This window comes from Hordeum vulgare, chromosome 2H, assembly GCF_904849725.1.
Source record: "Hordeum vulgare subsp. vulgare chromosome 2H, MorexV3_pseudomolecules_assembly, whole genome shotgun sequence".
NCBI classification, from domain to species: Eukaryota; Viridiplantae; Streptophyta; class Magnoliopsida; order Poales; family Poaceae; genus Hordeum; species Hordeum vulgare.
Window position 1 is genome coordinate 55,470,785 of NC_058519.1, and position 72,089 is coordinate 55,542,873.

General features: G+C 41.6%; 2 protein-coding genes and 2 long non-coding RNA genes across 11 annotated transcripts; 1 reads left to right on the forward strand and 3 right to left on the reverse strand.

The window, feature by feature from the left end:
• Positions 1 to 27,559: 27,559 nt before the first annotated feature.
• On the reverse strand, positions 27,560 to 28,428 carry LOC123429539 (cytochrome b561 and DOMON domain-containing protein At5g47530-like). Its single transcript, XM_045113565.1, has one exon. The coding sequence runs from the start codon at positions 28,368 to 28,370 to the stop codon at positions 27,744 to 27,746; it is 627 nt and encodes a 208-aa protein (XP_044969500.1). The 5' UTR covers positions 28,371 to 28,428; the 3' UTR covers positions 27,560 to 27,743.
• Positions 28,429 to 32,854: 4,426 nt separating this feature from the next.
• On the reverse strand, positions 32,855 to 34,277 carry LOC123424897. Of its 2 annotated transcripts, none has more exons than XR_006621754.1 (2): positions 33,830 to 34,277; positions 32,855 to 33,078 (listed from the first exon to the last, which is right to left on the reverse strand). It is a non-coding gene; the product is annotated as an uncharacterized LOC123424897 (long non-coding RNA). The 2 variants fall into 2 exon arrangements; XR_006621755.1 differs by having other exon boundaries at positions 33,779 to 34,277.
• Positions 34,278 to 43,242: 8,965 nt separating this feature from the next.
• On the reverse strand, positions 43,243 to 48,634 carry LOC123424900. 2 transcript variants are annotated; one of them, XR_006621758.1, is made up of 3 exons: positions 48,429 to 48,634; positions 48,233 to 48,323; positions 43,243 to 44,000 (listed from the first exon to the last, which is right to left on the reverse strand). It is a non-coding gene; the product is annotated as an uncharacterized LOC123424900 (long non-coding RNA). The 2 variants fall into 2 exon arrangements; XR_006621757.1 differs by having other exon boundaries at positions 43,243 to 43,686; positions 48,429 to 48,618.
• On the forward strand, positions 43,814 to 47,974 carry LOC123424898 (putative disease resistance protein At1g50180). 6 transcript variants are annotated; one of them, XM_045108590.1, is made up of 5 exons: positions 43,814 to 43,906; positions 44,017 to 44,100; positions 44,339 to 45,924; positions 46,035 to 47,050; positions 47,436 to 47,974. In XM_045108590.1, exons 3-5 carry the CDS (start codon positions 44,358 to 44,360, stop codon positions 47,445 to 47,447), a joined length of 2,595 nt encoding a protein of 864 aa, XP_044964525.1. In that variant the 5' UTR covers positions 43,814 to 43,906; positions 44,017 to 44,100; positions 44,339 to 44,357; the 3' UTR covers positions 47,448 to 47,974. The 6 variants fall into 6 exon arrangements, with proteins under 6 accessions (XP_044964525.1, XP_044964523.1, XP_044964524.1 ...); XM_045108588.1 differs by having other exon boundaries at positions 43,815 to 43,906; positions 43,978 to 44,100; XM_045108589.1 differs by having other exon boundaries at positions 43,815 to 43,906; positions 43,991 to 44,100.
• Positions 48,635 to 72,089: the final 23,455 nt, after the last annotated feature.

A 72,089-nucleotide genomic window follows, 5' to 3' on the forward strand; every position in this document is an offset into this window, starting at 1 on the left:
TTGCAAAATAAGGGAGAAAAGGCATAAGAATAGTACCGTGAAGTGAAATAACAGCCAAAGAAGCGATAAATATCAGCATGAAAACATGATGCAAAATGGACGTATCATTGAACTGCTTGGGGATCCACCCCCACCAAAGGGTGATCCTGTGTTCGAGCTTAAAGAGTTGCCTGATAGTCTTAAGTATGCTTATCTTGATGAAAAAGAGATATATCATGTTATAATTAGTGCTAGCCTCTCAGAGCATGAATAAAAGAAGTTACTAAAAACTCTGAGGAAGCACCGCGCTGCTATTGGATATACTCTTGATGATCTTAAGGGCATTAGTCCCACTCTATGCGAGCACAAGATTAAAACTGATCCTGATTACAAGCCAGTTGTTGATCATCAACAGAGATTAAATCCTAAGATGAAAGAGGTAGTGAGAAAATAAATACTAAAGCTCCTGGAAGCAGGTATTATCTATCATGTTGCTCATAGTGATTGGGTGAGTCCGATGCATTGCGTCCCTAAGAAGGGATGTATTACCGTTGTCCCTAATGATAAGGATGAATTGATCCCACAGAGGATTATTACTGGCTATAGGATGGTGATCGATTTTAGGAAATTGAATAAAGCCACTAGGAAAGATCATTACCCTTTGCCTTTTATCGACCAAATGCTAGAAAGGCTGTCCAAACACACACATTTCTGCTTTCTAGATGTTTATTCTGGTTTCTCCCAAATACTAGTTGCACAATCTGATCAGGAGAAAACCACTTTCATCTGCCCTTTCGGTACCTTTGCTTATAGACGTATGCCTTTTGGCTTATGTAATGCACCTGCCACCTTTCAAAGATGTATGATGACTATATTCTCTAACTTTTGTGAAAAGATTGTTGAGGTTTTCATGGATGACTTCTCTGTCTACGGGTCATCTTTTGATGATTGCCTCAGCAACCTTGATCGAGTCTTGCAGAGATGTAAAGACACCAATCTTGTCTTAAATTGGGAGAAGTGCCACTTTATGATTAATGAAGGCATCGTCTTAGGACATAAAATTTCAGAAAGAGGTATTGAAGTCGATAAGGCTAAGGTTGATGCAATCGAGAAAATGCCATACCCCACCGATATCAAAGGTATAAGAAGTTTCCTTGGTCATGTTGGTTTCTATAGAAGGTTCATTAAAGACTTCTCTAAGATTTCTAGGCCTCTTACCAATCTCTTGCAAAAGGATACTCCTTTTGTTTTTGACGATGATTGTGAGGAAGCCTTCGAAATACTTAAGAAGGCTTTGATAACTGCACCTATTGTTCAACCACCTGATTGGAACTTACCTTTTGAAATCATGTGTGACGCTAGTGATTATGCTGTTGGTGCTGTCCTAGGGCAAAGAGTTGATAAGAAGTTGAATGTTATTCACTATCCTAGTAAAACTCTAGACAGTGCCCAAAGAAACTATGCTGCTACGGAAAAGGAATTTTTAGCAGTCGTGTTCGCATGTGAAAAGTTCAGGTCTTACATAGTTGATTCCAAAGTCACTATTCACACCAATCATGTTGCTATTAAGTACCTAATGGAGAAGAAAGACGCTAAACCTAGACTCATCAGATGGGTTCTCTTGCTACAAGAATTTGATTTGCATGTTGACGACAGAAAGGGTGCTGATAACCCAGTAGCAGATAACTTGTCTAGGTTGGAGAATGTTCTTGATGACCCACAACCTATTGATGATAGCTTTCCTGATGAGCAATTGAATGGCATCAATACTTCACGTAGTGCACCGTGGTATGCTGATTATGCAAGCTATATCGTTGCCAAATATATACCACCTAGTTTCACATACCAGCAAAAGAAGAAATTCTTCTTTGACTTGAGACATTACTTTTGGGATGATCCTCACCTTTATAAGGAAGGAGTAGATGGTGTTATTAGACGTTGTGTACCTAAACATGAACAGGGACAGATCCTACAGAAGTGTCACTCCGAGGCCTACGGAGGACACCATGCGGGAGATAGAACTGCACACAAGGTATTGCAATCAGGTTTCTATTGGCCCACTCTCTTTAAGGATGCCCGTAAGTTTGTCTTGCCTTGTGACGAATGTCAAAGAATAGGAAATATCGGTAAACGTCAGGAAATGCCTATGAACTATTCACTTGTCATTGAACCATTTGATGTGTGGGGATTTGATTATATGGGACCTTTTCCAAAAGCCAACGGGTATACTCATATCCTAGTTGTTGTTGATTACGTCACTAAGTGGGTAGACGCTATCCCCACTAGTAGTGCTGATCACAACACCTCTATCAGGTTGCTTAAAGAATTTATTTTCCCTAGATTTGGAGTCCCTAGATATCTAATGACTGATGGTGGTTCACACTTCATTCATGGTGCTTTTCATAAAACGCTTGCTAAGTACAATGCCAACCATAGAATTGCGTCTCCCTATCACCCTCAGTACAGTGGTCAAGTAGAGCTAAGCAATAGAGAGATTAACCTGATTCTACAAAAGACTGTCAACAGGTCTAGAAAGAATTGGTCTAAGAAGCTCGATGATGCATTGTGGGCTTATAGAACTGCCTATAAGAATTCCATGGGCATGTACCCGTACAAAATGGTGTACGGTAAAGCATGTCATTTACCTCTTGAGCTAGAGCATAAAGCTTATTGGGCAATCAAAGAGCTCAACTTTGATTTCAAACTTGCTGGTGAGAAAAGGTTATTTGATATTAGCTCGCTTGATGAATGGAGAACTCAGGCATATGAGAATGCCAAGTTGTTCAAAGAAAAGGAGAGGTGGCATGATAAAAGGATACAAAAGCGTGAGTTCAATGTAGGTGATTATGTCTTGCTATATAATTCTCGTTTAAGATTTTTTGCAGGCAAGCTTCTCTCTAAATGGGAAGGTCCCTATATTGTTGAGGAAGTATATCGTTCCGGTGCTATCAAGATCAACAATACGGAAGGTAATTGTCTGAGAGTTGTAAATGGGCAGAGAATCAAGCATTATATCTCAGGTACTCCCAAAAATGTTGAAAGCAATATTATTAATACCATAACTCCGGAGGAGTATATAAGGGATATTTATCAGCCTGTTTCAGACTCCGAAAACGAAGAGGTATGTGATTCGGTAAGTAAACAGACTCCAAAACTTCTCCAGTAGGAATTTTTCTCCGTTTTGGAATATTTGAAAAAATAGAAAAAATTTGAAGTAGTCTGGAAAGCGCACGAGGAGGCGACAAGCCTGCCAGGCACGGGCCACCACCCTGGCCGCGCCTGGGGGCTTGTGGACACCTCGTGTGCCTCCCGGACTCCGTTTTTTTGCGGAGTACTCCTTCTAGTCGAAAAAAACATTATATATTCTCCCGTAAGGTCTGACCCTCGTATCACGCAAATTTCCTATGTTTTTGTTTCGAGCCTGTTTCCTGCCACAGATTTAGGGCAAGATGTCTTCTCGAGATTCAGAGGGGGAGAGCTATGTGGCAGATTACCTTGTTAACCCCAAGGTCTATGGGGACTTGGATCCTTATGGCTGGACCACTGATGAGGAAGAAGATTATGATCCCAAGGTGAAGGAACAAACAAGTTCCGATGAGGAGGAGGCTCCTCTACCTCAACTTGGACACACGCATGTGGAGTTCAAGAAGTCGAGCCTCCCTGACTCAAGGAAGAAGATTATGATCCCAAGGGGAAGGAACAAACAAGTTCCGATGAAGAGGAGGCTCCTCTACCTCAACCTGGACGCACTCATGTGAAGTTCAAGAAGTCGAGCCTCCTTGGCTCAAGGAAGAAGCCTAAGACCTTGTTTATCCCTTCTCGTTTCTTGCTGGAGAGTAAGCAAGAATTATGTCAAAGGGTGTTGAGGCTTGAAGAGGAAAATGATGATCAAAGGGAGTAGAATTTTATGCTCAAGTGGAAATTAAACAAGTTCAAGACCTCTGCAACAACTCCATCACCATCACCTCCAAAGGAAGACAACTGAGCATGGGTATGGGCAATCCCCTTGGCTTGTACCAAGCTTGGGGGAGTTGCCCCGGTATCGTATCACCGTCACATCTTTTGCATTTACCTTTGTTTTAGTTCGTTCCTTTTCGGTTTTATCTTTCTCTAGTAGAATAAAGGTCTTAGTGTTTTAGGCTTGAGTTTTTCTTTGTGTCTCCCCGATGTATTCGAGCTCGTGAGCCATATAATAAAGAGTGTCTTAGTTAAGGGCGTTGCCTCATGCCATGATCAAAAGGATGAGAAAAGAACAAAAGCATGACAGATCATGTAATGATTTATGGGAAGTGATGGCTTCACATATAAAAAGAATGTTGATTGAAACTTGTTGAGGGTAGACAAACGTAGACCTTGGTCATTGTTGCAATTAATAGCAAGTGATAAAGAAGGAGAGGTTCACATATAAATATATCATCTTTCACACCATCTATGATTGTGAACACTCACTAAACTATTGCATGCTTAGAAGTAGATGTTGGACAAGGAAGACAACATAATGAATTGTGTTGCTTGGTTCCGAACAATGTTATATGATTAGAGATCCCTTAGCATGTGACGATTGCTTCCACCTCATATTAGCCAAAACTTCCGCACCAAGTAGAGATACTACTTGTGCATCCACAAACCTTCAACCCAGTTTTGCCATGAGAGTCCACCATACCTACCTATGGATTGAATAAGATCCCTCAAGTAAGGTGTCATCGGTGCAAGCAATAAAAATTGCTCCCTAATATGTATGATCTATTAGTGTGTGGAAAATAAGATTTGTACGAACCTGTGATGAGGAAGACATAAAAGCGACAGACTGCATAATAAAGTTCTTTATCACAGGAGGCAATATAAAGTGACGTTCCTCTGCACTAAGAGGACACGCATCCAAACCTCAAAAGCGCATGACAACCTCTGCTTCCCTCTGCGAAGGGCCTATCTTGTACCTTTACTTTTTGCCCTTGAAAGAGTCATGGTGATCTTCACCAATTCCTTGTTTCGCCTTTATCTTGGCTAACGTCATATGCTAGGGAAATATCTATATTCATATGTCAACTTGGAAGTAAGTATTCATGAATTATTATTGTTGACATTACCCTTGAGGTAAGCAGTTGGGAGGCGAAACTATAAGCCCCTATATTTATCTGTGTCCGACTGAAACTTTGATCTCATGAGTACCACGTGAGTTGTACCAATTGTAGAAGACAAAAAGATGATTGAGTATGTGGTTTTGCTTTACAAGCTCTTATTTGACTCTTTCCGATGTTGTGATAAATTGCAATTGCTTCAATGACTAAAGGCTATCGGTTGTTAATTCTCGATAAGGTTCTTGATCCATGCTTTACTTTGTGAAGGAATTGTCACTTTAGCATAAGAGATGATATGATGATATTGTTGTTCTCATAATGATCATGATGCCTGCATGTTTGTATCTTGTTTTGTCGACACCTCTCTCTCTAAACATGTGGGCATATTTATTGATCTCGGCTTTCGCTTGAGGACAAGCGAGGTCTAAGCTTGGGGGAGTTGATACGTCCATTTTGCATCATGCTTTCATGTTGATATTTAACGCTTTTTGGGCTGTTATTACACATCACGGTACAATACTTATGCCTTTTCTCTCTTATTTTGCAAGGTTTACATGAAGAGGGAGAATGCCGGCAGCTGGAATTCTGGCCTGAAAAAGGAGCAAGTTTGAGATACCTATTCTGCGTAACTCCAAAAGCCGTGAAAATCAACGAGAATCTTTTTTGGGATTTATAAAAAATACTGGGCCGAAGAAGTACCAGAGGGGCGCCAGCAGGAGGCCACAAGCCTGCTAGGCGCGGCCTCCCCCTAGCCGTGCCTAGGGGGCTTGTGAGCTCCCTGCTGGCCCACTGGCCCCCCTCTTTTGCTACAAGATTGGTTTCGGTCTCGAAAAAATTAGGAGGAGGCTTTTCGGAGGATTCGCCGCCGCCACGAGGCGGAAGTTGAGCAGAACCAATCTAGAGCTCCGGCAGGACGATCCTGCCGGAGAAACTTCCCTCCCGGAGGGGGAAATCGTCGCCATCGTCATCACCAACACTCCTCTCATCGGAGGGGACTCATCACCATCAACATCTTCATTAGCACCATCTCATCTCCAAACCCTAGTTCATCTCTAGTAACCAATCTCCGTCTCGCGACTCCGATTGGTACTTGTAAGGTTGCTAGTAGTGTTAATTACTCTTTGTAGTTGATGCTAGTTGGATTACTTGGTGGAAGATTATACGTTCAGATCTTTGATGCTACTCATTACCTATCTGGTCATGAATATGATTATGCTCTGTGAGTAGTTACTTTTGTTCCTCGGGACATGGGATAAGTCATGCTATAAGTAATCATGTGAATTTGGTATTCGTTCGATATTTTGATGTGTTGTATGTTGTTTTTCCTCTAGTGGTGTTATGTGCATGTCGACTACATAACACTTCAGCATTATTTGGGCCTAGAGGAAGGCATTGGGAAGTAGTAAGTAGATGATGGGTTGCTAGAGTGACACAAGCTCAAACCCTAGTTTATGCGTTGCTTCGTAAGGGGCTAATTTGGATCCACTAGTTTAATGCTATGATTAGACTTTGTCTTAATTCTTCTTTCGTAGTTGCGGATGCTTGCGAGAGAGGTTAATCATAAGTGGGATGCTTGTCCAAGTAAGGGCCGTAGCCAAGCGCCGGTCCACCCACATATCAAACTATCAAAGTAACGAACGCGAATCATATGAACATGATGAAAACTAGCTTGACATAAATTCCCATGTGTCCCCGGAGCGTTTTTCCGCCTATAAGACTTTGTTCAGGCTTGTCCCTTGCTACAAAAGGGATTGGGCCACTTTGCTGCACCTTTGTTACCGTTGTTACTTGCTACTTGCTACGAATCATCTTGCCACACAACTACTTGTTACCGATAATTTCAGTGCTTGCAGATTTTACCTTGCTGAAAACCACTTGTCAGATCCTTCTGCTCCTCGTTGGGTTCGACACTCTTACTTATCGAAAGGACTACGATAGATCCCCTATACTTGTGGGTCATCAGTCAGTCTTCATATATCTAGAAATATTTGAAAAAATCAATATGGATATATCTTATAGAAGACACATATGGTCATATTATACCTAACATGGGACACAAGCCCATTCAAACCTAGGGGATATGGTGAAGTGATAGTGGACAGGAAGTTCCATAACGGAGTACCATCTGAGCACTCATATATATTGCAAAGTAAGTCAAGCGTGACACTATATTTGTTGACAATTTATTGAGAGTGCAATCCCCAATAAAAGGTATAATGGTTGGTGTAACGAATATCCTTAGATATGTCCAAGACAGAAGGTCTTGATTAGTTCTATTGGGAAAATCAAGATGAGACCATGGTGTGATATCCTGATAGCGGCTGATAATCTGACCCCAACAATGCCATATCAAAGACTGGATTTACTGGAAAAGTATTCTGAGGGAAGCCTTCAGAATAGACTCTAAATGAGTCCTTCCTAAAATCATTCTGCCATAACTATGTTTGAAGCATGACAAGATATACATGTCTTTGCAGAATGACTGGTCACATGTGAGATCATGTGAAGATTCATTGGAATCAATTATCATTATCTACCAAGATAGTGTCACTTGTATTTCTTATAGTGATATTTATCCTCGCAAATTACAGAAATGTAAGAGGATAATATGCAAACAAATTATTGCGAGATTCACAATGTCTCTACCAATGTTTATATTCTAGAATCAGGTTCGTGGAATTGGTATGAGAAAACATTGATGTTTGCAAAGTTCAGGGGGAGTAAAATCCCAAGTTATAGCATGTTGGTGATCTTCAGATCATTCATATTGTACTCCTTTTCCCTTTATGAGTTTTTCAAGATGGTTTCTCATATAAGGTTTTTAACGAGACAATATAAATACAAGTGCGTATGTATGCCGTATTGGTTTCTCCTTATATCTTTCCCACTGGGTTTTGAAGGAGTTTTTGATGGCATATTATTATAAGATTTCTCCTCAATTTTTCCACAAGGTTTTTGAAGGAGTTTTCAATTTACAATATACAGGTGACGAACTGATCAAAGGGGACTGTTGAGAAATAAACATGTGATCAATTATATGGAAGGGAAGCCTCCCAGGAGGTGCCTCTTGGGGAAAAGATGTCTCCCCAACACACTCATTCATCTTGTATATAAGTGGTTCTCCCACCATGCAATGGAACTAGTGAAATTATTTGGATTTTTTGTTTGTCTCTTTACTTTACTTTACTTTACTTTACTTTACAACACTACCATCCCCTCCCGGTTGATCCCATGAGCAATGCGGAGGGGAAACCCGAGCCGCCTGCCTCCGAGCCCCTCCCCCTCCTTCCCCTCACCATTGCCGGCTTGTACGGAGGGGCGAAACCTTGTCTGCATCGGCGGCGGCGGGGCATCTCTTCCCCTGCTCCAACCGTTACTGTCGCGGGCCGTCGAGGTCGAGTGGCGGACTGGCGGTGCAGCATTAGCAGAGGGCGTAGCGGCAGGTGCCTGGCGGCGGGACTGGTGCCTCGCGGCGGTGTGAAGGGCCCTGTGGTGGTGGTTCATGTGTGTGCAGCGGGCGGTGGTGTATGCTCGTGCTGCGCCGGATCTATGGCGACGACCACTGTCGGGACGCGCAGCGGCTCCCCTGCGGTGGGTGGCTGGTGCTGGTGCGAGAGGTCGCCATTTCTGGCCGCGTGGGCGGCGAGCTGGCGGTGGGCATGGAGCTGGCTCCGGGGGACTCTCAGTTGCCCCCTTGGAGCGGATCTTACGATGACGACCCCCTCCCTTGTGCCTCTCCCAGCCTTGTCGGTCTGTGCAGCAGACATCCGTGTGCCCGATGCTGGCGTCCGGTTGGGGACGGAGGGTTTGGTGGGTTTGGAGTGGAGGAAACCCTTGTCCGGCTATTGCGGCCATGATGCCGGCGATGCTTCGGCATGGCTCTCCTCTCGTGGCGGCATCGAGGCCCTTCCCGCACCCTCTTCCTCTGCGACCTGGGTGAAAGCCCAAAGTCTCCGGTTGGGTGGTGATGGCGCATCGGCTTTGTTTTCCTTCTTGAAGGCACCACCTTTGGTCGGCAGAGGGGTGGTCGAGGTTTCACAGGAGGTGGGCGGTCTTTTTCAGTGATGCTCCTGCTCGGCTACTTACGGTTGACATTGATCCGGACTACGGTAATGGTGAGACATGGGATCTGACGGTGCGAGGTGAGGTGGCCGGGCTTGTAGTCTTCTCCTGGGCATCCAGTTGGTTCCGATCGACCTTCCACTTGGCGGTGAGCGGCTTTACCTGTCGACAACGTGGCGTCCTGTGGACCGGGACGAGAGGGCAGGGGGCCTTCTTCGGAGACAGAGACGGTTTGTGGATCGGCGTTGGTTGGCCTCGTCGGAGTTGATGGAGCATGGCTCCTCCGCCCTACACCACGACACGGCATTCCTTACAGACGGGTGTTGAAAAAAGTCAGTATCGCCGACCGATTGTTTGTCAGGAAAACTTATGACAAACGGTCGGTCGGGAAATCTAACTAACAATAACAAACAGTCGGTCGGTAATACCAGAAACTTTCCTGTCGAGCGGTCGGTCGGGAAAGGTCTTGTGCCCATCGGACCGTCGGTCGGTAAATAATCCCGACCAACAGTCGGACACTAAATGGGCCTAACGCGGGAATCACCAAATTTTAGCGCCAATTCAGCCCAACTCGCGGTCTTTTCCCCTTATTTTTTCCCTGCCTTATCTTCTCCCCTGCCTTATCTTCTCCAACGCAAAAAACTCCCGTGCATGCCTCACCAGCCCCGCCGCCCGCGCCGTCCCTCGCCGCCCGCGCCATCCCCTGCCGCCCCGCGCCGCCCAGCTCCACCCAGCGCCAGCCCCCGCACCGGCCCGTGCCGTCCCCCGCCACCCGCACTGCCCTCGGTCGCCCCGGTCTCCACCACTGCCCCGGTCTCAAACTTTCTCACATTTAGTTGAGGCGCAGCTCCTCTCTGTGACCTTACTTAAACTATCTTGTTTTCTTGCAGGTAGCACAGAGAACCACTACTCGTACTACTGAGCGGAGGAAGCCGATCTAGTAGCAGAATATTTGGTACTTAGCAATCAGCTTGTGGTATTTGATTTTACCTAGCAGAATATTTGCTAGTGAAAAATTGATGAGTTTAATAACAAATGTCGACTCCAAGATTTACTGAAGTTGTTTATCTTAGTGTATTCCTAGCATAACCAAATGGATGTTTCCCATGAACATAAATTGAAGGTTTTGCTTAGGCTTCGGTTCTTATGCAATTTTTTCTTCAGGAGGCTGCACCGTGGGAGCTGATCTTGAAGAGATCATCCACTGACGTGCTTACTGCATTGAGTTCCTCTGCCCCACTCAAGTCCAGATGCCGTCCATATGTGTGGATGCCATGGATATGTAGAGATGCCTCCTTATGTTTGACACTAATTTTTGTAGTGTGTAACTAGGTTGGTTATTAGGATTCTTGTTACCAAGTGTGAAGCTAGCTACCATGGATAGAAGTTGGATGGATGCACATAGGTATAACGCCACATATATATTTTAAATTTCTTAGATGCTGAAACTTTATATAACATACTACACATGTACACTTGCATGTAGGCATACAGAGAAGTACTTACATGGGCTCGCCAAATTCCTAGGCTACACATTTACTAAATCATCAGTCGAGAATAAAATCTTATGTCCTTGCAAAAACTGTGTGAACTCGTACTGGAGAGAAGAATCTGAAGTCCGTGAGCACCTGGTATGCGAGGGATTTGTAGATGGCTACAAGCAGTGGATATTTCATGGTGAACGCGTCTCTTCTTCTGCCATTCCTCCAAATCTAGATGAGGGCGGCGATAGGGATGAGGACGATGATATATCCGATTTGCTAAGAGACCTTGCTGCTGGTTTAGATAAAGAGGGAGATCTTGAAGATGACTGTGGTTTAGATCAGGATGATTCTTTTCTAGAATCTCTTCACAAACTTGAAGCTGATTCTAAACAGGAGCTATATCCAGGCTGTAAGAATTTCTCAAAGCTCCGTTTCCTGGTGAGACTTCTTCACACCAAGCTGCTTGGAGGATGGTCCGATAGAAGTTTTAATCTGTTGTTAGGTCTACTAAAAGATGCTTACCCTGAGTCCGCGATACCCAAAAACTCGAATGAAGCCAAAAAACTTGTCAAGTGCTTAGGACTTGGGTATGTTAATATCCATGCATGTGAAAATGAATGCATTCTATTTTGGAAGAACAATGCCAATGCTAATTCATGCCCAGAATGTAAGGCTTCATGATGGAAATGTGAAAGGAAGAGTGCAGATGGGAAACGTGTCCACAAGGTTCCTAAGAAGGTTCTTCGTTACTTCCCAATAAAGAAGAGGCTTCAAAGGTTGTTTGTGTGTTCGAGAACTGCGGCTCTCACAAGATGGCATGCAGAAGAGCGCACACAAGATGGCTCGATTAGGCATCCTGCAGATTCTCTCCTATGGAAAGACTTTGATGAAAAGAATAAAGATTTTTGCAGAAGACAGCAGAAATCTTAAGCTTGTAGTATGTGCAGATGGTTTTAATCCATTTAGATCCATGAATCTTAGCTATAGCATTTGGCCAGTACTATTGGTTCCTTGTAACTTTCCACCCTGGATGATTATGAAGCAATCAAATTTCATTCTATCATTGTTGATTCCTGGCCGAAATGCTCCTGGTAGTGACATGGATGTCTATCTTGAGCCACTAGTTGATGATATGGTAGATATGTTTGTTGATGGTGTTAGGACCTATGATGCTTCAACCGGAGAGTATTTTCAGTTGCGTGCTGCCATAATATGTACAATTATAGATAAACCTGGTCTTGGGTCTTTGGTTGGTTGTGCTACCTCTGGAGAAGGAGCTTGCCCTGAATGCCACTCCCATGTATGTTCTCTTAGGCTGAAAAATGGTAGCAAGACTTGCTACATGGGGCATCGTAGGTTCTTACATGTAGATCACCCCTTGAGGCATGATACACGCACATTCGGTGACACAGAACTTGGGACAGCACCCGTTCCACTTATCGGTAGGAAAATCTTAGAGCTGACAGAAAATATTCAAACCAAGTTTGGGAAGGACCCTAAAACAAAGAAGCCTAGAACTAAGAAACGCAAGAAAGGGGATCCGCTGATCATTTGGAAAAGAAAGTCTATTTGGTTTAAACTGCCTTACTGGAAGGATTTGAAGATGCATCATAACTTTGATATCATGCACATTGAAAAAAACGTGTGTGATAACATAGTTAACACTTTGTTGGCTGTGAATGGAAAAACCAAGGATAACATTAATTCTCGATATGACCTTGAAGCACTCAATATTAGAAAGGATCTTCAACCTATTGATCTTGATGATGATGAAGTTTTTTCCCTCCGACGCCTTACGCAATGGAATCTGATCAGCAAAGGACATTTTGCAAAGCATTTAAAAATGCCATGTTTCCTAATGGTTATGCATCTGACATACGCCATAATGTGCATGTTAAGGAGAAAAAGATAATTGGGTTAAAGAGCCATGACAACCATGTCCTTTTGCAAGACTTGCTACCACTTGCTGTGAGAAGAACATTACCAGAAAGAGTGAGTGCGGTATTGATTCGTGTGAGCAGATTTTTCAAGCAAATGTACTCACAGGTTATTCGCATAAGTGACATGCAAAGGTTGCAGGCTGAAATAGCTGAGACCTTGAGCCTTCTTGAGGCTATATTCCTCCCTTCATTTTTTGATATTATGGTGCATTTGATGGTTCATCTTCCAGCCCAAGCAATGATAGCTGGTCCAGTACATTTTCGCAGCATGTGGGCTGTAGAGAGGTATATAGGAAAGCTCAAGGGACATGTACACACTAGAAGTCATGTGGAAGGATCAATTGCGGAGGGCTACTTGTTTGACGAGAGCTTGACATTTTGCTCACGCTATTTAGATGGTGAGACTCGGTCCAACCGAGCTAGGAATGATGGAGATTTGGATATGGAAGTTGATGATACAGCTCCTTTCTTCCACAACATTGGTCGAGGGCTGGCCGGAAAGTGCATGGTGATGTTAGATAACAAAACTTGGCTGCAAGCACACAAATATGTCTTGTTCAACTATGATAACATAGAACCATACCTAGAGTAAGATATCCATACTAGGTATTGCTTTTACGTTATTTTTTTCTTCCTTGTTGGTTGATAAATGTAGCCTATATATGCAGCAAACATATGGAGTACCTTTCTTCTATTGGTGTTCGAAGTCATCAAGAAGTCAATCGTGTGCATTATGAGACCTTTCATGAGTGGTTTAAAATGCACGTAAGTGGGCATGTGACTTTGTAAACCTACAATACATAATTCCATTGTAGAGTAACATTAGCATTTTGTAATCACAGGTGGCAGAAATGGGTGATGAAGCACCACACGAGATAAAAATATTAGCTAAAGAGCCAAACATGGTTGCGATGAAGTATAGTAGCTACACTATAAATGGGGTAGACTTTCATACACAAGCATACGATGAGGGCCGGCCGTTTCAGAGTAGTGGAGTAGCTCTTGTTGCACAAACCACGTCTTTTGCAAAAGGAGAAGGTGGCAATATTAGTGTAAGAAACAAGACATATTATGGCATTATAAAGGAAATTCTTGAGTTAAACTATCAACATGAAGGGAAAGTAGTGTTGTTCAAATGTGATTGGGTTGATAATCGTGTAGAAGATGAATGGGTAAAAACCGATCAGTTTGGGATCACTTCTGTGAATTTCAAGCATGTATTTAATACCGGTGAGAAAACATCAGATGAGCCCTTCATATTAGCCACACAAGCAACTCAAATTTACTATGTTGAAGATCCCATTGATGTTGAGTGGTCTAGTGTTGTTGTGCCATCATTGTATGACATAGAGGAGTCTGAAGATGACAATGGTAATGTTTTACGTGTGACGTTGCCTGATCCATGTACTGCCATACGTGTGAGTGTTGCGGATGGAGGCATTGGTTCTGCTAGGACAGATATAGATGGACTAGTTCTTAAAGCTAGTGATATTGAAAAAAAGTAAGTGTTGTGTACGATCTTGTAAGTATTTCGAGTGATGTACATGTACTCATATAATGTGTCTTTTGCAAGAGGAAAAATGGCAAGCGCAAACGGAAAAGCTAAAAATGGCGGGGTCACGGTGGATCAACTTAAAGCGGTAGAGAGCTACAGAGAAGTAAGAACATTGAAGAAAATGATAAACGGCTAGCAGCGGTATGAGCAACAAAAGCTTCTATGCAGGAAAATATGGAGGCAAACCAATCCTCCAAAAAGAAAAGAAAGGTGAATTTCCATCAGATTCATTTTCTACCTGAAGAAAGCAAATGTAGCTTTCAACACTAACTATATATCTATGTAGGGCGCACCTGTAAGCGTGAATGAAGGGCGCGTTTTGAGGTCTATGGTATCAAAAGATCAAGATCATGTAGATCCTGAGCATCAGCCTTCCAAAGGTATTGTAGTATAGTTGCTCATATTGTATCCTAATGTCACTTGCTAGAATTGTTGTATGGCTATGTTAATTTTCTTGCATGAAGAAATTACTCGTGAGCTTGATGATGAAGGTAGTCAAAAGAAAGGTGGACGAAAAAATACTCAAAAGGCTAACATATATGCTAGGTGTTGGAATTATGCCCTAGAGGCAATAATAAATATAGTTATTATTATAATTCCTGTATCAAGATAATCGTTTATTATCCATGCTATAATTGTATTGAATGAAGACTCATTTACATGTGTGGATACATAGACAAAACACCGTCCCTAGCAAGCCTCTAGTTGGCTAGCCAGTTGATCAAAGATAGTCAGTGTCTTCTGATTATGAACAAGGTGTTGTTGATTGATAACTGGATCACGTCATTAGGAGAATCACGTGATGGACTAGACCCAAACTAATAGACGTAGCATGTTGATCGTGTCATTTTATTGCTACTGTTTTCTGCGTGTCAAGTATTTATTCCTATGACCATGAGATCATATAACTCACTGACACCGGAGGAATACTTTGTGTGTATCAAACGTCGCAACGTAACTGGGTGACTATAAAGATGCTCTACAGGTATCTCCGAAGGTGTTAGTTGAGTTAGTATGGATCAAGACTGGGATTTGTCACTCCGTGTGACGGAGAGGTATCTCGGGGCCCACTCGGTAATACAACATCACACGCAAGCCTTGCAAGCAAAGTGACTTAGTGTAAGTTGCAGGATCTTGTATTATGGAACGAGTAAAGAGACTTGCCGGTAAACGAGATTGAAATAGGTATGCGGATACTGACGATCGAATCTCGGGCAAGTAACATACCGAAGGACAAAGGGAATGATATACGGGATTATATGAATCCTTGGCACTGAGGTTCAAACGATAAGATCTTCGTAGAATATGTAGGATCCAATATGGGCATCCAGGTCCCGCTATTGGATATTGACCGAGGAGTCTCTCGGGTCATGTCTACATAGTTCTCGAACCCGCAGGGTCTGCACACTTAAGGTTCGACGTTGTTTTATGCGTATTTGAGTTATATGGTTGGTTACCGAATGTTGTTCGGAGTCCCGGATGAGATCACGGACGTCACAAGGGTTTCCGGAATGGTCCGGAAACGAAGATTGATATATAGGATGACCTCATTTGATTACCGGAAGGTTTTCGGAGTTACCGGGAATGTACCGGGAATGACGAATGGGTTGCGGGAGTTCACCGGGGGGGGCAACCCACCCCGGGGAAGCCCATAGGCCATAAGGGTGGCGCACCAACCCTTAGTGGGCTGGTGGGACAGCCCAAAAGGGCCCTATGCGCCATACAAAGGAAAATCAAAGAGAAAGAAAAAAAAAGGGAGGTGGGAAGGAAGGGAAGGACTCCCACCCACCAAACCAAGTCCAACTCGGTTTGGGGGGGGGAGCCTTCCCCCCTTGGACTCGGCCGACCCCCTTGGGGCTCCTTGAGCCCCAAGGCAAGGTCCCCTCCCTCCCACCTATATATACGGAGGTATTGGGGCTGATTTGAGACGACTTTTCCACGGCAGCCCGACCACATACCTCCACGGTTTTTCCTCTAGATCGCGTTTCTGCGGTGGTTGGGCGGAGCCCTGCTGAGACAAGGTCATCACCAACCTCCGGAGCGCCGTCACGCTGCCGGAGAACTCTTCTACCTCTCTGTCTCTCTTGCTGGATCAAGAAGGCCAGGATCATCGTCAAGCTGTACGTGTGCTGAACGCGGAGGTGCCGTCCGTTCGGTACTAGATCGTGGGACTGATCGCGGGATTGTTCGCGGGGCGGATCGAGGGACGTGAGGACGTTCCACTACATCAATCGCGTTCACTAACGCTTCTGCAGTATGATCTACAAGGGTACATAGATAACTCATCCCCTCTCGTAGATGGACATCACCATGATAGGTCTTCATGCGCGTAGGAAATTTTTTGTTTCCCATGCGACGTTCCCCAACAGTGGCATCATGAGCTAGGTTCATGCGTAGATGTCTTCTCGAGTAGAACAAAAAAGTTTTTGTGGGCGGTGATGTGCGTTTTGCTGCCCTCTTTAGTCTTTTCTTGATTCCGCGGTATTGTTGGATTGAAGCGGCTTGGACCGACATTACTCGTACGCTTACGAGAGACTGGTTTCATCGTTACGAGTAACCCCGTTGCTCAAAGATGACTGGCAAGTGTCGGTTTCTCCAACTTTAGTTGAATCGGATTTGACCGAGGAGGTCCTTGGATAAGGTTAAATATCAACTCATATATCTCCGTTGTGGTGTTTGCGTAAGTAAGATGCGATCCTACTAGATACCCTTGGTCACCACGTAAAACATGCAACAACAAAATTAGAGAACGTCTAACTTGTTTTTGCAGGGTATGCTTGTGATGTGATATGGCCTACGATGTGATGTGATATATTGGATGTATGAGATGATCATGTTGTAATAGAAAATATCGACTTGCACGTCGATGGTACGGCAACCGGCAGGAGCCATAGGGTTGTCTTTATACTAACGTTTGTGCTTGCAGATGCGTTTACTATTTTGCTAGGATGTAGCTTTAGTAGTAATAGCATGAGTAGCACGACAACCCCGATGGCAACACGTTGATGGAGATCATGGCGTGGCGCCGGTGACAAGAAGATCGTGCCGGTGCTTTGGTGATGAAGATCAAGAAGCATGTGATGATGGCCATATCATGTCACTTATGAATTGCATGTGATGTTAATCCTTTTATGCACCTTATTTTGCTTAGAACGACGGTGACATTATGAGGTGATCTCTCACTAAAATTTCAAGACGAAATTGTGTTCTCCCCGACTGTGCACCGTTGCTACAGTTCGTCGTTTCGAGACACCACGTGATGATCGGGTGTGATAGACTCAATGTTCACATACAACGGGTGCAAAACAGTTGCGCACACGGAACACTCGGGTTAAGCTTGACGAGCCTAGCATGTGCAGACATGGCCTCGGAACACATGAGACCGAAAGGTCGATCATGAATCATATAGATGATATGATTAGCATAGGGATGCTTACCACTGAAACTACACTCAACTCACGTGATGATCGGACTTGAGCTAGTGTAAGTGGATCATGAACCACTCAAATGACTAGAGAGATGTACTTTTTGAGTGGGAGTTTAGCAAATAATTTGATTAAGTTAAACTCTAATTATCTTGAACATAGTCTAAGTCCACTTTGAATATATATGTGTTGTAGATCATGGCTCACGCGACAGTCATCCTGAATTTTAATACGTTCCTAGAGAAAGCTAAGTTGAAAGATGATGGAAGCAACTTTGTAGACTGGGCTCATAATCTTAAGCTAATCTTACAAGCTGGGAAGAAGGATTATGTCCTTAATGCTGCGCTAGGAGATGAACCACCCGCTACGGCTGATCAGGATGTTAAGAACGCTTGGTTAGCACGTAAGGAGGACTACTCAATAGTTCAATGTGCAGTCTTGTATGGCTTAGAACCGGGACTTCAACGTCACTTTGAGCGTCATGGAGCATTTGAGATGTTCCAGGAGTTGAAGTTTATCTTTCAGAAGAACGCCCGGATCGAGAGGTATGAGACCTCCGATAAATTCTATGCTTGCAAGATGGAGGAAAACTCGTCTGTCAGTGAACATGTGCTCAAAATGTCTGGGTACTCAAACCGTCTAGCTGAGCTGGGGATTGAACTCCTGCAAGAGGCTATCACTGACAGAATCCTTCAATCACTGCCGCCAAGCTATAAAAGCTTTGTGTTGAACTACAACATGTAAGGGATGAACAAGTCTCCCGGCGAGTTGTTTGCGATGCTGAAGGTCGCAGAGTCTGAACTCCGTAAAGAGCATCAAGTGTTGATGGTGAATAAGACCACTAGTTTCAAGAGAAACGGCAAAGGCAAGAAGGGTAATTCGAAGAAGAGCGGCAAGCCTGTTGCCAATCCGACGAAGAAACCCAAAGCTGGACCTAAGCCTGAAACGGAGTGTTAATATTGCAAGGGTATGGGTCACTGGAAGCGCAATTGCCCCAAGTATCTGGCAGATAAGAAGGCGGCCAAAGAAAAATCAGGTATATTTGATATACATGTTATTGATGTGTACTTAACCGGCTCTCGTAGTAGTGCCTGGGTATTCGATACCGGTTCTGTTGCTCATATTTGCAACTCGAAACAGGAACTGCGGAATAGACGAAGGCTGGCGAAAGATGAAGTGACGATGCGCGTAGGAAATGGTTCCAAGGTTGATGCAATCGCCGTCGGCACAGTTTCACTTCAGTTACCATCAGGATTAGTGATGAAATTAAATCATTGTTATTTAGTGCCTGCGTTGAGCATGAACATTATATCTGGATCTTGTTTATTGCGAGACGGTTACTCTTTTAAGTCAGAGAATAATGGTTGTTCTATTTCTATGAGTAACATCTTTTATGGTCATGCACCTAATGTGAGAGGATTGTTCATATTGAATCTTGATAGCGATACGCATATACATAACATTGAGACCAAAAGAGTTAGAGTTAACAATGATAGCGCCATATTTTTGTGGCACTGCCGCTTAGGTCATATTGGTGTAAAGCGCATGAAGAAACTCCATGCTGATGGACTTTTGGAGTCACTTGACTTTGATTCACTTGACACGTGCGAACCATGCCTCATGGGCAAGATGACTAAGACTCCGTTCTCCGGAACAATGGAGCGTGCAAGTGACTTGTTGGAAATCATACATACCGATGTGTGTGGTCCAATGAGCGTGGAGGCACGCGGCGGATATCGTTATTTTCTCACCTTCACTGACGATTTGAGTAGATATGGTTATGTCTACTTGATGAAGCACAAGTCTGAAACATTTGAAAAGTTCAAGCAATTTCAGAGTGAAGTGGAAAATCATCGTAACAAGAAGATCAAGTTCCTACGGTCTGATCGTGGGGGTGAATATCTGAGTTTCGAGTTTGGTCCTCACTTAAGACAATGTGGAATTGTTTCACAGTTAACACCGCCTGGAACACCACAGCGTAATGGTGTGTTCGAACGTCGTAATCGTACTCTATTAGAGATGGTGCGATCTATGATGTCTCTTACTGATTTGCCGTTATCGTTTTGGGGTTATGCATTAGAAACAGCTGCATTCACTTTAAATAGGGCACCATCAAAATCCGTTGAGACGACACCTTACGAACTGTGGTATGGCAAAAGGCCAAAGTTGTCGTTTCTTAAAGTTTGGGGATGTGATGCTTATGTCAAAAAGCTTCAGCCTGAAAAGCTGGAACCCAAAGCGGAAAAATGCTTCTTCATAGGTTACCCAAAAGAGACAGTTGGGTACACCTTCTATCTCAAATCCGAGGGCAAAGTGTTTGTTGCTAAAAACGGAGCTTTTCTCGAGAAGGAGTTTCTCTCGAGAGAATTGAGTGGGAGGAAGATAGAACTTGACGAGGTTGTCGAACCTCTCATCCCTCTGGATGGTGGCGCAGGGCAAGGGGAAACCTCTGTCGTTGCAACGCCGATTGAGGAGGAAGTTGATGATGATGATCATGAAACTCCAGTTCAAGTTTCTGTCGAACCACGCAGGTCGACGAGACCACGTGCTGCTCCAGAGTGGTACGGTAATCCCGTCTTATCGATCATGCTGTTAGACAACAATGAGCCTGCAAATTATGAAGAAGCAATGGTGGGCCCAGATTCCAACAAATGGCTAGAAGCCATGAAGTCCGAGATAGGATCCATGTATGAGAACAAAGTGTGGACTTTGGAGGTACTACCTGAGGGCCGCAAGGCTATTCAGAACAAATGGATCTTTAAGAGGAAGACGGACGCTGACGGTAATGTGACCGTTTATAAAGCTCGACTTGTGGCAAAGGGTTTTTCACAAGTTCAAGGACTTGATTACGATGAGACATTCTCACCCGTAGCGATGCTTAAGTCCGTCAGAATCATGTTAGCAATAGCTTCATTTTTCGATTATGAAATCTGGCAGATGGATGTCCAAACGGCGTTCCTTAACGGTTTCCTTAAGGAAGAGTTGTATATGATACAATCCGAAGGTTTTGTCGATCCTAAGAATGTTAACAAGGTGTGCAAACTCCAGCGATCCATTTATGGACTGGTGCAAGCATCTCGGAGTTGGAACAAACGCTTTGATGAGGTGATCAAAGCATTTGGGTTTATACAAGTGGTTGGAGAATCTTGTATTTACAAGAAAGTGAGTGGGAGCTCTGTGGCGTTTCTAATATTATATGTGGATGACATATTGCTGATTGGAAACAACGTGGAGTTTTTAGAGAGCATAAAGGATTACTTGAATAAGAGTTTCTCTATGAAGGACCTAGGAGAAGCTGCTTACATTCTAGGCATTAAGATCTATAGGGATAGATCAAAACGCCTGATAGGACTTTCACAAAGCACATACCTTGATAAAGTTTTGAAGAGGTTCAAAATGGAACAGTCTAAGAAAGGGTTCTTGCCAGTTTTACAAGGTACGAGATTGAGTAAGACTCAGTGCCCAGCAACTGATGAAGATAGAGAGCATATGCGCTCCGTCCCCTATGCTTCAGCCATAGGTTCTATCATGTATGCAATGTTGTGCATTAGACCGGATGTTAGCCTGGCCATAAGTTTGGCAGGTAGGTTCCAGAGTAATCCAGGAGTGGATCACTGGACAGCGGTCAAGAATATCCTGAAGTACCTGAAAAGGACTAAGGAGATGTTTCTCGTGTATGGAGGTGACGAAGAGCTCGCCGTAAAAGGTTACGTCGATGCAAGCTTTGACACAGATCCGGACGACACTAAGTCGCAAACCGGATACGTATTTATTCTTAATGGGGGTGCGGTAAGCTGGTGCAGTTCCAAGCAAAGCGTCGTAGCAGATTCTACATGTGAAGCGGAGTACATGGCTGCCTCGGAGGCGGCTAAGGAGGGTGTCTGGATGAAGCAATTCATGACGGATCTTGGAGTGGTGCCAAGCGCACTGAATCCAATAACCTTGTTCTGTGACAACACGGGTGCCATTGCCTTAGCAAAGGAACCGCGGTTTCACAAGAAGACCATACACATCAAACGACGCTTCAACATCATCCGCGACTACGTCGAGGGAGAGGATGTAAATATATGCAAAGTGCACACGGATCTGAATGTAGCAGACCCGCTGACTAAACCTCTTCCACGGCCAAAACATGATCAACACCAGAACTGTATGGGTGTTAGATTTATTACAATGTAATTCACATGATGATGTGAGGGTTGGATTATTGACTCTAGTGCAAGTGGGAGACTGTTGGAATTATGCCCTAGAGGCAATAATAAATATAGTTATTATTATAATTCCTGTATCAAGATAATCGTTTATTATCCATGCTATAATTGTATTGAATGAAGACTCATTTACATGTGTGGATACATAGACAAAACACCATCCCTAGCAAGCCTCTAGTTGGCTAGCCAGTTGATCAAAGATAGTCAGTGTCTTCTGATTATGAACAAGGTGTTGTTGATTGATAACTGGATCACGTCATTGGGAGAATCACGTGATGGACTAGACCCAAACTAATAGACGTAGCATGTTGATCGTGTCATTTTATTGCTACTTTTTTCTGCGTGTCAAGTATTTATTCCTATGACCATGAGATCATGTAACTCACTGACACCGGAGGAATACTTTGTGTGTATCAAACGTCGCAACGTAAGGTGTTAGTTGAGTTAGTATGGATCAAGACTGGGATTTGTCACTCCGTGTGACGGAGAGGTATCTCGGGGCCCACTCGGTAATACAACATCACACACAAGCCTTGCAAGCAAAGTGACTTAGTGTATGTTGCGGGATCTTGTATTATGGAACGAGTAAAGAGACTTGCCGGTAAACGAGATTGAAATAGGTATGCGGATACTGACGATCGAATCTCGGGCAAGTAACATACCGAAGGACAAAGGGAATGATATACGGGATTATATGAATCCTTGGCACTTAGGTTCAAACGATAAGATCTTCGTAGAATATTCAGGATCCAATATGGGCATCCAGGTCCCGCTATTGGATATTGACCGAGGAGTCTCTCGGGTCATGTCTACATAGTTCTCGAACCCGCAGGGTCTGCACACTTAAGGTTCGACGTTGTTTTATGCGTATTTGAGTTATATGGTTGGTTACCGAATGTTGTTCGGAGTCCCGGATGAGATCACGGACGTCACGAGGGTTTCCGGAATGGTCCGGAAACGAAGATTGATATATAGGATGACCTCATTTGATTACCGGAAGGTTTTCGGAGTTACCGGGAATGTACCGGGAATGACGAATGGGTTGCGGGAGTTCACCGGGGGGGGCAACCCACCCCGGGGAAGCCCATAGGCCATAAGGGTGGCGCACCAACCCTTAGTGGGCTGGTGGGACAGCCCAAAAGGGCCCTATGCGCCATACAAAGGAAAATCAAAGAGAAAGAAAAAAAAGGGAGGTGGGAAGGAAGGGAAGGACTCCCACCCACCAAACCAAGTCCAACTCGGTTTGGGGGGGGGGAGCCTTCCCCCCTTGGACTCGGCCGACCCCCTTGGGGCTCCTTGAGCCCCAAGGCAAGGTCCCCTCCCTCCCACCTATATATACGGAGGTATTGGGGCTGATTTGAGACGACTTTTCCACGGCAGCCCGACCACATACCTCCACGGTTTTTCCTCTAGATCGCGTTTCTGCGGTGGTCGGGCGGAGCCCTGCTGAGACAAGGTCATCACCAACCTCCGGAGCGCCGTCACGCTGCCGGAGAACTCTTCTACCTCTCTGTCTCTCTTGCTGGATCAAGAAGGCCGAGATCATCGTCAAGCTGTACGTGTGCTGAACGCGGAGGTGCCGTCCGTTCGGTACTAGATCGTGGGACTGATCGCGGGATTGTTCGCGGGGCGGATCGAGGGACGTGAGGACGTTCCACTACATCAATCGCGTTCACTAACGCTTCTGCAGTATGATCTACAAGGGTACGTAGATAACTCATCCCCTCTCGTAGATGGACATCACCATGATAGGTCTTCGTGCGCGTAGGAAATTTTTTGTTTCCCATGCGACGTTCCCCAACACAAAGCTCAATCAACCCAAAATCCATATTCCACTTAATGGGAATGGCCAGCCTGTTGGGCCAGATGCCACTGAATTTACCAATTTCATTGGTACTTTGGTGAGGAAGCGTATACCACCTGCAGAGTTAGATTGGCGAGATGTTGATGTAGAAAAGAAGTTGTTGGTGCGGGAGACCTTGAAGGTATAAATGGGCATAGTTTGATTAACGTACACTATTTCAATTCTTGTCTAACTGAGTTTCCTGGTTTCTCTCTTTTTAATAGGCATTTTATGATCTGGATTCATCCGTTTTGAGCTTTGTTATCAACACTTCACACATAAAATGGAAGGATTGGAAGTCAGATTTGAAGAGGCACAAGTTTGATGCTGCACTCACTGATGCACAACTTATGAAAAGACTTGATAGCAGAATTAGTGAAGCTGATTGGAAGGCCCTTATTACTTACTGGAGATCTTCGGTATTTGAAGTAAGCCATCCCGCTGAATCATAGTATACATGCAGCACTCTGTCAACATGGCTACTCATAGTATAAATCTGCTTTCCTTTCTTTCTTCTTGTAGTCTCGTAGTGCTATCGCAAAGAGGAATCGTGCCAAGGCAGTGCCTCATACATCTCGCATAACGGTTCCAATTCTCGAGAAGTAAAGAACTATTTCCACATCTTTTCATTGCATCAATAATCCTTCTTGCATGCAATAACTCTGTTTTCCATATTGTTGTCTGAATAGAACTCAAGACTTGCAGTTGAGGAAGATAATGATGGCGAAGAAGATGATCAAGGGGATGATGAAGAGCCCTTTGTTCATCGAAGAGTTGTTGCGAAGCCCCCTGCAAGAAGCTCATCAGCCCATGAAGATGAAAGCCTGGTAGTCTTCTCATGCTTACCTATATGTTTAAATTCTATATTATTTTCATGTTTCTAAAATTATCATTGATTCAGATTGGTACGGATGTGCTTCTATATGCATGGACTGGTCCTGAAACTCCTGTTGCTAAGGCAACAATGATCTCAGTTGATCCAGACACTATTGTGGGCGAAGAGCCCCTTGGACCAGGGATTTATGAGGTTGTTGTCAATGTTGCGATCAAAAGGGATGCTACGGTGCCTTTTGAATGTGACGGTTTACAATGTATCGCTGATGCTATCACAAAGTCCATTCCATGGCCATCTAGCAAGGTAATCACCAACAATATATGTTCTGTCACAAAGTGGCATCAAATTGATTTTGCTCCTTTACCTCTCCTTTACCTCTTCAATTTGCTTTTTTAGTCAAAAAAATTAAAAAATGAACCTGCAGGTCAAGGGAATATTAGATTTGTAGAGTTTTTTATTTAAGTTTTAAATCTTGATATTTTTAGTAATTTATACCTAAATTTCCATGCCACTCAAATATGTAAGAAGTATTTTTCAATGTTGCGCCAATCAAAAATCAATGAATTTTGAGTCGAACGATACAATAATGTCTTTTTTCCTGTACCTATATGATTAATCTTTTGAGTTAAAGATGACAAATAGTCAAAAAAAGTTGTATGTACGTGTAAGGCTGGAGATTCAACCAAAGTCTTCACAGGGACATACTAATTTTCCTCGACTGGAGCTTATGTCCTTTTCTCTTTGACGTCACGTACGGGTATGATTGGAGATTGAACCAATGCCAACACCTGCTGTTCTTGCTTTTTTTTCCTTGATGGGAGCGGAGTACTATTTTTTGTTGACATGACCTGCTATTTTTAAGGCATAAAATAAATAGATGCAGCTATAGTGATTCAGTGTGACGAATTAAGCCGAAGAGAAGCTCGGGCCAAACTTGTACTGATTTTGTTTAGGGATAAAACTTCTTTAGGCACGTAAGCTTCGCAGTCGTTCAAATAGATTTACTGCAGGGAATAATGATCGTACTGGATCGTGTCTCTTAGTTGACATCAACACCTCAATTCTAGTAGGACTCAACCTTGATTTGTTTTTGGAAACAAACTCATATCTACACGTGGTTTTTTCAGGAATAGGCATATGAGTTAAATGAACGTGTTAACCTTCTACACGTGACTTTTTCAGGAAAAAGGCATATGAGTTCGTCGAACGTGTTGAACTAATTTTTATGTGATGTGTCAGTCTTTTTGCAAGTTCACCTTATAATATTTGCACGTAACGATATATTTTTCTTGTGGAGAGCTGCATTAATCTAGTCCGTTCATATTTTTTAACTTTTGAATTTACCTATTAATTTTTCTGTGCACTGGTTAAAATTTTCTATGCACTGGTTCTATGTCTTAAAGGATGATTTGTATTGTACAACAGTCCACTCGTTAAGATATTGACTCATGATTACTTTGCCAGATGAAGTCGTACAAGCCAGGGGCATCTTCCTCGACCCGCCGTTAAGGTACTATCCTTAATAATTAACGGTAGTTTACATTAAACTTATAGTAAACCAGCACAAAGGGTATAGATACCTTTGAAGGCATAGAATTTTGTTCAATGATCAAAACCATAGCAATGACAAAATTGCTGCTGCTGTAACAAAACTGCTGCTGCCACAAAACTGTTGCTGCTGTATTTTAAGATTGTTGTTGTTGTTGTATTTTAAGATTGCTGCTGCTGCTGTATTTTAAGATTGTTGTTGCTGCTGTATTTTAAGATTGCTGCTGCTGCTGTATTTTAAGATTGCTGTTGTTGCTGTAACAAAACTGCTACTCCTGTGTGAAAAATGCTCAGTATTTTAAGATTGCTGCTGCTGCTGTAACAAAACTGCTACTCCTGTGTGAAAAACTTAATGCCAACCAACATTTAGCCTTACTGGAGTAGCTCACAGGAAAATTTTCACTCGAGCTTGCTAGTCATCTCTGTTGATAACCGCAATTTCCACTTTCCCTGTGTGATACTCGAGTTGATAACCGCTATGACCCTTACTATGTCATCTCTGTTGTTAACATTGTAGGAAAGACAAGAGGACAAGGAAGACACCATGAAGCTGTTGGTTTGAGCCTGTATAGTGGATCTCTTAGCTATCATTTTGTAATGGTGAATCTCTTAGCTATCATTTTGTAATGGTGGATCATTTAGCCATACTGGGAACAATTAATGGAGTAGAAACAATGCACATTTTGGCTCTTGTTAATTAGCTGGGTATTTTGTAGCAAACAAACATAAATGTTTGCAAGTGTAACGGAGCAACAAAAATTGATATGTTTGCATCTGTTTTAATATTTTGGAGTACATGCATACTGTATGGTGAGTTAGATATCTAACGTGGTTGATATTGTTTAAGTAAGGCCAAAATAATATATATCATCAGCCTCTGCTGAATTGTTGGTTGGCATTAAGTAAGTTCAAATAATATATATCATCAGCCTCTGCTGAATTGTTGGTTGACAAAACAAAACATCATCAGACTGTTGGTTGGGAAATGTTTATGATAGGGCTGACGGCAAGTCGGTCGGCAAAGAAGCCACCATCAGGCAATCAGTTGGGGAAGGTTCATACATGAAGAACAGACAGTCGGTCGGCAAAAAAAAATATCAACGACACATCGGTCGGGAAAGGTTACTTCAAGGGCCAACAGGTCGTCGGTCGGGAAAGATCCATGACATAGCCGATGGACTGTCGCGTCGGCAATTCTTCCTACTATCGTCAGTCTGTTGGTCGGCAAAACTTTGTCGGTCGGCAATGGGCTTTTCCGTCTGGTTTTTTCCCAACAGACCTCATCGGTTGGCAATACTTTTTCCCAACACACTGTCTGTTGATGGAAGCTGTTATACCGACCAACTTGTGTGTTAAGAATGTAGTGTTGTGGTGTAGTGCCGGCCGCAGGTTACTACCCTATCTTCGCCGTGTCGTATGAAGGATCGGGTTAGCCGAGTTAACAGATATTGCGGTGTTTTGTATCTTTAATTACCGTTCTTACTCTTTTCTGTTTTGGTTGTATGACATGTTGTATGATGGATGTGGTGTTTTATTTTATAATATGAAGCGGGAAAATCCCTTTATCGTCATAGTTTCCGTTCATTTAAATCTGGGGTATGAAGAGCACAAATTACACACAGTGAGTGTATTCATATAACTCTGCGTCGAGCGCTGATTACAAGCATTTTTTTTCTTATATCGAGATAGGGAGCCATGCATGGCTCGCGGGCACATACGTGTGCAACAGGACGACACGCGTAATAATAAGCATACCTACGAATGTACTCGGTATATGTTACTTTCACTTGCTGAAATCGATGGTGCCCGTGGAGAGGACGTTGTCCCCGGTGGTGGGGTGCGCCGCCGGCACGTCGTCCACCACGGAGCTCCCCTGCTGCCAGACGTGGGTGAACTCGCTCCCCTTCCCGGGCAGCGCGACCGTCGCGTACACGACCATCTCCTTGCCCTTCTTCGCGTACTCCGCCGCCACGTCCGACACGGGGAACGCCAGCTCCGCGGCGCCGGCGGGCGCCATGGACGGCGCGTAGCTGTCGAGCAGCGTCGGGTACGCGACCAGGCTGCCGTTGGAGTGCCGGAACGCCACCACGGCCTGCGTGCCCACCATGCCGGTGCCGTTGGGGTTGAGCCCCCACGCCACCCACCCGCCGGCCTTGCTCGTCTGCGGCGCGCGGAACGCCACGGCCACGGTGTTGGCCGCCGCCGTGTAGTTGTAGTGCAGCGTGGTGCCGAGGCGTGGCAGGGCGGCGCACGACGCGTAGAGCTGGTTGCTCGAGAAGGTGTGGCTCGCGCATGATGATGACGCCTGTGCGTCGGCCGGAGGGAAGGACGAGGCGGCGATGGCTGCGAGCAGGAAGAGGGAGAGAGACATGGCTGCAGTACCAGTGGAGCGGTGAGCTGAAGCTGCCATTTCTTGGGAGAAAATGATCTGTGGAGTGGAGCAATGAGAAGGTACTGTGGTTAGCTAGTGCAGTGAGATTGGAGGGAAGGAGATGGTCATTTTAAAGGAGCTAGGGTTTGGTGGGGAAGATGAGAGTTGCTTGGAAATGCACAGTGACACAAGTGAATCACGTCTGACATGGGATCAACTGGGTGGGTGACCTAGAAATTGGATCACCGGCCATTGTATTTGTCTGATACTGGTGCGTGGAACATTAGTCGGTGTCATGGCGTGGTAAATAGCTCGGCGCAGCACACTGCAAGCAAAATACTCTCTCTCCATCCGAGAATTAACAAATCCTTGGTTGATTTTATAAATTTGTTTATATGTATGTAAAAATGTTCACCTTGTTGTATTGATTTGTTCAGTTAGCGTGAAAATATATACTACTGTGTGGACTGTGGACTCAGTAATAACTAAATTCAGTTGAATATATCTAAGAAAATGTGTACCGTATTGTACCGATATATGTTCATCTTGTGCAGCAATATGCGAGGGTTTGTTCTCATAGTTCCCAAAAAAAAAATCATAAAACATTGCACGGATTTTACGTTGGATCGACTCGGGAGACTAAGATTGATTATTTGTTGGAAATTACGCATGTGTAGTTGTTGTATATTTACCGCTCAATGCCCTTGTAAAATATTTTGAAAATAGTATATATATATATATATATATATATATATATATATATATATATATATATATATATATATATATATATATATATATATATATATATATATATATATATATATATATATATATATATATATATATACTAGCAAATATACCCAAGCGTTGCAACGGGAAATAAAAATATTACATTATAGCCAAATAAGTATAGCTCAATACCCCGACATATGAGTATCCTTTATTTCTGTACTTAACACGGTGACACATCATGTTGTCACTTATCTTTTCTTCCATCCTCATCAATGATGGTCGTGGTTAAATTTTGTTGATTGATGCCCACTATCTTTTTTCTAAAATGCATGGACAGTTTTTTACTCAGTCTATGAACTTTTTTTAAATGGGGAATAAATTTTGAAATTCAAGATTTTTTTAGTTTTTCTCAATGTTATTTTTACTTCATAGACATTTTCTTCGAATTCACTAATATGTTTTGGATAAATGGTCATTTTAAAAATTAGGAACATTTTATATTTGCTGAATATATTTTTCAAAATTGTGAATCATTTTATAACATGTGAACAGTTTTTAAAAAAACATCAATTTTTTAAACCGTGAACGTTTTATTATTTCCTGAACCTATGTTTCAATTCTGAAACATTCTATTGTTTCATGAACAATATTTTTCAAAACACAAAAAATTGGAATTTTGAAAAATCATGAATTAGTTTAAAGAAGTACAAAATAAATGGTATAATAAAACATGGGCTTGGCCATGAACTCGTGTTTGCTGCTATAAAAAGAGAAAATCAGTGTCAATGTGATCAAGTTTTGTCGATTGATGTAAACTTATCTTTTTTCTAAAATGCATGGATAGTTTTTTATTCAGTGAACATTTTTTGAATCGATGATTTTTTTTGTAAATGGGGAACAACTTGGGTATTTGATTTTTGAAAATTCATAGACATTGTGTGAATTATTTTATAATATGCAAACATTTTTTAAAACCATCAACATTTTTTGAATCCTGAACATTTTCTGATTTTCTGAACCTTTGTTTAATTGTCCAAACATTCTATGATTTCATGAATATTTTTTTCAAAACTAAAAAAATTGGAATTTTGGAAAATCATATATTAATTTAAAGAAAAAAATATATTGAAATAATAAAACATGGCCTAGTCCATTAACCCATGTTTGGTGCTATATACAAAGAGAAATAATAGGGATGAAAAAATGTGTGCCTACCAGGGGTCGAACTTGGGTGTGCTGTATGGAAGGCAGCCGCTCTAGCCACCACACCGAGCGCCTGCTCATGATTTTTAGTTCTCGTATCTTAATAACTACACGCAACGACGACTTTGACAAAATAAATCTGAACCGTTTTTTTCACTTATGGATGGCATAGTGTGTAATTTAAACCAACTTTAAGGGTAATTTTAATGACGTACCACAGAAGCAATAGATGCTTTATTAATAGGTAAAGATAAAGATATATATATATATATATATATATATATATATATATATATCTACTAATAAAAGAAATAGGTATTCTTAGTCCGTCATGATATTTTATAGAAAACTTCCTGATGTTTTTAACATTAAACCCGTAGTATATATTAAATGTTTTCTTAAAATACTCATATCTTCTAAATCGTAACTCCAAATTTAACATATTATATATGAAATTTGATTAAAAAAATATGTAGAATTTAAACATGATGTTATATTACATGTTAAACATTTAATAAAAATACTATTTATGGTGCAATCTTAATAAATAAGTCATTATTCGTCTTTCTTTCATACCGATACTCATTCGGGTTGGGGATGAACACGTCAACAAAATCAAGATTGGAAATGAAACTGAAGGTCACTTGACTGATTCTTTGTACGTATTAAATCTACATGCAAGCAATGTTAAAATAGAAGACCTGTGAAATTTTAAACTGCACTTTTGTAGGATAAGATCATCTTTTTTTGTGTCGTAACTACAAATTCTTAGATTATAGATCATTTTTTATAAATTAAGAGCATGCGGTATTTCTTTCTCCCGTTGCAACGCACGGGCCCTTTTGCTAGTATATATATATTAGAAACATTATTTTAATATTTTAAAGAATAGTTCATTTAAATTATTGTAGTATTCTGTTGAATTATGTAGTATTATTTAATATATGTATAGATAATAATTTCTTATTTTCTTCTCTCAAACACAAAGTGTGGTGCGCCATCTTGCCAAACATTTGTGTGTAGTTCGACCTAGTGTGAGAGTTTGGAGCATATAGCTTGTGAGGCAGTTTGACATGTCTACTTTGTCTTTTTTAGTAAAATTTCACATGTTTTTTACGCAAAATAGAAGTTTCACATCTTCAGTGTGAAACACGGATGTTATTAGAGCTGTGCAGGATATGCGACCGCACAAGCCCAGCAAATTCCAACGGTCCAGATTGAATCCCTTTCATCACTTAATCCCTCCTTGTATTAGATGATGTAATATATACAGGAATTGATAATTCAACCGTTAAGAAGGTAACAAAACAATAATATCAACACTGACACATACTCCTTCCACATGAAAATTCTTTTGATCTCGTAGATTGGGGTGGATCGACGTTGTTTGGGCTGACAATTTCTCTGCCCTTACCCAAACCAAATGCTCATTAAGGCATTTTCGAGGAATGGTTCCCAATTGGGCCAATCCACATGGACGGGGACCAAATTACGGTTGATCCTGTCTTCCAAACAATGCATCGATTTGGCGATCCTACGACGATGTTCATTGTAAGAAATTCTTATAGCTTTGATATCAGCATCACCTCTCATGTAGGTCACTGCTTCACCAAAAGCACATTATCCAAACATCCACTCATCACGTTGCGTATAAACGAAAGTAGGTGGGACCTTGAAGCATCTGCTTTGATGGGGCAATGATGGGGACATTCATACGACTATGAATGTCCCCATCATTGCCCCATCAAAGCAGATGCTTCAAGGTCCCACCTACTTTCGTTTATACGCATTGTGATGTGGAGACATTCACCGATCCACTCTATGTGATATGAGGCATGATGGGGACATTCATACCACTATTACACCCCATTGTTACACATTTCAAATTCTATAGAAAGAAGGACCAATCACTAGAGCTAATGCATGTGAATTAAATTACTAGGTAATTAAATTTATTTCTTGAAACTACTTCTAATGTTCATCAGAATATGGTGTTACATCACTAAAAGAAAAACATTGATTCTTGACCCCCTATTTTGGTCGTAGAATGGTCATTACTTTTAAGTTATGACCTTTTTTTTGACCAAATTCAATACGTCAATAGTTGACCGTCAAGAACAGAAAAACTTGACCTTCTTTTAAAATTGGTCAGCAACATGCAGTGACCAAAATTATGGTCATTAGCAATTTATTTGATCCACGTAGGACATGAAATGACTGGGCTGGTATGACATGGCAAACCAGTGATGTGGACACCACATAGGATAAATGGGTCAAGCCCATTAGTTCAACCCAGTATTTTTTTTGTACAAATTACTGGGCCAAAGTTGTATTGGGCCGATGTTCAGTTATTTATCAGGCCATGGGCCTCCTAGTACTATTATTTATTTTTTCTACTAATTAGTTATTATCCTTGTTTATATAACAAAGTTACATAGTTTTATCTCGTATGAGGCTTTGGCAAGCGTGGTTTTCATTTCAATAATATCACATAAAAAACATTTGATAGCCTACACGCCACATTCCAGGCCAAGTGCATAGAAAAATCTGCACTGATCAAGTGCACAACAAAAAAGTTCAAATACTTCTAATTTTCATTAAACAAACAAAACTAAAACAGTAACATGATATACACAAAGAGTAAGAGAAACACGTAATCAGGAAAACAAAGCATAATTGATGGCTTCATAGTCTTGTGTTTCCAACTTCCTCCATGCAACATATCAACCTGGAGCTGAAAGAATCTACAAAGCATAATTGATGGCTTCATAGTCTTCTGTTTCCAACTTCTTCCCATCAACATATCAACCTAGAGTTGAAAGGGTCACACATGAGAATTGAGAAGACAATAGAACAAAATGGAATGGAAATAAAAGAATTCAATTTCTTATCAAAAATAAACTAACTCCACAAAACAAAATAGCAAGTGATGTGTTCTATGGCAATGGGAATGCTTCATATACATGTTACTTTTTAATTACAAGAAATAAGTTCTATGAAGAAGGTAAAGTAGTGAGAAAAAGACATTCATTCTAGACTAGAAGCAAAGAAGAATAACAACATATAAGATTTCTAAATGCTCACCCCCTAAACACTATCCATTTGTTGATATATGTTGCCAAAGAATTTAGGACATCTCTACATGGTCGTAATTTACGTATGTAAGAGCTTAAAGATGACAACATATTAGTTTCGCACTACCAACGGCTTGTTATATTTTGCATGATTTGTTTAGATATTTAACAAATCACATGCTACAACATTACATACTAGCTAAAGTCATCTACTATAAACATATGGCCAGAAAGAGCATTAGGTACATAAACAGTTTGTTGGTGGCAGTGCGTAGACACTACAATTACTAGTCTGGCTACTTTCCTTTGATGTATAATTTCTAGGACAACACAAGGGCATGTCTATAGACCATCACAACAAACTCATCACAAAGCCACGGACAATCGACGGGCACCATAGAGTAGGAAGAAAACATGGGAGACAAATGGACTCACCAACCCACAAGCAATCATGAATGTAGGTGTAGGGGCAAGGCCAGAACGTACAATTTTGACTGGATGGTGGAGACACCGTCGACGTGCTTGTTTTTCTCACCACTGTCGTCAGGTTCCAGTCTAGACCAACATGTGTGCACCTCGTGTATTACGTACCAGGTGACATAACTGAAATTATGAAGACCAGATTTTGTCAGAATGATATGTTATTTGTACAACAGTCTAGATGATTTCCAACTTAAGCTAGCATATACTCCTATTTGATATGCTGCCTTACATGCTAATGATACAGAAAATTAATAACAGGAGTTTAACTATGATCTTGTGTAGCCAGGTATGTTGCACAAGATAATATAGAAATGCACTACATGATAGAAGCCATATGATTTCATACTCCCCAAAGGCATGGATACACACTCAATTATAGCTCCAAATTTATCCAAAGTTAACATGGTCAGCTAAAAACGAAATCCAAGCATTTCCATAATATTATTCGTCCACAATTGCCCATCACTTCTAAATGCCCTAAATTACCATAGGAAAGATGTAAAGCCCTAAACCGGTAGAACTCGCAGTTGCAGAAAGAAGAATAGGCCCAAGAAGAACTCGTGGGAATACCATTAAGGGCCGATCTTGCAGTTACTACACACATGGTCCTGCAAATTGCTCCAGTCCACTGTCTCCATGTACGATGGCTACCCCAGGTTCCTACGATACCGAAACAAATAAAAGATCATGACGTGATCTAAGATCTCCTGAGCAGAAAAAGAACGCGCTCTCGCCTGCAAGGGCAGACGAGACAAACCTGAGGGCCTGGATGATGGATCGAACGGCGAGGAAGACGATGAAGGCGCCCCTCTTCAACGCAGCAATGGGGACGACGCAGTCGGTGGTCATCATGGCGGAGGCGGGAAGATGATGTGTGTCATGGGCACGGAGGGGACAAGACAGGGGATTTCGACCATGAAGCGGGATGCCAGCGACTAGCTGTGACAAGCGAGGAGGGGCAAACTCCGATGCCGATGCCTCCCGCATCGAACGGGAGCAGCGACCGTGGCGACGTTGCCAGATCCGCCAATGTTGCGGCCCTTCTCGCTGATGTTGGGACCAGCCGAGGCGAACGGAAGAGGACGAGGAACGGCGGCCAGGGAGCGCGGAGGGGCATCGATCTGGTGGGCGTGGAGGGGCGTCGGTCTGGTGGGCGAGGTGGAGGCTGGCGGCGGGGCTGGGAACTAGGGCTTGTTTGACGGAGGGTTTTTATATCTATTGGCCTTACTGGGCTTCTCAAGTGCGGCTAGATCTTGTGTTTAGAAAATTTTGGTCCATAAGGTTGTTTGTAGTTGTATATATATTTTTAGCATTATTTTGATATAATGTTGTTGTTTGAAACACTTTATTAAATTAAAATTTTGGCATTTTTAGAAAAGTTGGCAAGATTAAAAATATCAATCACATAAAGTGGAATATAGTATCATTGATAATATTCAAAACAAACAAAAAGATTTTACCGTAGGTGGTCGTGTGGCTAAACGAGAGAAGAAACCATCATTGTACCTGACTATAAGTGCGGCAATCCGTTGGTGCTCCAAGGAGCGCGAAAAATATTTTTTTGAAATATAAAAATAGTCCAACAGAAATTCAATGTGTTCTTTTTCACGTCCAAATGCTACATACAAATTTTTAGGGAAAAGGGTTAAATATTTTGGCCTACGAAAAAACCTGAAATGTTACACAAAAATGCCAATGTAAGTTTGCTTTTTTCACCAACAAAACACCGTTTCTCGGTTTCGCATGAAAAATTTCAAGGATGATTGTGACACAACACGAACATCTACAATTTGTTTTTTCAGTTTTTGAAAATATTTAATATCTTTTTTGTTTACTATTCAAGCAAGAGCACACGCTCCGAGAGGCAAAACCCATTCTTTCTATAAGTGCTTCATTTTTTTACATAAAAGGCACTACATTATAATAATGTTCTTGTAAAAGTTAGATATTTTTACATTGTCGTATACTATTATTGAAGGGAAATGATCCCTTTAGGCCCGTGTCTTCGAAGGGAAATGAACCCTTTAGACCTGTGTCTTCGACTACTTCATACCCAAATATAATTTCACGTGTTTGATGAAGTTTATCTATTTATTTGACATAATTCAAATGTGAACTACATGTATCTTAAATAATGTTTCTAAAAATAGAATCTACTTTTTAGGCACGTGGATTGTTTCTAATAATGTCTCTTAATTAATGTTTCTTAAATATTGTTTCCTAAATAATGTTTCTAAAAATAGCGATTTTTTCTTTTACAAAATCTAAATAAGGTTTAAAGTTATGAAATTAACATGGACACGTGCATTTATTATTTTAGCACTTTATTATATTTTTTAGATATTTATGATAGGAAAATGGTAATCTTCATTTTTTGATTGTTATGTATTTATATAATATGTTTGCATTCATAGATGTAAGAAAATCCGCTCTCTAGCACTCACAAATGAAAATAATATATTGGCACCCACATGTTACAATGCGTGCCGCCTCTGGGTCTGACATGTTAACATGCACACGACAATGGGTCGCCCGATTAACACGCATGCTAGGTCCATATGACACATGGGTTCCACAACCATTTAGGACTCACATGATAGTAGGTCCATTGATCAACTAGAAAAGTGGGTTTGGATGACACATGGGTCCCACCTATAAGTATGGTTGACACATAGGCAAAATTGACATGTAGATACGACACCTGGACAAAAGCGTTGAGGTGTTGTCCAGTTACCTCCACCTATATAATTATGACCGTATAGTTTGGCCGTGAAGGGTAGAATAAGATCATAAACACGACTACATAGCTAATGACCTATTTGCGCAATAGAACAATGACCTTATAGGCACAAATAGTCATAATGTTATAGGGTTTGCACCCTCCCACGGTCTTCATGACCAAATTCAGAATTTTGGTCATTGATTTGTGACCAATTGAACCACCGTCAATATTTTTTGTCATAAACGAGCGCTTTTCTTGTAGTGCATGAACTAGATATGCTTGTTTTGTTGCGGGGTGAAGGGCATGTATGGACAAGAGGAAGGAACATTGGAGCATGACCAAGCATGAAGACAAAGGCGAGTGTGCAGGAACTGGTGATGTAGTTTCAAGTTCGGATTTCAGAATTTGAAGCCACCATGATGATGCATGGAGAGATAGACTAAATATACAAGATGACAATTCATATTTTCGTCCATAGCCTTTAATAGGTGTGGGAGCTATGTCGCTCCCGTACCGAGATGTAATACATCTCGCCTACAACCGGGCGCTATTGTTTTTATGAGTTTTTATCGGTTTTTCACTGCTCTGCATCGGTTTTCTCTAGTTTTAATTTTTCTTTTCTTTCTTTCTTTGGTTTTCTTTGTTCTTTCATTCATTTTTGTCGGTTTTCTTTGTTTTTATCAAAAAAAAATTGTCCTCAACACAAGTGTACTTCTTATCATACATATTGTACATTTTTTTATTCACCAGAATCATTTTCTTATATAGATTCAACATTTTTTAAATAGATGGTTAACATTTTTCCCAAATATATGGTTTGATGTCTACTTTTTTTCATATATATCTGACACTATGTTTTTAGAAATATTTAGAACTTTTCAAATATATGTTTTGATGTCTATATTGTTTCACACAGAATGTACATTTTTCGTATTTAAAATGACCATTTTATTGTACATGTTTAATATTTTTATAACACATTATTATCACTTTTTAAATATATGTTTTATGTCTATTTTTTAAATATATATTGTACATTTTTTGTATACATCATGATATTTTTTATACATGTCTAACATTTTTCAAATACATTCTTAACATTTTTGCAAATATACATTTTAACGAATACTTTTTTATACATATTGTACATTTTTTATATATCATGAACATATTTTATACATGTTTAAATTTTTATAAATATATAATTTAAATTTTCCAAGTATATTTTCATGTCTTCTTTTTTTCACATATGATCTACATTCTTCGTATACATTAAAAACATTTTTATATACAAGTTTTACATTATTTTCACCGGTACAAGATTTTTTTAATATGCAATGAATGCTTTTAGAAAAGTAAAAATAAAGAACTGAAAAAGAAACGCCAGAAAAACCAGGAGAAAAGAAACCGGACACGAAATGGAAAACAGTAAGGAGAGCTGCCTAAGAAAACAAAATTGTTCGTATAGGACCGTTCTGAGCTATATATATAGACGCTCCCTTCTATAGGTGTTGCATCATCTTACTTTTAAACCAGCCCATGCAATTTTAAAATACACGACTATAGTTTTGATTTAGTTAAGTACACCTTTCAACGATTACTCACACCTTCCTAGATTACGACAAGTGGCGCACTTCATGCGTGTCACTTGTCGCAACCAGAGAGCTTTTTCTTTTTTCATAGATCAATAATTTTTAAACGATTTATCTCCTAAACCGTGCGTTCAAATCTTGAACTGTTTTCATCTTTGGGTTTCTCGCGTCGAGATCTTCAAAACTAGATCCCATATTGATAGGTTTTGACAAACTTTTTTTTAAAAAAAACGACGTTTTTTTCCTTTTCGAGAGGCACGGCCGTGCCTCTTGCGATAGCAAAACCATGTCTCTCGCGGAAGCAAAACCGTGTCTCTCGTAGAGAAAAGAGAGAGCAGAAAACGCGTTTTTTTCCCTTTCTGAGAGGCACGGCCGTGCCTCTCACGATAGCAAAACCGTACCTCCTACGAAAGCAAAAACGTGCCTCTCGTAAAAAAAAGAGAGCAAAAAATGCGTTTTTTCCCTTTTCGAGAGGCACGGCCGTGCCTCTCGCGATAGCAAAATCGTGTCTCTCGTAAAAGCAAAACCGTGCCTCTCGTGGAAAAAAAGAGAGCAGAAAACGCGTTTGTTCCCCTTTCCGAGAGGCACGACCGTGCCTCTCGCGATAGCAAGACCGTACCTCTCGCGGAAGCAAAAACCGTGCCTCTCGCGGGAAAAAGAGAGCAGCGTGTTTTTTCCCTTTCCGAGAGACACGACCGTGTCTCTCGCGATAGCAAAATCGTGCCTTTCGCGGAAGTAAAATCGTGCCTCTCGCGAAAAAAATCAGAAACGCGTTTTTTCCCTTTCCAAGAGGCACGGTCGTGCGAAAAAATCTGAAAAAAACACTATAAAAAACAAAAAACACGTACGAAAAAATAATAAATAATAAAATACAAAGGGAATACTCAGAGCACGACAGGTGACAACGGTTGAAAACACGCAAGTGACGACGCGCGGGAGCAATCGTTGAAAGGCTTCCGAAGAAGTGCTCGCTAACTAGTTATTCCTCCATAGTTTTAAAAGTTTGTGTTATTGGAGGAAAACGGACTAGGTGGGCTTTTGGTTATCTCTCACAATTGTTAACTGTGTTAGAGGGTATGCTCTTCTCTCCCCAAAGTAAAATAAAATTAGAGGATATGCTCTTACATCGACGCTTCATCCTGTGGAATCGCTCTCCCTCTTTCCTTAAGCGTCTAAATAGGTGTCTCAACATTTTAGATGCTCTAACTAGGACATGGAGTATATGAGCTCGAGCTCGTATACTCCCGGATGAACAGTAAAATTAAAAAAAAATAGTTAAAAAGGTCGAAAAAATCTGAATTTTTGGGACATGAAACATTGATGTTTTTTCTAGGTGCGTGTAAAATTTCATGGTGAAATCACATTTGTAGAGGGGTGGGCAAAAAAAAACAAAATCAATGCTCAAAATTAGTGTTTTTTGAAGCATTTTGGAGCATCAATTTTGTTTTTTTTGTCTACACCTCTAGGAATGTGATTCCGTTATGATTTTTTGCATGCATGTAGGAAAAACATCAATGTTTCTCATCAGAAAAATTTAGAATTTTTTAAAATGTTTAATTATTTTTTCGGATTTTACTGTTCATCCGAGAGCATATGAGCTCGAGCTCAGAATAGCACTTCCCATCTAACTACGCTTCCTTATGTGAGTGGAGACTTCGAATTTGATATTTTCTCAACCAATGAGATTATTTTTTGCAACCGATGAGACTTGACTGATGACTTACCGCGTACGGTGTCCCGATCAATGGCTAGCTATCTCGAAATACTTCCTCCGTCCCAAAATAACTGTCTTGAGCTTAGTACAACTTTATATTAGAGCTAGTACAAAGTCAAGACAGTTATTTTGGAACGGAGGGAGTATTAAATATCATCTAAAAAAATCTAGCTAGCAAGAGAAGTGTACCTTTTGAAGGGTCCACCCAACCAGTTGTCGATTTCTATCCCAAATTATTTTATGTGACATACCATTTTCTTTGAAACTATCGTGGATTTGCGATTCTAGACATCAGAAGTTAAATCTCAACAACGTGAACCAAATATCCAACGTTTTTGCTTGTTTCGATATACCCTAGTTCTGTGATTGTGCTTGTGATTTGCCGAGGTTTTCAAAAAGTATGTGTTGTCATGTGTTTTCGGTGAATTCTTGGTAATGCGTGGGAAACACACTCACGAGATAAATAGGACTATTAGAGTATCTCTAACAGACCTTTAAAATGAGGTAAATTAAAAAAATTGACGATTATACAGATTTGACCTGTTTTTTGGGTCACATCTGAGCCTGTACATTCATTCAGCCCGTGAATGTTTTTATAGTGGCCCACAAATCTCCCCCTCCTAGCAGTATAACTTAGGGTTTGCAGCTCAGATACAGATCGAAACCCTACCGGCGCGTCACTGCAAATCCCAAATCTACCGCTCGATTTCTCGTCACCAGCAACCTCACTACCCCTCTCTCCTCTAGACGTGGCGCGGGATGTGGTCGGCAGGCCCCGAGCGGGCTCGATGCGTTTCCTCCGACACCGCGAGGAAGAGGGCTGCCCGGAAGTACACCAACCGTGGCCTAGAGCGGCCGCCATTGCTCCTCCGCCGCGAGACGGAGGAATACGACCACATGCAGGCGCGGCTCTCCTCCGCCGCAGGCAACTCAGTCAGGGTGTCGATCTCCCGTTCACCACTGATCACTCTGATGAAAAGGGAGCCGGAGGAGCTCCCTCGGCTCCGCCTGGTGAAGAGGGAGCCGGAGGCGAATGCGGAGCCGAAGCAGTAGGGTAGTAGTCGCGTCGGGCCGGAGGATTTCCTTCCCCGTCGAAGGCGGGCGCCATGGAGGTCGCCATCCTCGCGCGCAATGCGCGGGTGGAGGAGGAGGAGGAGCAGTGCCGCCGGCGGGAGGAGGAAATCGATGTCGTCCTGTACAAGCAAGGACTTGCAACGACGCAGGAGGAGTGGCGCGTCGAAACCAAAGTGCAAGAGGCGATGTACATTGACCTCACCTCGGACGAGGATTGATCGCCGCGGCAGCATCACTATCGCACCCGTAGGGCTCCGACGAGCTCATTTTGGTCAATTTATGGTTAGGGTAGACGTCCAACGAGCCCCATTTTGTGTCCCTGCTATATGTATGTATGTATGAATCATCTGCACTTTATATGTATATGAATGATCTTCGTGAATTCTCCCTACTGTTCTTGTTCATTTCTCATGCAAAACTATATTTTCAAAATTTACAGTTTTAGATGTAGTTTTTGCTCTGTCGCAACTATTTTAGACCGTTATCCGAGCGAAATCGCAAACTGTAAACCCCTTAGAGCAACTCTAGCAGACCCCTTATATCCCTCAACTCACAAAATAACTGACAATTTATGGTTCCGCACTAAAAAAGTGACCCGAACGGACTTCGTAAACGCGTTCAACCCTTTAATTTTTTTGAAGGAGCACGATCAATTTGCTCCTCTGACCCACAAATACACAATTTTTCCCACCACCCCATCGACACCCTATATCTCGCGAAAGCGGTTGGCGGGAGGTACATTTCAGCCCATGCTTGTTTCCTTCCCCATCCCGCAGCCACCCGACACCGCAGCTGCACGCCCATCACTTTCAGTTTCGGCCATATCCACCAAGGGAATCACGGCGCCGGGCCGCCTTCCCCCCCCCCCCTAAATCTGCCGAGCCGTGCCGGCTCCAGGTGTCCGTCGACCCGGTCGACCGCCGCCGCCTCACTCTGCCCCCCCCCCCCCCCCCACGGATTCGTCGAGTCCCCGCCGCCCCCAGGTGACCGCGGATTAGTCCTTTTGTGCCTTCTTCTAGTTCGATGTAGCGATCGATTCATTTCATTTAGTTGATGTGCGATTTATATCATTGTTGTATTCATAACAATTTTTGTATTGAATTATTACTTTGATTCGGTGATCTGAATAAGTATTGTAATATTATGGTTTGGATAATTGAAATATATTTATTTGATCTTATGTTTAATTCATAATTTTGTGTAATATGTGACATATAAATCAAATTCAGCAAATACCACTTGTTTTACGGACTGGCACGGGCCGCGACCGAACAGACCCTGCACCGCAAAATAGAATACTCGTAAAATATTCTGTTTTACAGTTCCATGGTGCGGGGTCTATTCTGCTACGACCCGCGCCCATAGTTTAAAAAACCGAACCGGACATCGAACTAGAAACGTTGTCGGTTCAGGTTTTTATCGGTCGGACCGTCGGTTCACCGGTTCGATTGTTGGTTTTTTAAACAAAAAAAAAATAAATGTTGAGTAATATATGTGCTAATATAGTGTGAAACAATGGTTAAATAAAATTATTTTCATGTAATGAACAAAAAAGTAGCCTAGCCGAGTTGGTTATAGGGTCGTGGGTAGGCCTCGCGTATGTCTCACAAGACTCGCGATCGAATCTCACTTCTTCCAAATTCTATTAAAATATTTTCCTGGTTTTCACGGTTTAGTGACCCGATTTTTTACTGTTTTTTTAGAAAACCGGACAGTTCGACCGGTTTTCTCCTGTTCAATTGCAGAATGGTCTTACTAGGTTAAAAATCTAATGAGGCTGTCAGTTCCAGTTTTTTCCGGTCTAACCGTCGGTCCGGTCCGGTTTTTTAAACCAGGCTGTAAACGGGCAATACGGGTCCACGATATAATAAGGGGTATGCTAGAGATGCCCTTAAGGCCTTTCCACACGCAACAAACAGCAACGAGTACAGTTAACCAGAAGAAAGAAAGATGTTGCAAATATGCCAACCCATGGCATTTTAAATTTGAAGAGCTCCCCAGAAAATACCACAATTGTCACCTGCTAGCCAGAATATTACCCAGATTGGTTGTCGGTGTTTATGCCTTCTTAAATCTGATCAATTCAAGCTACATTTTACACGACAAGCTAGCCTGATCTGATGCAATATTTCAAATGATAGTCTGATGCAAAATCTTCAGTTAAGTATATTTATTTTCAATCTTTTTAAGAGCGAAACCATTCTCATGAAGACCGTATGCTTGTGTAAATCAGCATGAATGACGTGATATGAATTCAGAGTTCTGCTGCAAATCAAGAATAACAGAAACATCTGAATGTACTGTCAGTACATAATTAAAGAACAAAGGCTTCTTTTCATGATCACGACTAGAACCACACATACGGGACAGTTACCAGCCTCTCATAAAGTATGCTCAGATAACCCAACAAAACATCGATCTAGGCAAATGAATATGTGTTGTACTAAAACGAGGAAGCCAGACAGATATATAATTGATCCTCGTATATTGCCGGTACATTTCAACGCAGCACCAGGGACGAATAGACATGGTTGGCACCAATATGACTGCACTTTAGTAGGAAAATGTATTATCATGTTCCTAAAAAAAATGTATTATCACGACAGCGATGGTGACAAAAAGTCCATAAAGATTCAACAAGCATTGATGACCGATGCTTAGTGCCCACAAATATTTGCAAAGAACTGGTCTTTCTTCACCAGTTCGTCCTTCACACTCCACGGCCAAAGTCACAGATCTTTCCTGATAACGACATGCTCTGCAATCAAAACACTATTACTTATCAACTCAGACATTAAAAATCAAAACTTGTCTCTCCACCCAGCAACGTGCTCTCTCTAGTACGATTTACATAATTGGAGAGAGAGAGAGAGAGACCGGCGACGAGTCACACGCTGACGGTGAGGACTTGAAGAATTTGTGGGAGCAGAGTACCAAAACAGTGAGTATCAAGCAGAAGGCATGCATCCCCTCGATCGGTGAGTATCTCCCCTTTTCAGTTCTCCTCATTACAAGTGTCCAGCTCGCTTTTAGCTCCCACTCTCGCCAGATCTATCTGCTAGGACTGATTTACTGATGGAATTGGAAGCTCAAACCGTCAGATCTATCTGCTATGACTAATTCACTGGTGGAATTGGAAGCTTAAGTGCAGTCATCATCATACTAAGAGCAGGTTCTACAAATAACCATTCTAACTACTGGCTCTACAAAAGTACTCCCCCCATAAACTAATATTAGATCTTTTAGATAACAAGTAGTGATCTAAACGATCTTATATTAGTTTACAGAGGGAGTACTCTATAAACTAATATAAGACGTTTTAGATCACTAATGTTAGATTACAGGGGGAGTACTACAGATAGGGAAATTTCTAATATATGTTATTTTTAAACAAACTATGTTGGGAGCAGCTACAAGGAGGAGCAATCAATGGCTGAGTCTGCTGTTAAAGCCGTGGTCGGGAATGTGAGCAAACTTGCGGTTCATGAGACCTCATTTTTATGTGGTGTCACTAGTGAAGTAGGATTCTTGAAAGATGAACTGAAGCGGTTAAAGTGCTACCTTAGATCTGCTGATGCTAAACGGAAATCAGGAGATGAGTGTGTGGCTACGTGGCTCAGCCAGATCAGGGACGTGACATATGAGTCCGAGAATGTCATTGAAGCTGCAGATTACATGGGGAAGAAAAACAGGCTGAAGAATGGATTCTTGGGTGCCATTTCAAGGTATGCTCGCTTGCCAAGTGACATGGTTACCCTTCATAACGTTGGTGTCGATATCCAACGTATAAGAAGGAAGATCAGCGAGATATTTGACAGTGCAAACCGTTTGAATATTGATTTGGATACTGGTGTTCTAGGCAAGTGCTGTGCCGAGGATGAGTTTCCACGAGTAAATGATCTCATGGATCAAAACTTTGAGGATAATGTTGCCATTGTCGGTTTTGAGGATGAGTACCAAGAAATAACGGACAAGTTAGTTGACAAAGAGAACAATACTCTTAGTGCTATCTCCATAGTTGCCATGGGTGGAGCGGGAAAAACATCACTAGTTAGAAAAATCTACACTTCATCAAGAGTAAAAGAACATTTCGACACAGCTGCTTGGGTGACTGTGTCTCAAAAGTTCAAGGCCGTTGATTTACTAACAAGTATTATGGAACAAATAATGGGGGGCAGAGTTGGTTTTAATATCCGTCAGTGTGAGGTGGGAAAGGAGATACATGATTTTCTGTTGCAAAAAAGATTCTTAGTAGTTCTTGATGATGTTTGGGAAACAGATACATGGGAGCAAATAAACAAAATGGTTAAAGCATTTCCAGATGTAGCCAATGGTAGTCGAGTACTGTTAACCACACGAAAGCAAGATGTTGCGAATCATGTGCAAATGCCAACTCATGTCCATCATCTGAAGAAGTTAGACGAAGAGAAAAGTTGGGAACTTTTTAGTAGCAAAGCTTTACCACCATACAACAGGTCTGCTGTATGTGATGTGGATGAGTTTGAAGAACTAGGAAAGAAGCTTGCTAGGAAATGTAATGGATTACCGCTTGCACTTGCAGTTTTTGGGGGTTATCTGTCAAAAAATCTGAACAAGGAAACATGGATCGATATACTCTCGAGCTGGCCATCAACCAAAGACGGACAGATGATGCGAGACATACTAGCTCGCAGTTACAATGACCTACCAGATCATTATTTAAAATCATGTTTCCTCTATGTTGCTGCTTTCCCCGAGGATTATGAAATATCTGTGTCGGATCTTATTGAGTTATGGATAGCAGAATGCTTCATTCCACATACACCAAAACATACACTGGAAGAAATAGCACGTAAGTATGTAACTGAGTTAGCTCAAAGAAGCTTGGTCCAAGTTGTTAATAGAAGCAGAGCACATGGATGGATTGAAAGAATAAGGATCCATGATATCTTGCGTGACTGGTGCATAGAAGAAGCAAGAGAAGACGGCTTTCTTGATATGATCGACAAAACTGCATGTCAGGCTTCCTCTCCTCTCTTTTCATATAGCTCTGTTTTTGGTTTCAATATATGTCTTAGTACGGTGTTTCTTGCTGACATGTGGATGCACTTTATAAAAAAAATGCAGGCTGGGATGGTGCATCATCATCTGATAACATGATATCCTATCGTGCTTCATTCCAAAACTTCAGTGGTCAGATTTTACAGGCAACAACTCCTAATCTACGAACTCTGGTTGGCTTTGAACTTTCATCAATATTCCTACCTAAGCTGAGATTCCTGAGAGTTCTTCACATTGAAAACTCAGACCTTGAGAATTTATCTCCAGCCATTGGTGGGTGCATTCACCTAAGATGCCTTAGGTTGAGAAGATGTGGAAATGTAACACTCCCTTCAATTGGAGAACTCCTTTACTTGCAGATTATAGACCTGAGGAAAACAAACTTGGACTCAACAGTACCAAACTCTCTTTGGAATATTCCCACTCTAAGGCATGTTTACCTGAGCAGTGGATTTTCTTCACCAAGGTGTGTGGGACACAAAGAGCTCCAGACCTTATGGTTGACTTGCGCATCTGTTGGTACCAAATATCGCTATCATGACATGGTGACGTTTTTGAGAAAAATGAGACAACTGACAACCTTGTTCTTGGTAATGAAGCCCATGCATGCAAATATAATGAATATATTTGCATACATGCCTCACCTGGTTGATATTCATCTATCTTGTTTTGGTGTGCTTGATAAGCTTCCAGACAGTAATCACTTCCCGCAGAGCCTTCGGCAACTCTATCTAGAAGCTGGTGTCATTGAAATAGACCCGATGCCGATCCTGGAGAAGCTTCCCTGTCTCGTGGTATTGGAGTTATCAGGGTATAAAGGCCGAACCATGACGTTTTCCGCCCAAGGGTTTCCTCGTCTACAAGAGTTAAAACTTGATAATTTCTCCGTCGATGAGTGGAGGATGGAGGTAGGACCAATGCCAAAGCTCTCCCACCTGAAGCTTTGGTTGTGCAAGGAGATGTTGAAGTTACCCAACGGACTGTTGCATCTTCCATCCCTCAAGAATTTGAAACTAGTCAGCAAGTCCCCAATTTTTAGAGATGACAGCACAGTGAAGGAGCTGGAGCGGAGAGGATGCAAGGTAGCTTTAATATGCCGTCATGTCCTTCTTTAATAATTACTACTCCCTCCATTCCTAAATATAAGTATTTTTAGAGATTCCGGACTACATATGGATGTATATAGACATACTTTAGAGTATAAATTCACTTATTTTGCTCCGTATGTAGTCCATAGTTGAATGTCTAAAAAGACTTATATTTAGGAACGGAGGAAGTACTGTTTATGGTCAGATATTACAGTCCGTGCATAGATTTTCAGTACAGGGGGCGAGATGCTCATAATAAAGTTATGTTTTAAACTTATCTGTGACTTGCTCGCTATCCTTCCCCGCCTTGTTGTTTGGAATGATGGTTTAGGGTCAACAGCTTGCGCGCTCAAGTTATTTTCTGATTTGTTTCTTGCAGGTGGAACTTTAAGAAGATTTACAAGCTTCCTGCCAGTGGAACTTTAAGAAGATTTACAAGCTTCCTGCCAGTGGAACTTTAAGAAGATTTACAAGCTTCCTGCCAGTGGAATTTTAAGAAGATTTATTCACAGAAAAAAAACTTTAAGAAGATTTACCTGTTTCTTGCCAGTGGAACTTTAAGAAGATTTATGAGTGGCGGACATGTCTAAGTATTATTACTGTTATTTCATAATTCAGATGGCATTCTCCTTCCCTTGTTGCGCTGGCATGACAGAAGGATGTATCCGTCCCTCCAGCATGTATCTTTATAGCCTTTCCTCAAATATGTGCATGTATGTTGCCTGAATGTACTAGTACAAAACTACAAATGGTGAAATGGGGCACCCATCTAGATCTAGGCATGTAGCCACTGGTTAAAATTTATGATGTGTGTATCTATATTTTGATTGGAACCGTCGATGGGTTGTGATTTGATTCCCACAAACAAACTGCGGCGTTATCTGCTGGAGCACTCAAATATCAGCTTGTGCAATGTCAGTTTGGTTCATTTCACTCAATACTACCAAGTTCTAGACTCGGACGCCGCAGGTTCTGCCTGCTTTTCCCCCTCTATCTTGTAACTTTATTTTTTTCTGTTTTCTGCACGCAGCTACAGACTACAAAACACCAAAGAAGGAAAAAAAACCGCACCGGATTTGTTTGTATGACGTTGCTGGGATTGCATCGTTGCATGGATTGCAGAGGAAGAGTGAAAGAGGAGGAGGTGGGTACAGCAATAGCAGCAGTAAGTAGTACCGAGAGCCCGCGGCGTCCGCAGATCAAATACGTCGACGAGGCGGGGATGGCCGGCGGCATCCTCTAGCATCTTCGGGCTGGTAATCAAATCCTGCACACCATCACCGCCATGACAGCATCAAGCTTCTCATCACGCGGATAAAAGTAGAGGGAAAGGTGGGGATTGAGGAGAAAGGAAAGGAGGAGGGCACTTTACGAGCTCGGGTTCGGGCAGGGTCGAGAGCTCTCCTGATTCCCGATGCTTCTGCTGCTGCTGCTGCTCTACGGACTACGGCTGTGGGGGGTGGATTTCGCCGGCGCCATGACCGGCGGCGGGAGGCTTCAAGGAAGGAAATAGGGAGGGGAGAAGAGGGAGCGTGTGTCTGGTTAGTTTTTTTTTTCTATAGGGGAAAGCTAAGCTTATTGATCATAGTCCACATGAGATGGGATACAATTCGGATCATGGGAGTTTGCCAACCAAATGTGCCGTCCCGGCCTCAGAGAGCGAAAATACTTAGCTAAGTCATGTGCTTCGTCGTTAACACTTCGGCTTTTAAAAATAAAACTACAATGAAAAATAGATGCTCGATGTTTGATCTCTCTGATGATTGCCCCATAGCGGCCCTGGTTCTCCTTGGCAATGTCGTCCACTACTTGTTTGGAGTCCGATGAGATGGTGAAGTGGTGTAGAAGAAGTGATGGTGAAGTGGTGTAGAAGAAGATCCTCCGCCAAGGCCAAAGCTTCTCTGCAAGCTAAAACTTTCAACGCAGCAGGATCGGTGCCACCCGCGACCACCAACGAAGAGCTGCCGAGATAGTTTCTGAATTCATCCCTACAAATTGTAGTTGCCGATCCGCCCCTTGATCGTAGGACCCCTCCATCCACATGGATTTTTGCCTGCCCCACTGGTGGTGCAGTGCATCTTTTTCGGGTCGTAGCTACCCCGACATGCCTCTCTGTTTGAGCGGTGGCCCGAGTAATGGGATTCAGAAGCTCTAGCTCAGAAATGAATCTGGCAATGAACGCATTGGTTGCATGCGGACTCTGAAACAATCCCTCATGGATGGCTTTCCTTCTTGCATACCACACGGCCCATAATGTCACTGCCAACCGGATGAAGTCCACACGTGATAATGAGTCCATCATCGTGAAAATCCATTGCTTTGGGTTTGGCTCTGTATTTGCTATAATTCGTTACACCCGCTCGCCTTGATCAAGGGCCCAAACGCACCTGGACATTGAACACTCGATCAGTGAGTGCCTCCATGAGTCTTGTGATCCACAGAGCCCGCAGGTATTAGAAGTTGACATGTTGCGATGTGCTCTGACGTCTTCAGTGGGTAGTGAGACCTTTGACAGCCGCCACAAGAACATGCGGATCTTAGCCGGTATCTTTGTGTTCCACAGGGTCTTCCAGGACTGTGCTTCATTGCTTGATGGACTTGGGTCCCCAGTCAGCCATGCCTCTCTACACCGACGAGTGGCTACAAGCATTCTGTAAGCTGATCGGACAGTGAAGAGGCCGTTCCTCTCGAAGTTCCATGCCCAGTAGTCGTCGATGTTTCGGGTGCACAATGGAATAGACAGAATCGTTGGGATGTCGATCGGAAGGAACACCTCCTCAATCTTTTGTCTGTTCCATGTGGCTAAAGTGGCATCAATGAAATCGGATGCTCTGAATGGCGGGTTTTGCACCCTACTTTTGTATGGACGCATCATCTCATCCCTAGGGATCCAATTCTCTGTCCAAACATCTGTAGACGTGCCATTACCAATGCGCCTGATTAAACCCTGTTTAAGCACTTCCATTCCCTCCATGATAACCCTCCATATTTGGCTTGGATGGTTGCCCAATCTTGCTTGCAGGAACGACATTTTTGGGAAGTAGATACTCTTGAGTATGCGGGCACTTAGGGAGTTAGGTTGTTGCAGAATCCTTCATCCCTGCTTAGCTAGCATGGCCAAGTTGAATAGCTCGAAATCCTTAAAATCTAGGCCCCCCATTAATTTGGGTTGTGTCATATCCTTCCACGATACCTAATTTGGCTTTCGGCGCCCCTCTCTACTACCCCACCAGAACTTCCTGATCAGCATGTTCAGGTGCTCACATAAACCTCTCGGTAGCTTAAAACAGGACATGGAGAAGACAAGAATTGCTTGTGCCACCGCTTTGACAAGAACCTCCTTTCCTGCTCTAGATAAGGTTTTTTCAATCCATCCTTGGATTTTACTCCAAAGTTTATCTTTCAAGAATTTGAAAGCTCCATTTTTTGAGGATCCCACATCAGATGGCATGCCCAGGTACTTCTCATTAAGTGTTTCATTTGGTACTTACAACACGTCCTTAATTTCAGTTCTAACTGTCTCGGGAACCCCTTTACTGAAGAAGATGGATGATTTACCATAGTTGATGCGCTGACCCGTGGCTTCACAGTATATATCCAGCACTTGGTTCACCTTATTTGCACCCATAGCATTGGCCTTGAAGAACAGCAGGCTGTCATCTGCGAATAACAAGTGGTTAACTGGAGGTGCCGAGGCAGCAACACGTAGACCACTAAGATTGGATGACTCATTTTGGGATTTTAGGAGGCACGATAGGCTTGTTCTTGTGTCTAGTTAGTGCTTGTGGGATTTGGTAGCCTCACAGGCAGCGATAGGCAGCGGGACACGGCCCATTAAACACTGCTCGCTCCCTAAAAAAAAGATTCACTGGCGCTCCATCGGGAGGTCCTATACGGCGCCTTCAGCGCCTGTTAGGCCAACCGGCGCGTGCAGGGCTCCTCTTCATGGGTCGGCCCATATAAAATGTGTTGGTCCTTTAAAAATGAACAAAAAGTTCATAATTTTTTTTAAAGTTCAGAATTGTAAAAAATTTCAATGATTATAAAAAAAGTTCAGTGATTTTTTAAACATGTTTACGTATTTTCAAAAAGTTTGCAGAATTCGAAAAATAATCATTGATTTTCAAAAAAAGTTCATCAATTTTCAAAAACTGTTCAGTGAATTTGAAAAAAGTTCACGAAATTTTAAATTATGTTCACCTAGTTTCCGAAAATTTCATCAATTTCAAAAAACATTCATCAATTTTTTAAAAAGTTCAGCGATTTCCATAAATTTTGTTCAATTTGGAAAAAAGTTGACGGGCTAAAACTCAGGTAGGATTTTTAAATGGGCCGGCCCATGACGGAGCGCTGCAGACGCCGGTTAGCAAAATTTGCCTGTAACCAGCGCCTGTGGCGCTAAATAGGCTTTCCCGTCTTCTGAGCTGCGATGTGCTTTCGTTGGGCCTTACGTTGGTTCAATGCGTTAAGTTGCGGCCCGACCAGAATTGGGTTTAGAGATTTATTCCTGTTCAGTAGTAACAGGGTATTGAATGTTGCTAAAAAATCCCAAACCGCTTCCTTACAAGACCATAAAAGACACAAAAATACCATTACTAATATAGAGCATAGGAAGAATAGTTCCAGCTCTAAAGAATTTTTGTCATACCAGTTTCCTCAACAGAAACTAATTCTAGGTCTCAGTATAATCCCCTAAATATGTTTTAGAGTTTAATAAATTAACAAAATTAGTATAATAACTACAAAAAAAATTCTAAAAATTTCCTACTCTATATAAAAGGGAAGAAGTCAAATTATCTCCTCACTATAAATCCTTGAGTCAAATTTTGCATTTGAATATATAATAGTTCCAATTTAGAATCCAAAATGAATATTTAGGAAAGTCTTTTTATTCTCTCCCCTTTTAATATTCATTTAACTCTAAATGTTTCAGATCCTAGTCAATACTAGCTAAACTCAAGCAACACAAGAAAGTTTAATTTCATCCTATTTCAATAATTAGCATTCAAAAAAATTGAATTTTGGGATGTTACACAACCTACGGTGTCTTCTCTAGCAAAATCATATGTCAATGTGCCTAGCCGATTAAGCTCACATTGTAAATCACATATAGCACTACCACATACACGAATTGAAAACATTTAGATGAAACCCAAGTGGCATCACTCTTTTCCTGAAAGCCAAAAATGATATGTTGGCTTAGATAGATAGCTATGGACACGAGGCATTTTTTTTAGGAACTTGTGGATAGCATGCAAATGTAGAATGTGGCCTTATTTTACAATTACAAGTTTATTTTGGTTAGCAAGATGATAAATAAAATTCACACTATTGACGGGCACACTGGTATGCAAAAGCACCCAAGGCAACGTGCAACAACTTGAAGTCGTGAATAACTAGGCATATTTAAGTGTTATCCACTTGCACTTTGGTTGATGATCAACTCAAGATTACTCTTTGGAGAATTGAGAATCATGGCAAGTTCTTCTACATTTTTTATTTGGCTACTCCATTTTATTTGAAAACTAATAAGAGGTGGTAGGTTCTAGCAGCTTTCCTTCTCATGTCAGCATATTGTTTAAGAGGACAAGATAATTCATGTTTTTTTACTTCATATAACATAGATAGGAAAATGATTTCACTGCTTTAATAATATATCAGGCGAATCCCATGATTATTTCCACATTTTCTACTAGCTCACAATCAACCTTGAATCCATTGATATCTCCTCGAGCAATAGCATTTGTGGTCATCTGATCAAGGGCGAGTTCTTTTGAACCATGTTGTGGAAATAAGCTTGTGTGAAAATAAGATACAGATAAGCTCATGTGGAAATAAGCTCTAGATAATAAGCTTTCCCGTTCTTTCTTTTTTTGACCGGCCTCCCCAGTTCTTTTCAGTGTTTGTGTTTTTAGCTTATCTGTGGTATGCTCAGTGAAAAGTCTATAATGCCCTTGGACTATATTACACTACTAGGGAAAACCTTATACATAGAAACTTATCAGTAGCGCTGGTCAAACTTATCCGTAGCGAGCGCAAACTGAAAGCACAATAGCTAGTACAATACCAGTAACGCGTTGGAGTGAAAAGCACTACTACTAAAATTCCCACACTGTTGCCGGTAGGCTAGGCATAGTAGTAGCGAGTTTAAACTAAACGCGCTACCGCTATGTGAGTTGTAGTAGCGTGTTTCAGTGGGAGAGCACTACTGCTAATAAAATGAAAAATAAATAGAAAAGTAAATGAAAAAGAAAGAAATATAAAAATAATAAAGGAAGAAAAGAAAAGGAAAAGGAAAAGGAAAAAACAAAAGAAAAAGGAAAATAAATAGCAGTAGCGCGTTTTGAGTGCATCGCTATAGCTACTTCCTATAGGAGTAGCGTGGTTTTTTAACCAGCGCTATAGCTAACTTAGCTATAGCGCTTTTTCCAAACCAGTGCTATCGCTAAGTTTGACAGAACCCCCTCACGGTTTCCCTCCTTTCTTCCACACTTCTTCCCCAAATCCCCTGCAGTCGCTGTCGCCACTATCTCCCCTGCACTCGTCATCGCCACTGTCACCCCAGCTCAGCCCCGACCCCGACGCCGCGCGCCCCCTCCCACGTTGTGCGCCCCTCCCACCCTCGTGCCCCGATCGACGCCCCAGCTACCTCGTCGTCGCGCCTGCCTCGCCGACGCCCCTGCCTCGTTGTCGCCCCTCCTCCTACGTCGTCGACGCCCCTCCTCCACCCGCCGTCGTCGAGCTCACCACCGTAAGCCCGTCTCCCCTCCCCTCTTCTGTGTAGATTAGTTAGGGCAATGTAGATTAGTTAGGGCAAAATGTTGTTAGTTAGGTTATGTTAGAGCAATTTATATAATACAATTAACCAAATTAGCAAACGTTAGTTAGGTTATGTTCTAGGGTTCTAGGGTTCTAGGTTAAATAAGTTAATTAGGTTATGTTGTTAGTTAGGGCAGTAGGTTATGTTGTTAGTTAGGGTAGTATGTTAACATAGAATTTACTTAGGTGAATACTTAGTTAGAGAGGGAGAGGGAGGGACAGGGGAAGGGAGAGGGAGAGAGATGCACACGTAAGGAGAGGGAGAGGGAGAGAGATGGAGAGGGAGACAGAGGGAGGGTTAACTGAATTTACTTAATTTTTATTAGTAGTTAACTGAATTTTGTTATGCACTTATTTTTTGAATTAGCTTCTGAAATTTGGACATGTGTTCTACATTGTATAATTGTCGTGCATCCAGTGTGTAGTTGTTCTAGAGTGGACTATGAATTGTTCGATTGTGCCCAAGTAGCCTATTATTGTGCCCAAGTGGCCTTTTGTTGTTTGCAAGGAATGATTTTGAGTGGCCTATGTTTTACCGGAATGTTGATTCATTTGCGTCCCGGCAAATTTCAGGTGCTCGATTTGTCCACTTTTTAGTAAAGGTCATGCCGAAATTTTCCGTGAATTTTGGCATAACTTGTGCTAGAAACTAGGACATATCGAGTGCCCGGAATTTGCCGCAACGAGAATGAATCAACATTTTGGCAAAACATAGGCCTTTTTTATGTCATTATTCTTTTTATTAGGTCTAGAATTAATTGACTAGACTTAATTGTACGAGACATGGCTAGCAACAATGAAGTAGAGGGTTTTGGTAATTTCAATGTCTACAACGCAGCAGACAACTATTTGAACTATCTGGAGGAGTAACGATTGTTACAGTACCCCTCTGTCACATCGGAGACTGAGACCGGCACCGACATCGAGACCGGCATCGAGACAGACACCAACGCCGAGCCCGGCGCCGAGACCAGCGCCGATGCTGGTGAACCGAAACCAAAGAGGATAAGTCGCCCAAACCACCTCGGCACTACTAAAATTGTGGTCACGGCGGTGGACAACGTCATTTTCGAGCCAACAAAGCCCGAGGAATCGCGCAAGTGCTACGAAAAGCAAATTGGCTGCATGCTACGGGAAATCACCAGCATCAATGATGAAAAATTAAAGAAGATACCAAATATGGAGCACTCCCTCTTAGACAAGATGCACCACATATTCTTGTTCCCGGACCAGGATGAAAGCAAATATATTCGACCGTGGCACGACCCGACAATGAAGAAGATAAACAAACGCACCATGGGCAAGTTGAGCAGCGCATTGTCCGCCTGGAAAGTAAAGGTGAAATAACGGATCGCCAAAAAGGAACCCTATTTCAAGATTGTAAAGGATAATCCGTCAATTACGGAAGAGCAGTTCAAAATATTCAAAAAGACTTGCGTTTCTAAAGCTGCCAAAGAAAAGTTGGAGTACATGAAGGGGCTTCAAGAGAGGAACATGGGGTGCCACCACCTCGGAAGCCGTGGTTACGCGGGGAAGAGGCCCATATCGGCCAAGGAGGACGCGGAACGCGAAAGTCTAGGGATCCCAGACCCCTTGGCGGAGTTCACCGTTCCACGGGAGCGTGACGTCCTCAGGGCCCGGTACCATTGGGACCCAGTCAACAAGGTTTTTGAAACAGTGCACGGTCATGAAGGAGTTCATGAGACTGCTGGTAATTATTAATTTACCCTCTAATATTAGCTTCTGATGAATTCGACTTTATGTTTAGTGACATTCGTAAACTATACACGTTCCTTTTGCAGAAAAAGCAACACAAGATTGCGGCCGAAAGCGACTCGTTGTCTGAGGTCTTGGCGAAGCCCAAGTGGAACACCCCATTCAACCAGGCCTTGAACATATTGGAAGGACTCACGATGGACAGTCGACCGTCGTATGGACGCGTGTACGGCGTCGAAGACGGCTCCACGTGGAAGCACTACTACCATGAGGACGCCGACGAGAAAAAGCAAAGACGAAAGTTAAATGAAAAAACATCGACAAGTTGGTTGAGATTGCGTACGAGAAGAAATCAGTTGAGACAGTTCAAGCAACGGTAGTTGCCGCAAGATCGGAAGTTGTATCTTTGTTAGCTACCTGGCTACCGCTTGTCATCAATTGGACCAAGAAAAATCCAGAAAAGAGGGAGCAGACTTTCCCCTTGACATTCTTGGGCCTGCTCCCGCACCTGCTTCGTCTTTGGTTGAGCTCGATGTCCTCACGGTAACTACCTATCACACCGGCCCTCTTCAATATATGTATAATCTCCTGTTTCCGTTGTCTTTTGGATGTCTCACGTCGCAAACATGTCTTTGCAGGCCGAAGAAACCCTGTGGAACATATTGTACACCATCAGTGGCTAGATGGTGGACATGGAAAAGGCGACGATAGTGAAGCCAAAGGAACAATCATTCCACAGCCGGCCGATCCCCCTGGCATCTTCAAGGTTTATGTGGCTAGTGTCTTACCGGGCCACGAGAATTTGGCTCCTCCGGTACCACTAGGGGGAGATGACGACTAGACCACATGGCGGCTTGGCGATTGCAAGACTTGGGTCGTGTTGTGGCCGAAGAGTCTGCTTCTTATGGAGGCGGCCGGGAGCACACCCAAGACCAAGCAACCTCAACAAGGTATGAACACCAACACCCCATCTACCAAATTAGTGTCGCCTGTCGTGTTGAGTGATAGCAGACAACGTGAGGAAGAGGATCCATTAGTGGCTGATGAAGTTGCCATCGTCGAAGAAGCAATGCATGATGCCATGGCCAAGGACGATGACCCTTTATAGTATCTCAATACCGATGCCTATGACGATGGAGGATTGATGGCTCAGGATCATGACTCAGGGTTTGAGCGTGATGAGTTAATGCCTGAATTGCGAGAGGATGAACATCTTAAGTCTCCATATGCCGCATGAACCCAGCAACAACCGATAGCAAAGAAGTATAGGAAGAGACCGAGGAAACGCAAAGCTACTTCTATGAGCCAGCCGCCTCTGCATCCTTGGGTTGAATACCGTATACTTATGAGAGGTGCAGTGAAATACCATATCCCCAATGATTCGATCCTACCTAAGGCAGCGGTAGAGGCCATAGACGGCTATCTAAGGAGACTTCATGACGATGTGTTGCGGAGAGAGAAAAGCCTTATCTCCTTGGAAAATCCAGGATACCCGCTCTACGTGTTTAACGTGCCGCAGCAAAGGTTGTACATCCACACATTCCCTGCGGAGAAGTTCTTCCTTCAATCTGATTACATCTTTGACATGTTTCATGTGAAGAAGCTAGATTTTACGTTTGTCCGCCTTTATGCCTTGTACATGAACTATATCATTAGGCACGAGCAGATAGCTCATATCTGTGTCCCTTACCCGTACTTTATGCACGAGGGCTTCTTGGAAGTCTACCCAGAACACTGTGAATACGCGAGGAACTACATCGCCGATTTCATGGTCGGCAATAAGGACAAGGAGATGATTCTCATGCCTTATCATACCATGTAAGTCATCCGTGGATATCCTTCCTTCGATTTGAACCATTCATTTGCATGCGTGGAGGCTAATTTGAGGTGTACTTATTTTGCGCACTGACGGGCGCGCCGTCCTCATCATCCTCTACCCCCGATTCTCCCATGCTCTTTACTTGGATTCGCTGAAGAGCATGAACAAAAAAGGATTTTACCCACATCAAGTCTGTTCTCGACAGTGCTATCTTAAGCTACGACCAACGGGGTGGAGATATCACGCTCAAGAAGACAAAGAACTGTGTGCCCTGCTTCGGCCATAAGACCGGCTTCTGCTGCATCCAGCAATCGATAGCTAGTATCAGTGATGGACTCTGTGTCCTCCACCACATGCTGGAGTACACACGGGATCACCAGAACCTTCGCATGTCACCTAGATCCAGCGATGCCGATATTCTGCAATGGGCAAAGAACCTAGGAAATATCCCGGATCATCAACTTTGAGATGAGTTCTATCACATCCAACGTGAACTTGCACAAGTCATCATGAAGGAGGTCATCGAAAAAATAGGGATGTTCTACGAAGAAGGCCAAATGTCATGGGAAGACATCCGAACACGCATAGCCGCTCAGCATCTCGACATGAAGCTTTTCACTTCGCTCGGGGACTTCCTCCCTGATTTGTAAGGATGGCATGACATGTTGGAGTGATTGACGATACATGACAATGTGCCCGTTTAGTCAGTACTTTCTCTATGACGAAACTTTGAGTTATGCACAACGAAACTTTGTGATGTAATTAAACCCTCTTCCTCAACTAGAGAAGATCACTCTAGTTAGGGCATTTTGTGTATGATGAACTTTGTTGTTTATGCTGATGATATGCTGCTTCTATTTTTTCTAAACTCTGTCTCTTTCTGTTGCTCAACTATATATGTTGCATATTATCGACTCATGTGACGATGTAGGTACATAGATCATCGGGCAGTAGCGCTTCTGAAAGGCGCTACAACTACTTAGCAGTAGTCCTCCACAAAGAAACGCTACTGCTAATGCACTTAGCAGTAGCGCTCTTCTGGAAAACGCTGCTGCTGAGTAGGTATAGCAGTAGCGCTTGCCCAAACGCGCTACTGCTAAGCCCTTTTACCCGCGCTACTGCTAGGCTTTTCCCTAGTAGTGTTAGTGTATATTTTATCATTTTGCTGCCACAAGAACATCCAAACACCATATGAAGTTTTTTGGTAGCATACACACATGCCATGAATATTTCTTTTATGCAGTAACACTCAGTAGCAACGAGAGGGCAATAATCTTGTACTACTACTTGTACAATTAGCACAGTATCAAAATTAGTTCTGCCATATCCATATCAAAATTAGTTATTCCATATATAAGCAACACCTCATAGCAAACCCTACATAAAACAACATACATCAGCAGTAGCTCATAGCAAATCTATATGAAAATTTTGCAAAAAAGATCAGAGGACCCGCTCACCTTGGTGGAAGAACTGATGCTCGGAGGGGAACATGGATACTTCACCGGAGTAGGACCACGACCGGAGTGAGGCGCCGTCTGCCGAAGTGGAGCCATGGCTGAACCGGGCGAGGAGCAGCTGCGGGAGACGGAGGCTAGGAGGGGTCATGCCCGCGGGAGATGGAGCAGGAGATGCAAGCCTACCCGCGGGCCTTGTCGTCGGAGATGGGCTCGTCAAGGAGAGGATCGGCGGCGCCGATGGCGGCTAGCTGGGGACCCTAGGATGCGGGAACGAGAGAACCGAGTGCAGGAGGAAGGGGATCCAGTGTGAGCCCTCTGTCTGTTTTTTGGCGTTGCCTAGGCACTGGAAATTTTGACATAATAAGATCAAACAATACGGGCACTTTGGTATATGTTACTTCTCAAACAACAGCGCCATAATTTGACACATTGACAGAGACTTGCTTGCATTGGTTTTTCCCTTGAAGAGGAAAGGGTGATGCATCACAGGAGCAGTAAGTATTTCCCTCAGTTTGAGAACCAATGTATCAATCCAGTAGGAGAATCTCGTCAAGTCCAGAGTACCCGCGCAAACACAAAAGAGCTTGCACCCAACGCTATAAAGGGGTTGTCAATCCCTTGAAGATTGATTGCAAAGTGAGATCTGAAGGCGGAAAGTGCAATGAAGAAAAGAGTAAGGCTGAAAATATGGTGTGGAGTAGACCCGGGGGCCATAGTGTTCACTAGAGGCTTCTCTCAAAATAGCAAATATTACGGTGGGTGAACAAATTACTGTCGAGCAATTGATAGAACCGTGCAAAGTCATGACGATATCTAAGGCAATGATCATACATATAGGCATCACGTCCGAGACTAGTAGACCGATACTTTCTGCATCTACTACTATTACTCCACACATCGACCGCTGTCCAGCATGCATCCAGTGTATTGAGTTCATGACGAACAGAGTAACGCCTTAAGCAAGATAAAATGATGTAGAGGGATAAACTCAAACCAATGATGAAAACCCCATCTTTTTACCCTTGATGGCAACAACACGATGCGTGCCTCGCTACCCCTTTTGTCACTGGGTGAGGTCACCGCACGGTATGAACCCAAAACCAAGCACTTCTTCCATTGCAAGAATCATAGATCAAGCTGGCCAAACAAAACCCACAACTCGAAGAAAATTACAAGGATATGAAATCATGCATAAGAGAGATCAGAAGAAACTCAAATAAGATTCATAGATAATCTGATCATAAATCTACAATTCATCGGATCTCGACAAACACACCGCAAAAGAAGATTACATTGGATAGATATCCATGAAGATCATGGAGAACTTTGTATTGAAGATCCAAGAGAGAGCAGAAGCCATCTAGCTACTAGCTATGGACCCGTAGGTCTATGGTGAACTACTCACGCATTATCGGAGAGGTCATGGTGTTGATGAAGAAGCCCTCCGTATCCGAATCCCCCCTCCGGGAGGGCACCAGAATGTGCCCCAGATGGGATCTTGCGGAGACAGAAGCTTGCAGCGGCGGAAAAGTACTTTCGATGATCTCCTGATTTTTTCTAAGATTTTAGGGAATATATAGGCGGAAGACCTATGGCAGAGGTGGACCAGGGATCCCACAAGACTGGGAGGCGCAGGCCCCCCGGCCGCGGCTAGGGGCTTGTGGGGTCCCTGCTGGCCCCGTGCACTGATTCTCAGGCTTCCCGATCTTCTTCTGTTTCAGAAAAAATCTTTTTGGAAGTTTCGTTCCGTTTGGACTCCGTTTAAAATCCTCCTCTGAAAGGGGTCAAAAACATGGAAAAAACAGGAACTGGCACTTGGCACTGAGTTAATAAGTTAGTCCCAAAAAAGATATAAAAGGCATACAAAACATCCAAAGTTTGACAAGATAATAGCATGAAACCATCAAAATTTATAGATACGTTGGAGACGTATCAGTATACCATTTTGTTTTTAAGTGAGAAGATGCGGGAAGCTGCTCTACCCCAACTTTTTTCCATTGTGAAGGAAAGTAAGATGAAAATAAGCTAAGCTAGCTTCTCTACAATGAGTTCTTTTCAGTTTTTAGCTTACTTTGACAATAAGCTGCTAGAAGATGCAAAAGAACCGGCCCTAAGCCACCACCGATGAAGGCACAAATATTATGCATATCAACAAATGCCAGAAAAACAATATTGAGAACATAGAATTGATCAATGAAGAATTGTCCGCCATGAGAATTTCTTAATTAGTAACTCACACCAAAGACTACTACTGACCGACATACTATTGACCCCTCATATATAATTGGTTGGCCACTCACCACGCGTCGGTGATGTGCATACTCTGACCAGACTCGGTAGCGGTGTCGAAAATGTTGACTTTTGGGATAGACAAGATGGTTATCACATACGGGTCTAAAATTGGATGGTCGGTGATAGCTTTTACCGGTGTTAAAATAAGAATATATGTTTTCATTGGACGGTCGCTAAAATTGACCAGACTATATAGTTCATTCAAATCAACATATGTATTCACTAGACTGTCACTAAATAGACCCATCTATGCAGTTCATTCAAATCATACCCTTTGTTTTCCCGTTGGAAAGTATTATGTGGTTCGCAGTCTATTATATTCAACCATTCACTCTCTCTCAATGGAAACCATCACTATCCATGCCTGACATTTCTCTTTCGTTGCCATTTCCAATACCACTCTCTCCCAGGCATCACCATTCCCGGTGATCAATATTCTTTCTGCTTTTACTTACCCCCTCTCTTAGATCTATTTGTTGGAGTCCGGTCCTATGGCCAGCATCGTGCGACATAAAGACACACATCCGCCATCGCCCGACTTCATCACCACCTTCATGGCATCATCCATCTGTTGTGGCGGTTGCATTCCGCCCGGTTGTGAGACACCGATTCTTCCGGCATGTGTGTGTGATGGTAGACCCGACATGTGCTTCATTATTCCTCGGTCACAGTTGCGTCCACAACGGTGAGCTTTATTCCTTTGTATTAGTGTTCAAACTTAAAGTTCCCTATGCATTTTATGGATGTCTTTATTATTATGCTAGAAATTTGTATGTTAGTTTAGTATGCAAGTTAAGATGTTATTTGTGCGCATTAAGATTAGATTTAAAACCTTAAGTCCTCGGTACGCAAGGTTTATTCATATCACCGATGATGAAAGGCATGCATATGAAGGTTTTATTTTACCACTGATGATGAGAGGCATGAGTATGAAGGTTTTATTTGTTTTGCCAATGATGAGAAAACTGAAAAAAAAATGTCTTAGTAATTTCGTCAACATGTACATAGCTTAAACAAATTAGCTTATTATATTTCTTGGGCGACATCACTTTAATGCTACACTTTTATTAGTATGTGATTGCCTATCAAGTATAGCAAATAAACATGTAGTATGTTTTGTGCCAACAGGTTTATGAAGTTGTTGTTGTTGTGACCTTTTAGTGTACTATATTTTTTTTGTAAAAGTGTTTTTGTGCAGTGCAAATAAAATGTCGCATAGGGGAAATTCCTCTATTTAGGTGTACTAAGCAAAAAAAAATTCAACCAAATCGAACAATTGTCGATGTTTGAGTTAGGCCTTCTTGGTAATTTTTGAAGCAATTGCAAGTTTTGCACTTAGTCTAGTTTATCTATATCTATCAAGTTACGATTTATTATGCATTGCCTATTATTATATGAAATGTATATAGGAAGAGCGAGGATTTGGATATGTCTGCTGATGGTGGGGGCAAATACATGCGTACTTGCTCATGTCAGTCATATGTATCGTTTGGGGGGGGGGGCAGGTCCCAGCTCGCCCCATGTCTCCGTGCCAATTTACAACTTTGGAAAAGTTGCTCACTTCCCTTTCCTTATTGATTCATTGACATAACTATATTCTCTGTCAACCTTAAATTGGTGAAGCGAAAGGTTAGTTGTTGGATCCCTTAGAGTGAAAGTTGTTCATTCGGGTAGGAATTTCATCAACGCCAATGTGAGGAGGCTCTCCGTCATCAAACATTTTCTTGGAAGTCTAGGTATTTTTGTGTTTTACCTGCTTGGTGGCTATGATATATTTAAACGTGTGGATAAAAATATGTATGAAATGAATATGAAGTGCTTGCATGTTGTGCTACGTATGTGCTTTAGCAACTTGAGGATGCACTCGTATCACTAGACTAGTGAGTCTAGATAGCAGTGCAACCCCAAGCTACTAAAGCAAATATGTGTCATCACTAGTCGGCCTGCTTAGACATGAGTGACGAGCCTATTTTAACATCCTGACTTAATAGGAATGATAGATTACTCATATCAACAAGGTGCACCTTCTTTTTCAAGAGACCATCCGAAGGAACCTCGAAGTTAAAAAGGCAAGATAACACAAGTATTTCAATGTAGATTAAGATAATATTGCTAAGTGAGTGCACATAAAAAAGGTAGATATCAACCAATTATGCATGATGCGGCTTACTAGAAAGTAAGGGAAACCTATTCTCTTGTGCATACAAGATGGTTTCCATTTCTTTTGGGTTTTGACTCGACGAGGCATCATTTGTTCAACATGGAAACTTGATTTAAAAATAATATATATATATATATATATATATATATATATATATATATATATGTTATTTTATTAAATGTTTGTGCTTCTCATTGTGTTATAGTATCATCATTCGTTCGTGAATAAAACACATCCACAAAACCATGCAACTAAACTTCTTTAACTTTGTACTATTAGTTATGAAAACGTATTAATATTGTTCCCGTGATAATACTATTAGTGGATTTGACATAAAATTACATTCATAATATCATAAATTTGTATTCTTATTAATATGATCTTACAAATATTAATTATTGTTAGCATGTTCAAAGCTACCTATTTACGAACCAAGAGAGTATATGTTACTCGTTGTAAACAAACGACACACAATTTGGTTAGTGCTTAGCAACTATGGTGTGATTCGTAGTATTTATTGGACCAAAATATGTTATCTAGTTTTTTTTTATTTTAGTCACGTATAATACTTGTATATATTTCTAACAAGTTTGTTCTAGATATCTCATGAATATGTTCAAACAATAGCACTCTTTATGTTATGTGTAAACTTGGTCGACAAATTAAACAAGTTATTTTATATATGTGGCTGGCTACTATATGCAAGTTAGAAGTTGAATTTCATCGTTCAAATCCCACAAAAAAGATCATCTTTCAAAACATAAAAGCAAGCAATTCGTTCATATTTTTCATTTATGGCCTTATCTATCTTGATGTATTGTAGCCATACAATTAGAGGCATATCAAATGGTCAAGATTAAACAAGAAGTCAACTCATTGGCAAGCATTCAAGAGGTCCTCTATCACATCCAACTAGAGCATATATTGAAATCATATATACATTTTACATCTAAGTTATGTCTCTCTTGCATGTTTTATGGATGTAATATTTTCTATCGGTTCCAGCATCTTAATAAGCACATACACATGTCATTAAATATAAATCATTTGTGTTGTTGCATCATGAATCATATTTCTTTAGAGGACAAGTTTTTTAACAATAGATCAACAAATAAACATGTTTCCCTAGTAATACATTACTAACGTGAACCTATGTTTTGTTTCGGCACTTGGTGAGAGTTCTAAAGGTTATAATTATATTTCCTTAAATCAAATGATTTGATTAATGACTACTTCCTACGGATCATTCATAAATGGTGTTTTGGACATTATGTGTATTTTCTGTGGAATATATGTGTAAAACCTAAAAAAATCAAGAAACAATTATAGAGAAAAATGATACATATAATTTTTATATTTTCGTTATTGATAATTAGAATGATATTCATAGTCAAAGGTTTCAAGTATGATTCGAAGCATGTCCAAAACATCACTTATTTCTGGTATGGAGTGAGTTTTTTATAATACTTTCTTTTGGCTTTTCATTGTTCAAATTTATATGTCCATTTTTACCGAATTCCCTTGGATGGGCCATTATTTCATTCATAAATATAAAATTGACAAATAATGGTGATTTTGAGTAAGAGAGCTCGTATTAACTCGAAACGTCACATCAAGACGGTACAAGTGAAAAGCATTCAACCAACATCATAATAACTAAGATGCATGCATCTAATAAAATATACAACAATGACAACAAAAATAATGTAATGTGCAATGAAATGAGAAATGCATTATTACCAAGGTAATTAAAAAGTCTTAACAAATTTACAATATACGCCGACATAGAATTTGCATGGTAACGATATGGTTAAAACCTGGTCATTGCATGTTCACTAGCCACTTTGCTAGTTGCACTAAAACGACTTTCAGTTTCTTCCAATCAAAAGCTACGTGCAAAAGCCAAACAAACAAGGCCTTAATATGATAGATGTTAGATTTTTTACATTTCCTCACCTAGACTTGCCATGCGAAAATAGTGGAATTTGACATATTTGTACATAAGGAGTTGCCATATTTTAAAGTGAAAATTTTCATGTAGTATACAAAATTGTGAGAAAAATTTCCATGTTACATTGAGTAACCGACTGCAATGGATTTTTTGTGGGTGAAAAACACCACCTCATATATTAATTAAAAAAGAGTTATTACAATCGTTCATTTGAACCTTCACTATACACGGTGGAACATTGTTAACAAGGACGCCATCTGATCTACTATAAAACTTAAACTTCGCAATATGATGAAGCGAGTGCGTTCAATGGAAAATAAACTGCAAAGGAGAGATGTTTTAGCCCTCAGAAACCAAATCATCTCTACATAGCCACAGGTGGCACTGATGATTCAAAACTTTATTCACGTGAACTGTAAAAGTAGTAGCGGCCCGCCACGTGAAATTTCGGATTTTCTAAGGAACATTGGCCTTCCAAACAATTGTTGAAAATATACCCTAAAGGCAATAATATTTCTATTATTATATTTCCATATTCATAATTAAAGAGTTTATATTCTATGCTATAACTGTTATGATCCCGAAATATGTGATTCAGTGGAAAATCCATATGCACGTGTGAAATAATAAACGGTTAAATAAAAGGTTTCTAGTCTTGCCTCTACGACTAGATCAAGTTTTGTTGGCGATAATGTTTCTTGGATCTTAGGATATATTTGAGCGTAAAATGATAGTCCTAAAATAACACTAAGGTTATGATGTTGGAACAACGATCATACTGAATCGACCCAAACTTGTGTGTTATGAATTGAGTTTATATCGTATATATGTAATCAATTGTAATAACACGGAGTGTTCACGTGTGAGTTTTGCTCCTTAGATCATGAGAATATCGTACTCACTTATTATTGTACGATGGAATTTGGGGTTTCTCAAACATCACTTGTAACACGATGATCATAACGACAACTTACATGCTCATCAGGAAGTTTGACAAGGGACAAGATAGATCGAGAGTGAGATTTTATCCTCCAATGATAACCCACAAGTATAGGGGATCACGACAGTCTTCACGTAGTATTTAACCCTAATTTATTGACTCAACACAACGGAAACCAAAGAATATTTATCGGCCTTGACAATTGAGTTGTCTATTCAACCGCACGTGGGATATCTCTATGCAGCAAAGGTTTAGTAGCATAGCAAATAATAGTAGTAGTAGTAGTAACGGTGATAGCAGCAACTTTGTAACAGTAGTGATAGTGGCAACAATAATAGTAACTTAGCAAGATTCAGTATATGTAAAGTGTAGACCATGGTGAAGCGACCGAATGATATGGATGACATCAATCATGTAACAGTTACACGCTACATTGACACAGAACTAGCTCCAATTCATCAATATAATGTAGGCATGTATTCCATATATAGTCATATGTGCTTGCGATAAGAACTTGCATGACATCTTTTGTCCTACCCTCCTGTGGCGGTAGGGTCCTATTGGAAACTAAGGGATATTAAGGCCGCCTTTTAATTGAGAACCGGAACAAAGCATTAACACATGGGGAATACATGAACTCCTCAAACTACGACAATCACCGGAAAGAATCCCAATTATTGTCACCTTGGAGTATGCGGATCAAGACACGTAATAGGTGCATACAACTTGCAAGATAGGATCTAAATCACTCTTATATTCATGAAAACATAATAGGTTCAGATATGAAATCATTGCACCCGGGTCCTAGTGACAAGCATTAAGCATAGGAAAGTCATAGCAACATCAATTTGAGAATATAGTGGATGCTAGGGATCAAGCCCTATCAAATTAACTCGATTACATGGTCAATTCCATCCACACCCATCATCGACCAGGAAGCCTACAAAGGAATTACTCACTCCGAGTGGTGAGCATAATGGAATAGTTGATGGATAAGGGTTGGTGATGACGACGACGATGAATCCCTCTCGCCGGAGCCCAAAGCAGACTCCAGATCGGCCCTCCAGAGGAAGAACATGAGGTGGTGGCAGCTCCCTCTCGTAGATCATGATGAAAATTTCTCTGTCATTTTTTATCCGAATATGTGAATTTATAGGACTCAAAATAGGGTTGGAGGATCCTCGTGGGCCACACCACACAACAAGGCGCAGCCTAGGGGGTGGTCACGCCCTGTTGCCTCATGGGCCACACGGACCCCCCCTTTGGTGGGTCTTTGCTTCATAATTCATTATAATTCCCAGAAAAAAATCATAAAAAGTTTTGTCCAATTCCGAGAACTTTTTTTTCTACACAAAAATAACACCAAGGTAGTTGTGCTCAAAACAGCGTAAGTCCGGGTTAGTTTCATGCAAATTAGAGTCCAAAACAAGAGCAAAAGTGTTTGGAAAAGTAGATATATTGGAGACGTATCAACTCCCCCAAACTTAACTCATTGCTTGTTCTCAAGCAATTTAGTTGATAAACTGAAAGTGATAAAGAATACTTTTACAAACTATTTTGTTCTCGTTGCCATATATATGGTTAGCTAGTGTTCAGGTTTTCAGCTTAAATCAGAAATAAGTATATCCATGATAACAATTAAACATCATATTCACTCATGGCAATACATAAACAACTAGTAAGCAATAATAAGATATCTCACATGCCAACAATTTGTCAATATAATCATGATATGGTATGATGACATGGTTTTTCGCTAGCCCTTTCTAAGACCGCAAAACATAAATGCAGTGCACCTCTGAGATTCAAGCAGCGACTGAACATTATAATTCACGGTAGAAGAGATCCAGTCATGCTCACATTCAACATTAACTAGACTTAGTGCATAAAAATAACAATAATGCTCTTTCGTCTCGTGCTTTTAGTAAGAAGATGATGACTCAGGAACAAGATAACAGTAAATAGAAAGGCCCTTCGCAGAGGGAAACATTGATTTGTAGAGATGCGAGAGCTCAAGTTTTAAAACATAGTTGAAATTGTAATTTTGGGTGGTGCACTTTTCCTGTCAACGTTATGAAAAAGTTTTGAGTATCTTCCATGCTAAACTCATCATTGGCGGTTCCCAAACAGAATTGTTAATTTTACTACTATCCACCATCCATACACAAACCATGGCACACCGAATCCATGGGTGTCTGCCAACATATCAAGTCTCCCAAGGAGTTTTGTTTAATTAATTTTGTTTTTTGCAGGACTGGGCATCCTTTTTACTAGCCTCTCCCATGCAACGTCGGTGAATAAATGGCCGTCTTAAGAATAACTCACTTAGCATAGAAGATACCGCCCGCCCCCTTGCTACATGAGCGGTACGAGTGCACAAAGCAGATGTTTGTTTGAATATTCGAGGTGGCACATGCAAATTTACTTGGAATGAGAGGGTAATACCGCATATAGGTAGGTATGGTGGACTCATTTGGCATAACTTGGGCTTAGGAATTTGGACGCACAAGAAACATTCTCGCTTAGTACATGTGAAGGCTAGTAATAGATACGTAAGCGGCTAGCTAGAGAGCAAAAAAGGTCATAAGCATGCATTGTGAATAATTAACATTGGACATTAGCATGAGTAGGATATAAACACTTTGAATTTAAACATCATGAAGGTTGCATTGATTTTGAATCAACTACATGTTTGCACATGAGCTAAATCAAGCAACTCGAATTACTCAGAGGGAAATAACGTACTACCATACCACATCATAACTATTTTAATGCACGCTGACACATAAGATAAATCATTATCAACTCCTAGCTATTTAAGCATGGCATGAGAAACTATAATCTCTAATTATCATCATAAACATGGTCACTCATGATATACTGAATCAAGATCGAACAAACTAAACATATTTACAAAAACAAAAAAACAAGAAGAGTTCATACCAGCTTCCTTTGCCACGATCACTTCATCAAATATCGTCATTATTACCTTTCACTAGCATGATCAAATGATGTGATGATAATAATAGTGCAGAAGTGTCATGTACTTAGCTAAAATCTGCAAGGTATTTATGAAAAAGAGAAGACACGATGATATTAACTATTGGTTAGATCAACAATAATGCATAGGAGAGCCAGTCAACATTTTCATCACGGTCTTGTCCTTTTGACGACTCAAAGAAAAGAAAAGAATTCATAGGAACACACTAAAATATCTTTTGAGTTTTTGTTTTTTCTTGAAGAAGACAAACAAGCAAAGTAAAAACAAAAACTAGAAAAACTATTTACACGGGAAAGATCTCAACTAGTAAAGGAAATCTTTTTGGATTTTCTTTTAATACTACAACTAATTAAATGGGAATGGAAAACCGAAATGAAGCGAGAAATATTTTTGGGTTTTCTATTTTTTTCAAATACACAAGAAGAAAGTGAAAAAATAAAACTAACATGGATATAAAATGAAAAAGGCCGAACACCGACAGTCTATATGAAGTCCGTGGACATGAATGTAATGACGGTGAGAAATACGTACTCCCCCAAACTTATGGTTTTGCCTAGTTTGGTGATCACCAATGATAATAGTCGTCTGGTCCGGGAAAGTATTGCTGCTCAGGCACCTGGGTGTCCCATGCTTGGGCCTCGGCCTCCACCGCAACCAACTTATTCCAGTAAGAAATTATATCATGTGACATTATGGTGTATCCATGCGTGTCATGAAAGTTAAACAAAGAAGGTGCAGGCAAAACAATAACATTGAGAGCTTTCTCGTTGTGTAATAAGTTGTAAGGAATGTGATGCGGGGGTTTAGGTTCCTCAGTGAACTGGAGATCTAACATATAGCGATGATCGAGATAAACCTTAGGCAATGGGTAATCAGTTGGACGTATGGCAACATTGAAATGCTTCGCTAGGTGGGTGGCATAAATACCACCATAGATTTTGCCCTTAATCCGGTTAAGATGCAAATGTCGTGCAATGATAATGCCTATGTTGTAGGTATTGTCCCCATAATGTGTGTGTTGTAAGATAGCGAGGGTGGGGGCACTGAGACCATCACCCTCAGTGATAGAAGTTAAGCATTTACCTATAAATAAAGTGAAGTAATGCACAGAAGGAAAATGTAATGTAGTGGCCCTAGCCCTCGACACGCCCCCATTTCTCCCACGGTCAAGGTGAGGAGAAATTACTCGAATTCCTTGGTTCTAGGCTCACGAGTTCCCCGTCAGAAGGAATCATGCATATTTCACAGAATTCCTAGGGTAGTATTTCATGATGTTCATCATATAAATCAAAACGAACCATGGGAGCATCAGGCGTATTGATGAAGTAAACAATTTGCACAAAGGAATTTGTAAGGAGGTAGTATTGGTCACACTAATATGTGAGGAAGTTGGTTAACCCGACATTTGTAATGAATTGCATGAACTCTTGATGAAAACCTGCCTCACTCATGAAAGGTGTATGCGTCCATTCACACGGCCCATCCTCCGTGTTGTGAGGGATGTTAATATCTTGGTCAGGGGTCCTCGCAGCAACTCCTTTGGAGCTCTAGCTTGAAGAACCCTTCCTAAAGAAATTCATTTTCCGATGAACAATTTTATGAAATATTTGTACCACAAAATTATTTTAGTAAAACTTTGCAAGTTTGATAGAAACTACTCATATGGATGCCTAGAGGACATATCAAGCATTCCCACTACTTGGAACTCAAAGATTTAGACATGCAAGGTCATTTTCAGTATTACCAAGTGCAGCAAAATATGCAAAATATAAACCATTAAAGCGAAAACTAGTTGGAGGAATGGGGGAATCACATACCAATGAGAAATTACTCAAAATAGTTTAGAAATGGAGTTCCGAGCAAGGAGATCGAAAATTTCAGTTTCACTAGGAAGAACAGGAGAGAGAGAGATAGAGAGATAGATAGATAGATAGATAGAGAGCTAGGTAATTTTTGCTGGAGGTAATGGATGACATGGACTGAAAAGATAAGGCAGTTGGCCCCTGTGGGCCCCACCACACAACAGGGCGCGCCCTAGGGGGTGGCCGCGCCTTGAGACATTTAGCACTTCGCTTCTAATATTCTCCTTGATGTAATAGCATGACCCAACTATAGAAAATGTTGGGTTTCTACAACATCAAGTAAAAGGTCGGACTTCGGGGCTCAAAGGGGGGGGGTCCATGAGGAATAACTTCTAAAACAAATCATATAAAATCCTCATGGGGAGATGGCTAAGGTTGCTGATTTAAGATATTATATTAATAGGTCTTTCGGCTAGGTGTGTTAGCCATGACATCACTACATAAGTTACAAGAGACCAATGTTATAATTCTTGGGGAAAGTTCGAACCATCGTATCTGCGTGAGATTCATATCTGATTGGAGGCAGGATGTTTCACACTGAGCATGTCCGATAAGAAAGTTTGCAACACAAATCGATGAGATAACGTTACGAGATTCTCGGGAAATGAACCACGGAAGACAACTCCAAAACATGAGCTGGATTGCAAAACACACATGAACACACTATTTAAGACAATGATGACCACATGGAAGGTCTTACAACAAAACACTACCGAGTTTTGGTTTGGAAAACCATCGTTGCGAATAGTGAAGTCTTGTGCATTACCATGGATTGGCACTTAACTTATTTTCCCCGCACAATTCAATTAGTGGCTTGGTGTGCTAGGGAATACAAATGGAATGGAGGAGGCCAACCTATCAAACCATTGCATACTTCGCACATGCATAACTGACTTGGGATGATTCTGACAGAAACAAAATAACTTTTGTTGAATTCACGGCGGCAACTTGCACCAAATGCACATGAATCTCGAGGAAGTCACTTCTTGCACCAACACGTACCTCATGTACG

What these genes read in the sequence shown, in the direction of transcription:
- LOC123424898 (XM_045108590.1), top strand. Translation starts at nt 44,358, where the DNA reads ATGGCTGAGTCTGCTGTTAAAGCCGTGGTCGGGAATGTGAGCAAACTT. An exon ending in TATGATCGACAAAACTGCAT is followed by an intron (nt 45,925 to 46,034) that starts GTCAGGCTTCCT and finishes AAAAAAATGCAG; the next exon opens with GCTGGGATGGTGCATCATCA.
- LOC123429539 (XM_045113565.1), bottom strand. Translation starts at nt 28,370, where the DNA reads ATGGCAGCTTCAGCTCACCGCTCCACTGGTACTGCAGCCATGTCTCTC.